We start from the raw sequence: 72,089 nt of genomic DNA on the forward strand, positions 1-72,089 counted from the left end.
TGAAAAATATGCAAAAAACTAACGATGATAACGAAGACATCAGTCAATAGTCTATTTTTTGTGATGGAGACTCTGAGATCAAGAAAGGGGAGGGAGGTGTCGGAGATGGTCCAAGTAAATTTGAGTGCAGGATGAAAATTGGTGGTGAAGTTGATGAAGTCCATGAGTTCTGCATGGGTGCAGGAGGTAGCACCGATGCGGGCTTCAATGTAACGGAGATAGAGTTCGGGGATAGGACCAGTGTACGCCTGGAACAGGAATTGTTCATTGTACCCTACAAAGAGGCAGGCATAGCTGGGGCCCATAGCTATGCCTTGGACGGAGGAAGTGGGAGGAGTTAAAGGAGAAGTTGTTGAAGGTGATGACCAGATTTGTTAGGCAGAGTAGAGTGTTAGTAGAGGGAAATTGGATGGTTCTGTGGTCGAGGAAGAAACGGAGCTTTAAGGCCTTCCTGGTGGGGGATGGAGGTGTAGAGTGACTGAACGTCCATAGTAAAGATGAGGGAGTGGGGGCTCAGAAAGCGGAAGCACCAGGCCTCCTGATTCACTGAGGGGCAATGTTGAAGTTAAGTTGATATATAAGCATTAATGAGATGTCCACTATTTGTAGTGACTGGGTGGAAAATTGAACAGCTTACACCACTGAATCACAAAAGTGGAGAAAATACAGCTGCCATGACTTACGCAGAACATCATTTTAAAGGGCTTGCATCTCACATTTAATGAAAAATCAAATGAAAAACAAGTTTAACTCTGTTGTATATAATAGTTATAGAACATTATTAAACTATCAACACTTTGACCTTATCAAAGATCAGTGGCTAAAATTCAGAGACTATATACAGTATATAGAAAGGCAAACTTCCCAGTGATGTGATCTATCACCGTCACACAACTTGTTGCTTGACATTCTAAAATACTGTACTCTACTCAACATCTGGAAAACAAAAACAAGAATTAATTGGTTGCAGATGGCATATAAAATGTTCAGAAGTTGCTTTTGCAGCGTAGTTTCTGGCATGTTGCATTAAGTACTCAAAAAGTATTTAAATTAAATTAGAGAAATTAAGAACCATTTTTGTTTGAACTACTGTGGGAGAACTACAGAGTTCGTTACAAACATCAATAAGTCTGAACTCTTCTGAGGCATACTGTGTTGCCTTAAGATCCTGTGATTTAAATTCTTTTAAAATCTTTTTAATGGGATTTTTGTCTTTTGATAATGTTACCGATGAATTATTTCTATCCATATGCACATCTGTGAACATTGCTAGATGACAATAATTATACCGGTTTAAACAATATATAATGATCACAACTGGTTATACATAACATGGAAAAGGATATAATTTCCTTATAACTAATCATTTAAATGTCTGTGATACTTTTTGCAGGCGAGGTGACAATGGAGACAATGTTTTTGTTTCCTTTTCTTGTGGACTACAGTATAATTTTTTATTCAAAATGTATTACTTTTTATAGTAAACGTTTGAATGGAATCAAATGAATTGCAAAACCTGCCGCCCTGCTGTCCCTGTTATATGCAGGATAAAATATTAGGATCCCAGATGTTAAAATGCAAGTGCCTAGAAATTGGATTTATTCCTTTTTTTGGTGTGACAAATGTGCTATGTAGTGCATCTAATGCCCAAGTAGGTCCCCTATAGAAATTTGTGAAAAATAACATTAAAAAGGTGTTAAAGCAGCTTACGCATATCTACTGAACCTGCTGCATTTTTAAATCATCAGACCTTAAAGGAATTCTCTCTGTGACAGCTGATGTTTGGCAGCATAAAAGGTGGTATGGACACGAGTGAAAATATAAGAGTCAGATAGAGATCTCCTGTATGGAGATCCTGTACGACAAGCCCCAGGTCATAGTCAGGTCACCGAATGAGAACGGTGCCACTAATGGTTCCACTGCAAGTGCAGAATAATCAGAGATCGTAATAGGCAGCTCAGATGTGTTTAATCGTGGTCTTGCTAGTGATGGAGCAATTAGTCTTGTACCTTGATCATGAATAATGAGGTTGGTAGATACTGTGTGTAAGGCATCAATGTAAAAATACAGACCCTGTAATTGGCATCTCCCTGTGCAATGTGCAATGCTCCTAATCTCCTTGTGACCGCTCCCCAAGAGCTCGGTTTATGTCGGCACAGGAGGACATGTGCCACGTGGAACTTCCGATGCCACTAGATGTGCAATTGATGCCAGGAAAATGCCAGCCCGGCCTCAGTGAATTTTGCAAGGTAGCAGCAGTAACATTTCCTTATGGACACAATTTGACTTGGAAATAGTTGCTGACAAGATTTAACCTGGCTAAAATGGCTTTCATATGGGTTTTACCACTTGTTATTGGATCCAACTTCTATGATAGGAGTTTTTTTAATGTAAAGAACATGTATGTGAAGACATCTTAAATGTGAGCATGAAACAGCCAAGTGACAAAAACTGTGAAACGTCAGTTTCAGTTTAAATAAGTGTTCCATTGGTGGATGTAAACCTATTGTGGTCCCCAAAGACACTTCTAGAACATAATATTCCACCTGTATACTTGGCCTAATGATTGGCACTTGATTTTGAATATTTTCTGATAATATTCACAACAGAAATAATTCAATAGTGATGCATAAACAAACTGTTTGAAACAGACAATCGGAGTTCTTTAGGAGCCCAAAATTAGTCTGAGATGATGGGTCCAAGTCATTTTCCTTTCTGCCTTCTGTTCCACCGCAGAGGATGTTATAAAGTCCGAGACATGGAGGAAGGTGCGAGCTCTGCTCATTTCTCGATGTCGACAAGAACTACCACCTTTCAGTTCATGCTGTTCTTTTGGCTGCTACGATCGGCTGGGTTATTGTGCTCCTGGTTTTTCCAATGTAAGCTTGCATGTTTGGAGGTGTCATTCATGGGCATCACATTCTTCAGAGCCTGACTCTGGTAACAGCAGCACAGACAGGACTGAAAAATACACAGGTAACATCGGAACACATTAGCTTTCTGCTTAGAAACTACAGCAGAAACTGTAGCTTTCTACTTAGAAACTACAGCAGAAACTGCAGTGAGAGAAGGACTACCTAGAAAAGACATGCAGTGATTTAAATATTATTTTGTGACTTTCTATAACTCATGGTCATAGGCAGACAATCGCGTGGCTCGCAGAGCTCCTGACCTCAAGTGGTGTCTGTGTGGAGACTACATGTTCTCCCTGTGACTGCATAAGTTTCCTCCGGATACTCCAGTCTCCTCCCACATCCAAAAAAACGTGCAGATTGCTGGGTAATTGGCTATTTTAAGTTGCCACCTGCAAAAGTTAGAGGTAGGGAATGTGGGCGGAATAGTTTTGAGGGAAAATTAGTGGGGGAAATAGATTGGTCTTTGAGCCAGCATGGACTCGATTAACTGATTTTCATACAAATACGGAATATAACTATGAAGGGTCAGTGCCTCGGTGACCTAAACTGGTTAGTTCACTGGAGGTCCGTGCAGTTTCAACTATAACATTACACTGCACATCTGTCTCCTGCCCGATGCCGGTGGGAATGATGTTTATGCCTCAGGAAGAAATAAGAACTGACCCAGGAGATATGAACAATGCTGGTTGATGGGAGGGAGAGGGTGGACTGCAGCAGTGAATGTCCACAGTTTTGAGATAGGACCCGGAAGAAGGAGCTCCATCTGTACCACTAGGCCCCCAAACCCATTCCAATATTTCGTCCATTGAGCAGGCGATCAGTGGACCAACCCCTTGTTAGTAGATCTACCCAAAATGTCACAGATGTTTACCATGGTGCTTTTGGAGAATGCAAATTTATACAGTTTCGAGTAAATGTTATAGTTAACCACTAAGTGTAGCCAGTTAGCTCCTTCCAAGAAGCAAATGCCATCTCTGGGGATTGCAAGGAAAGATTACAGCTCCTCTGTCCTAAACACCCACACCCCCTTTCCAAACAGTTCCTTAAGTTCAATTGGTGAGCACCTCCTGCGCTTTCCAAGATTTCTGCTGACTTCACCACCTATTCCAGGTAGGGAATTAAAACAATGCAAATCTAAACGAGGCTCTGGAATTAAAATAACTCTAGCTTCATTTCTGGAGCAATGGGTGAGCCATTCCAAACCCACAAAGAGTTAACGCCAAGGCTTGGGTGTTCAGTTATCATTTAGTTAAATAAAAGGCCATACCAAGGGCTTCTGGATCCTGTTAAACCAGCTTTAGAATCAAATCTCTGCACACTTCATGAAACTAAATGTAAAGGCACTTTCCTGACGTCCTGGTGCAGAAAATCTGCTCAATGCTGTTCTTATTTTTGCTCTTCACAAATAGGGAAACTGGTATAATATATTCCATTAAAACAGTTGTGATTATACCACGTGTGAGTATAATTGTCATTTAGATTATATGTTGGTCAGAAATAGGGCCAAAATATATATATATTTCAATAATACATCTCAAGGTACACGAGTTATTGGCAGAGGTGGGACATTGCCAATGTCTGATAACCATATGATAGTATTAGTGAGATCTTCTCGAAGAATGAGGGGGGACCTCATTGAAACATACAGAATATTGAAAGGCTTGGATAGAGTGAATGTGGAGAGAATGATTCCACTAGTGGGAGAGTCTAGGAGCAGAGGTCATAGCCTCAGAATTAAAGGACATTCTTTTAGAAAGGAGATGAGGAGAAATGTCTTTAGTCAGAGAGTGGTGAATCTATGGAATCCTTGGCTGTAGAGGCCAAGTCAGTGGATATTTTGAAGGCAGAGATAGATAGATTCTTGATTAGTACAGGTATCAGAGGTTATGGGGAGAAGGCAGGTGAATGGGGTTAGGTGGGAGAGATAGATCAGCCATGATTGAATGACAGAGTAGATATGATGGGCAAAATGGCCTAATTCTATTCCTATCCCTTATGACCTTATGACCTTGAACTAATTAATGTTTTCTATCGCAGGCAAACAAATTAATCCTGATTAGTATGTCAGTTTAATGTGTATGAACACACCCATTTTCACTGGGACTTGGGAGGGCTCCATATTCAAATAACACATCCTTTAAAATGAGGTTCCTACCTGGAAGCAATTCTTAAATTTCTTGCTCACGAAGTAGAGAGCGATGGGGTTTATACATGAATTCAGAGTTGCCAGATTGATGCCAATGAAATTCAATACTAGCAGAAAGCTGTTGAAAGGAACAATCTACTGTTAGTGCATTACAGGTATGAACAATCTATTTTGAAGAAAACAAATAAAAATAAAATTCATCAAATGATCAACTTGTTGCTGCTGCTGCCACTGAATAATTTGCTAACTTGCCTCTCCATTCTGAAACAGACATACCCTGAAATGTGGGCTTGAAGGAATAAGCTCACCACATAATATTATCTGCCAAGCACCTTTCAGGAAAAGCAGCCTTAAATAACTGCTGAGATTAGAATGAGAATCATCGTCATGATGCATATTCATTTTTATAAAAATAAGGTGAGGGTTTTAAAGCAATTCGTCACTAAATCAATATGTATTGTATTATATGAGCGTTGGTAAGGAACATTCATACATTTTGGGCTCCCCAAATTCAACATGTTAGCTGTGATTCATTAGACTACTTTCTGGTTCTCTCTTTAATATGAAGCAAATATTTGGCAAATTTTCACAGGCATGGTTTGGAAGGAAGTTGAGTTAGGCCTAGAGTAACAGCTGAGGCAAATAGATCATCTTCATCCCTCTGGAATATAAAGTGTTTTTTGTTCTTAAATATCTATATGAATATTAAAAGGTGGACTCAGAAGGGTGTATTTAATATGAAGTAGGCATTGTCACTTGCTGGACCTTATATGAAGCCAAAGGTTTGCCTGGAACGGAAAAGATTATGCATGGATCTGATAGAGGCAGTTTGAATTATAAGTAACACAGACAGAGTAAATAGAGGGAAACTTCCCATTGCCAGAAGAATCAATAGCAAGTGAACTTAAACTGGGGTGCTTTGGGGAAACATGTATTATAAAATCATCTATTATGTACCCAAAAGTGGATGTGTTTAGCGATCCTGAGTCCTAAAGTATTTTACAAAATAAATACACATGAAACAAAAAAGAATTGGCCTTAATTACTTAAAGAAAGAAAGGGGACGTTTTCCTCTGAGAATGGGTCTGAGATTATGGACTGAAATTACATTCCTTAACAAATGAGCGGTGTAAGAATTCCCTTTTTGAAAATGTTCCCATGAACTTCCATTCCCCGCAACAGCATGGTCCTATTCTGGCCATGGTCCTATTTGACAGCTTTGATAGCCAGCAAGCCAGAGCATGTGGCTTCATTAACTGTCACTGTCATCAGTGGCTGGAAACGTAGGGGGAAGGTCACCTCTCAAGAGACGGAAACGATGAGCAGGCTGGAACAAATAATGTCGGACTAGTGAGCTCAGCCCACTTGTCACCAGACGATCTGTCGCTGTGCCCTCGTGTCTCAGCAATGGTCTTGCATTCATAACCTTCTGAGGGCATATTTATAGGATACTTTAGTGGTGAGTGTGCTTCAAAGTTAAAATGCTCTGAGTAGATTCTGAAGGAATAAAAGGTGCTATGCAACTGTAGGCTCCTTTCTGTATATTAACACAATGCAAATTTATGATGTGCCTTTCTGTTCTCTGATGGTAAGCATGTAATTTTAAACAGACAGCCTTAAACAGGTTGATAATTTTGATATTTCAGTGGAAAAAAAATTTCAACAAACTCATTACCAATTCACGTCAGTATCCCTGAAAGGGAATTCAAGATTCATGTAAAGAAAATGTAGCTTGTTAGTCTAACTTACTTAAGGAATTCACATCTGTTTGGGTCATCTTCATGGTAAATAGTCATCTTTAAAATTCTGCCAAGATGGAGAGGGAACCAGCACAGAGCAAAAATCACAACTAAAAATAAAACTGTTTTGGCCACCTCTCGGCGCTGAAAAATAAACACACAAGGATGCTTCAGTTCAATGAGTATTAACCAATTATACATAGCCACAAGCCAAAGAAACATTTCTCAACCCAAATATCTGTAAACTGAGGGTCTTGTATTTACCAAACAGTTGGACCTAACCACATGCTACTTATTCTGGTATAAAGTCACAGAAAGGTTATTCCAGCTCTGTGTAACATTGCAAATTGTCCCATTACTTGTAAAATGGGTGAGATATATCCCATGAAGTCATATGGCACAGAAATGGACTTTAGCTCATCGTATCTGTGCCACATTCTATACCTAGGAAGTTTTGATATACTCATCCAAATACTGCTTAAATGTTATGTGAGGACCTGTCTCCAAATTTCAACCACTCTCTGGATGAAAAGGTCCTCCATCTAATCCCCTCTAAATATCCTTAACTGAAACTATGTCCTCTGGTTATACGTATCTCTGCTAAAAAAATTTTTTTCTCACTTTCTACTCAATTTACACCACTCATTTTGCATCAACCATGATCATGTTAAATGGCAGGGCAGGGTTGAAAAACCGGTTGGCCTCCTCTGCTTTTACTTCCTTGTGGTTTTGTCTTCACTCAGCAACACAGTTACTACCCTGAAAAATTCAATTAAATTACTTAGCTGGATCTCCCCTTAAAAAAGGTCATGCTGACGATCGCTGGTCGGTCCCTATCTCTTCGTGCAGTCTCATCCTGTTACTTAGAATCTTTTCCAATAACTTACCTGTCACGTGTTGGACTCACCCCATTGTACTTATCCCTACTGCCAATCTGGGATGAATGTACCGCATTTCCTGTCCTCTAGTCATCTGGCACCTCTTGGGGAGATTTCAAAGGCTCTGCCAAAGCCCTAACAATCTCTTCACTTACATCTCAACAGATCTTGAGGAGTTATGCACTTTTAAGCTGCTAGGACATTAAATACTCCTATTCAATGATTATTTGGTTGGGAATTCCACGTTCCCCACCCTGAATTCTCCAACTACAATGTCTTTGTCCATAATGAATACAGAAAAGAAGTATTAAGACTTCACCTGCATCCTCTGGCTCCATACATAGATTGTCATGTTGGTCCCTAATAGGCTTCCTCTTTCCCTGGTTACTCTCATGCTCTTAATTTACTTACAAACTGATTTGGGATTTTTTTTTGTCCACTAAAGCTATTGTGTGCATTCTCTTTGATTTTAGAGATAGCACTTCTCTTAATAAGAACTTGATAAGCAAATACTTTTTTAGTATTTCTCTCTGATTTGCTGACATATTTACTCCTCTATCTTCCACTAACTGTTTGGAGACTTATAGTACAAATCCAGAAATATAATTGCCCCATTTTGTTTCTACATTTCGACCACATGTCCTCATTTGCTGAACCTTCCACGATTTCCACCCTTCGTGATGGACACTGGACACCTTGATTAATATTTGCAATGTGCCCTTCTCATTCATACCAACCTCCTACCCACGTTGCACCTGAAGACTATGTACATTGGAATTTTGAACTGCCACTCTTACTCATCTATTAGCTCAGTTTAGAGATACAGCGCGGAAACACGCCCTTCGGCCCACCGGGTCCGCGCCGACCAGCGATCCCCGCACATTAACACTATCCTACACCCACTAGGGACAATTTTTACATTTACCAAGCCAATTAACCTAAAACCTGTGCGTCTTTGGAGTGTGGGAGAAACCGAAGATCTCGGAGAAAACCCACGTAGGTCATGGGGAGAACATACAAACTCCGTACAGACGGCACCAGCAGTCGGGATCGAACCTGGGTCTGCGGCGCTGCATTCGCTGTAAGGCAGCAATTCTACCGCTGTGCCACTGTGACCGTGATCTGTCAATAACTTCTCTGGGACAACAATAATATCATAATCCCATATGTTAATCAAAGCCCTCAGTTCATCTGCTTCCCAGACTCCTTATGTTACAATGGATGTAATCCAGCCCTGCATTCGTGCCCTGTGCCTTAACGGTACATTGTCAAATCCATTTATGCTTCGTGGTCTGGACTATCACAATTTTCCATCTATATTTTGCTGGTCATTACCATCTACTGTACTACTGCACTAAATCTCATTCCTGTGCCTACTGGGATGTCTTAGATTACCTTCTGTATTTGTCTGTTGCTCACCTTTGCTATACTCTTGAGTCCCAGTTGTAGTACTAAAACAAAGACATCCAAAGTACATAGAAATTCGGATGAATAGTGTCTGATCTGAAATATTGCCCCCTGAGTGTTTCTACCATTTCTGTTTTTATTTCTATTATCTGTAGTTTTGTGATTTTCAACGGATAAAAGTGCATTATTGTACAGCCAAATTTGGAATAGTTTGAAATGCAACTTTCATCCCTTGGAAGAGTTTGCCACTTTTTCATCAACCCCAATATTGGTTGTGTTAGATCTTTCTGACTAACAAAAATACGTGAAAGAAATTATGTACGAATAGTGGACAAACGGGATCCACAGTTTAGCGGAGAATTGCTAATACATTGAGGACAACTTCAAATAGTTACACGTCTGGCTCACTCACTTTTAGTCTGGCTCTCCACTGAAAGAACAGGATTGGAAAACTGACCTTGTGATTTTATTTTTGGAATTATTAACAATGTAATTGAAATTTTTGGAAGCTTTGATTATACATTGATTTACAATAGCTGTATATAACTGGAAGGGGGTTGAAAACAGAGTAAATTATGAATGAAATTTACGAGGGATAGTCTAGGAGATTGAAACACGTTGAAACTGAGAAGCTGGGTCAGTTTAAATGGTACAATTCTTTTATGATACCAATGGGTAGTTGAAAGATTTTACCCGTTTCAAGTGCTCGCTCAGAGCGATCCGCAAACTCTTGTTCCTCTTATTGAGCATCTCACAGGTCATTAGAGTGTAGAAGAAAGCAGTGCAGGCCAGAGGCATGCAGAAATAAAACACAAACATCCACCAATCCTTCACACTGATGTAGAACTGCAAGAAAACACATCATATTCTGTTAGATGCAAGCAGCAGACACGGCCAACAAAATACACTCTTCTTTTTACTTATTCACATAAACAGCATTTTCAGATGTACAAATTTGTTTTAATATTGAAAATCTCAGTTGGAAAAACTGAAATACAGTCCAGGGCACATCAAAGGTTGGAATTAGTAATGAGCCAACTTTCCAGTTGATCGCAATGGCAGTATACCTCTGGCAAGGCAGAATCTGCCTCCCTGTGTTTTCTGTCTTAATACCAGTCAAATTCTTTAGATGAGGAACGTTTGAATAAATTTGTTTGTCTGGATCCTCCTTTGATTTTTAATTCCCACTGCAGAAATTCCTTCCTGGGGTGGTGAACAAAAACAATGCCATGAGGCCTCTTTGCCTGGTCACCAATTCCATCCCTGCCCTTGCACTATCTGGGACTGAATCAGAATATTCACAACCTTCGGACAATCAGAGCCCCATATGATCTCCCGACCTCATACCTGAGCCATCAATAATACCGACCTGCCTCTCCCACATTGCTTGATTTACCCTGCCTGAGCTCACTGGCTATTGACACTCACATCCATGTCTCTGGAAACTCCATTTCCAATGCTCCCTTCATTAGTGTCTCATCTTACAAACCCACCTCCCAAAACTCATCCCAAACTGCAGCCCTTATGCTATTTGTGCTTTTAGATGTACTTGGTCTGTGCACATTCACCTCCTATGGTCCTTACTCCTGACTACTTTCTGATGTTTAAATCTCTCCATGGTCTGTCCCCTTCATCTCCTTTGCTCACTGCCCCACCATTGGTACTCATGTCACCTTCTGCCCTGGCATTAACCACTGACATTCCCTTCCAAAACAACTCCACTTGTCCTTTTCTCTTCCTAGATGATACTGAAGATCAAGTTTTTGCGAAGCTATAGTAATATGGATGATCGTAAATAGACTGCAAATTTAATCGCCATGTTCAGTACCATAGCAGTTATGTGAAAAGTGTGCAGGTAGCTGTTCTTTGTGTGTCAGATACTGCTAATGATGATTTGTGTACACTTCAGGTGGCCTGAATGATTTAGTCTAATATAGATTATTGTGATGTTTAAAACAAAATACATTCATCAGACTGAAAAGTAGGAATGTGATATAAACAAACCTTTCCTGAAAACAACTAAATATAAAGTGAATAGGACGTTCAACTGTTTTGAATTAGACTGATGAATGGACATATGGCAGGGCAGCCACAGCTTTGTTGGATGCATGTCCACACTCTATGGGAAGCCTAACAAGAGTAGCCACCTGGAGTAGAACAGGCTGTGGTTAATAGAGGCTGAGCAGCAGCTGGTGTTGCTGAGGGCCACGCTGAAAGCACATTTCAGGAGGTAAATACCTTGTGGCTTGTGTCTGCAGACAGAGATCAGGTGGCAGGGGACACGGAGTGGATCTCACTCTTGAATTTATATTCAGCTCAGAGTAGTGGAGAGGTAGGGTGGTGGAGGGTGGAGTGGTGGAGTGGTGGACAGGTGGAGAGGTGGAGTGGTGGACAGGTGGAGTGGTGGACAGGTGGAGTGGTGGAGTGGTGGACAGGTGGAGTGGTGGACAGGTGGAGTGGTGGAGTGGTGGACAGGTGGAGTGGTGGACAGGTGGAGTGGTGGACAGGTGGACAGGTGGAGTGGTGGAGAGGTGAAGGTTGCTCTGATGGGTCAGCCAGAGCCAGAGCCATTGCACCTCAGCTGTTGAGGACGGAGGAAGAGAGGGAATGCAATAACTGTAGGAGATCTGATAGGTATTTCTTTGGCAGCAGATATGACCCATTGTGGCATGTTAACCTTCTTCATACTGGAACAAAAGATGGCATGAAGCAATTATGCAGCTTTCTGGGTGGGATAGGAGGAATCAAAGAAGTCAAATAGTCAATGAATTAGGTAATTTCTGTGGGTAGCATCTTAGTTTTAGTGCAGTTTAGAGATACAGCGTGGAAGCATGCCCTTTGGCCTTCTGAGTCCATGCCAACCAGTTTCCACATCAGGGATTATTTACAGAAACCAATTAATGAAGAAACCTGCATGTCTTTGGAATGTGGGAGGAAACTGGAACACCCAGAGGAAACCCACGCAGTCATAGGGGGGACTTGCAAACTCCATGCTGACAGCACCCATAGTCAGGATCAAACTCTGGGCCCAGGTGCTGTAAGGCGACAACTCTACCGCTGTACTACTGTGCTGCCCCACTTAAAGGGCTAAAGAGGTTATTTAAAAGGCAATAACTGGTGCATGCCACTAGGGATGCAGGAAGAGATGCATTGATGCAATGATGAAGGAATTTTGTGTGCGTGGCCCTGGAACCTGTTCAGGTGAGGAGGTGCTTGTACAAATCACACAGCTTGCATCTCATCAGGGCTGGTGTCAAACTCATTCTGGGGAGAGATGCTAGTGTTGTAGGGGGTGGGGGTCAACGTTACCCAAAGAACTTGCTAAGTAAACTGTGGAATAAAAAACAATGCGCACAGAGGATTTGGAGACAGACAATCCAAACACAAGGAATAATATAGTATTACATGGGAAGATTAAGCATGAGTAAAAGAGAATCTTGGGAGGATACAGAGCTTTCACAAGACCACATGTGGAATACCATCTGCAGGTCTGATCTCCCAACATCAGGAAGTACAGTATATACTTGTGTTAGATGGAGAGCAACAAAGTTCACTACGTTATGTGTCCAGTAAGTTTTTGGATGTTAATGGAATCGAGTGCTACGCAGTTATTGCAGAAAAGTAACACTGAGCTCAAAGAGCAACCATGAACATATTGAATGGTAGAGCAGGCAAAATATATCAAATGGCCTAAACCTGTTTCTATTTTTGGTTTTCTATGAGAGGTTCATAGTTTAGGTGTGTAAGCGTACCAAGTATAATAAATAAGACTAGTGAGCTGCAAAAGTAAATAGACAGTTAGGATTCTGATGCTACGCTGATTGAACAAAACATGACAGCGTCGACAACAAAGCTTTGAAGAAAGACTTGGAGATCGAAAATAGATGGAATGTGACTGGCAGAATTGGTTAGGGAGAACATTGCAGTGCTGGTAAAGGAGGAATGTCTGGAAAGTTTCATAAACAAAATAGATCTGGTTAGAGTTACAAACAAAAAGCTGCAATTGTATAACTTGGAGTATACTACAGGGCACAGACTAATGGGAAGGATATAGTGGAACACATTTTCAGGTACATGATAGAGAGATATTAAACATTAGATGGATTTGAGGACTCGGACAGCAACATACAGAGAAGAGAAGGAAGAGGAAGAAATTCTTAAGTAAGTTCTGAATTTCTTTGATTAGTGGGCTGATGAACCACAGTGTGGAAGTGAAGCAAATGTCAATGTGTGAATGTTTACCAATCATTGATTAATTATGGAAAAGGACAAGGAGTAATCCAAAGTTTAAATATTTAAATGAAAGACAGACAATTTTGTATAGGAAGGAACTGCAATTGTTGGTTTATAACGAAGATGGACACAAAAAGCTGGAGTAACACAAAAAGGGGCAGCATCTCTGGAGAAATGGTATAGGTGACTTTTTGGCTCGAAACCCTTCTTCAGACTGAAAGTAGAGGTGGAGTGGGGATGGGGGGAGAATCTTTGTTTTGGACTATTCCGACAATTTTAGTGTGTTGAGAAAGGATCTGGACCTGATAAGACGGCAGATGATAACAGAAATAGGAGCAAGACCACAAAGGCGCTTAATTTACCTGCTCTCGTTGATGGTTTTAAAATTCACCGTTTACATGTTTTAAACTCTAGGTTAAATGCTTTACCTTTTACTGTTTGCATGCTTTAATCCCCTGTCTATATGTATTGTACTGTATTGCACTGTCTAATTGTATTGTACTGTATCATATTGTACTGCACTGTCATCCCCTGTCTATATGTTTTGCATTTGTGTTGCACTATGGCCCCCGGAGGCACCCTGTTTCGTCTAATTCGTTGCATGATCTGTAAGGAGTGGAATGACAAATAAACTAAATAAGAATAAGAATAAGAATAGGAGAATTTTACATTTTAGCAGTTTAGACTACGGAGGCAAACCATTTTGCTTTGGATCAATAAAAATAGCACTATTTTATTATTGTTTAAAAGTGCAGGTTGGAACCACGATTAAAAATGATTAGTTGCAAACTTTTCCAAAATAATGTGTGATGAAAATTCTGTTTCTGCACAATATTTCTCATGTAACCAATTTAATACTTGCTGATAGATCCCTATCAAAAACACAGAGGACAAACTAATATTCCCAACAAGCACAATTTTGTTTTGTGCTTATATCAAAGAAATTAGATTTTTATGACATATGCCTTCTGGACTCAATACATGAGTAATTATTTATTTGTGAGGTAAAAGCATATTTTAATTATTAAAATCAGAAGAAGCCAACCAAAATGATGTAGAACAGAAAGAAGATATTTTAATGCCTAACAGACCCATGAAATACTCCAGTCTTTTAAATAACAATTAGTATCTGGGAAGAGACAGTAAGTGTAACAATCATAAACACATGTGTACTGCTGCATAAATCAGAAAGTTATGCATCATTCATATGTTCATAGAATCATCAAACATTTGGATACAAAGGAAAATAGTTTAGTATTATTTCCAGATTGCACCAGGCCAATCTATATCAATTCCATACCCTGTTTCACTCTGGTTTCCCAAATATTCATCTGATTCCCTCTCGGCTTTGTGATACACTTGCCTTCATTACAGCCATTGTGGCTATTTATTTATGTGGGAAGGCATAGATGGGATGAGTCAATGACTGTTTTAGTCAATGCCTCACTGCATCAAAATGCAAACTGGCTGGGAATTGTACATTTGCATATCAGTCTGAAGAAGGTCCCCACCCAAAATGTCTCCACAATTTCCTCCACAGATGTTGCCTGGCCCGCTGAGTTTCTCCAGCAATTTCTGTTTTGCAGTGATTTTACTTCCCTGAGGCTAGAAGGGAGGAAGACACACACGGGTTGGGGTGCTCAGGGGGGGGGGGGGGGTAGGGATTGGGGATTTGAAGTGGGAGAAGCTCGGAATTGGGAATTTGCTGGCATTGACTGCAGTGATCAGTCACAAAGGCTCTCTTTTTGGATGTGAGATTATGAACATGGACACTTTTTCTGGAAGAGACTGAAACAATAGCACCCTTTCTGGAAGGAAGTTTAGAATATCAGCCATTTCTGGAAGGTAACTCAAATTTCGCTGTACCTTAACTGGTACATACAACACTAAACTGACCTTGAAACCTTGAAGTTCGAAGACAATAGCACTCTTTCTGAAAGAGAAATTAGTAATACTGCCAATCTTTCATGGGGGGGGGGGGAGGGGGGGGGGGTGTGGGCAGGGTCATGGATTGGAACAACGTGTTTAGGTCGAGTGTGAGGGCTGCACAGATGTTTGGAGGTGTGTGTTCTCCTGGGCCGTTGCTGCTGGAGTGAGGCCAGTTTATTCAGGGTACCCATCAACAGAGACTCCAAGACAATATGATCCAAGTTCACCTGCAATGCTCGGAAGGTACAGCTGGTTTGTGAAATGCATGTTAGGGCACAAGATTGACTTACGGGAAATGCCAGTTGAATTTTTCACTATTACATGGAAATTTTCATTTTTTGCAGGTTGGTAATGTGAAAATTGACTCTCAATTATGTAAAGCTGAAAATCAAACAAATCTATGCAATTGAAGCCATGGTTATATATTTTTATCGACTTTTATGTGGAAAATGGTCTAATATCTCCCTTTTTGCTTAAACTAATTGTACATTCTATTTCCTTGATACCAATTATTCAAACAATGAAAATTTATCATTATTTACTTCAATGAATGAACAAGTTTTAAAAATGACTTTTAGCTTTCTCCAATAGTTTGTGTATCCAGAATGAAATGTCTTTTTTCAATTTCTTCATTCTAATCTGTTATTTGGTCATTGCACATTAGCAGAACATTCTTTACATATTTATCTTTTAAAAAAATATATCATTTTTGTTTTTTATTCTCTGCCAAGTGCATAACATTTGTCAAGTCCTACATGAATTAAACTTAAGCATGATAAAACCTATTAGGACATGATTTTTATAAGTGACAACTATACTGAAACAAATAGAAGAAAGGATTTAAAAAAATTGAGGAGAAGCCCCAATTTAATCATTTTAATTTATGTCTTAATTTTGAAACTTAATGCTCTTTCTCGAATCTCTCTGCACCGGATGAAAGCTCTTGAGATCTGGGTCAATGGAGGTCTGAAACTGAACCCAACAAGGAGCACAAAGGAGTTTAAAATCTCTCAAAATCAGGGAGGGAAAGGTGAGAGGGAAAAGATTTAATGGAAACCTGAGGGACAACTTTTTTTAACACAGAGGGTGGTGGGTATATTGAATGAGCTGCCAGAGGAAGTAGTTGAGGGAGGCACTATAACAACATTTAAAAGACATTTGGGCAGGTACATGGATAGAAAAGGTTTAGAGGGATGTGATCCAAACACAAGCAGGTGGGACTTGTGTAAGTGGGGCATCTTGGTCAGCCAGGGCAAGTTGGGCGGAGGGTCCTATTTCCATACTGTATGACTCTATGACACCTTAACGTGATAAACATCAAAGGAAACCAATTCCAGTTTTATTTATCAGTCCCGAAATACAATGCTTACACTAAGCATTTCAACTGGTTGTTGAAAGATTCTATAGGAATAACTGACATTCCCAAGAAGAACACCAAGTTGACTTTTTTTTAATGTTGCAGCAAACAGCAGTATTATCTAACCAAATTTGATAACAAGCCACCCATGGATAAAAAAGCAATTAAAGGTTTGATCAGAAAGGTAGGTTTTAAAGGATACCCTAAAGAAGGTAGGAGAGGTGCAATGTCAAGATAAAATTGAAGGACTGAATTCCGCAGAATTTAAGGCCGTGACACCTGGAGGTAAAGACATTAGAGGTGAGAAATTGATATTGGTGGTGTGTGATTGTCAGGGATGACAGAAATCTCAGAGGGCAGAGGAGCTTAGGCGGTTACAGTGACAAGGTCCAAGTCATTAACAGGTTTGGGAAGCAAAGGTAAAAACAGCAAAGGTAAAAGCAAAGTATTGCTAAACCAGGAGCCAAAGTAGATCAATGAAAATACAGACAATGAGCAAATGGGATTTGGTGCAAGTCGAAACTGCAGGACTTATGAGCATGAAGGACGGAAAACGAGACGGTGTATGCTGGAGCCGTCAAATCTAGATGCAAAATAAATGGAAGACCGAGGTACACCTTAAGGAAGACAACTCAGATATATTACAAGAGAGGACAATGCAGAAATGCACACTGCAAATCTTTCCAGATCACGTTATTTTGTTGTGAGTGCATGCTCTAACGCTGACCGCAGCTCATAAAATCAATGGTTTTCATGGCTTCAGAAAGCTTCATGCACACTTTTTTTCTGCTTGAAGAATTGTGACACACTGCAGGGATATATTTTTGATAGACTAAAAATACTCCTTCACATTAGAACATGACCCGGGCACTTTTCTACCTGAACCCAATGATGCATGAGCACCAGAAACTGTGAGCCTTTGACTGCATGAGGGGAAATCCCTTCAAATAATAGAGGAAAATATAGATCAACACCTTCTCCATGATGAGTACCAGTTTGCTGACCCTCTCACTCACTGATGGTCATTTTAAAAGCTATAGTATGATCGATGAATAATGGTTCATCACAGTCACAAGAATATTAAGAAAAGAGGGAGGTTATTCTGAAAAAGATTGATTACAGACATGTATCAGGAGAGAGGTGTGGTGATGTTCTACTTCAAAAGGACGAGGAACCATTTATAGGGTCTGCTTGCAGAAAGCCAAATTGGAAATTGATGGTTGGTTGTTTATCTGGAACGGAACCAACAGAATACACGGGAGTCTCAGGTGGAAAATGAATTCAGAGAGGGCAGGAGGACAGATGAGTAGGAACTAGGGAGAGAGCTAATGATTTAAACTTGGGCATTGCTTGGAGGTCGGACTGCAGCAGGCTGCAGTCATAGTGTCATAGAGTATGGAAACAGGGCCTTCGGCCCAACTTGTCCACACCAACCAAGGTGCCCCATCCACGCTAGTTTCTTTAGCCCATGTTTGCCCCATATCCCTCTAAAACTTTCCTTTCCATGTACCTGTCCAAGTCTTTTAAATGTTGTTATGGTACTTCCCTCAACTACCTCCTCTAGCAGCTTGTTCCACATATCTACTACCCTCTAAGTGAAAAAAGTTGCCCCTCAGATTCACATTAAATCTTGCCCCTCTCATCTTAAACCTAGGTCTTCTGTTTTTTGATTCCGCTACCCTAGGTCAAAGACGATGCATTTATCATATCTATTTCCCTCATGATTTTATATATCTCTATAAGGTCACCCCTAGCCTTCTGCACTCCAAGGAATAAAGTCCTATTCTGCCCAACCTCTCCTTATTTTTCAGCTCCTCAAGTCCTGGCAACATTCCTTGTAAATCTCTGCACTCTTTCCAGCTTAATGAAATCCTTGCTACAGCAGGGTGTCTAAAACTGAACACTGTACTCCAAATGTGGCCTCACCAAGGTATATGGATAGGAAAAACTTGGAGGGATATGGGCCAACGGCAGGCACGTTGGACTATCTTGGATTTGTATGGGTGAATTGGGCTAAAAAATCTGTTTCAATGCTGTATAGCTGCATGACTCTACGATGGGCGTATGTGATCCCATCTTTCATGATTTTACAGACATTTGAGCATCATTGTTTCAAGATGAATATTTCCATGCTGATGTGTTGCTAGTTTAGACTTTGTGGAGGGTAAAAGTCCAAGGAGTGGGTATGGGGTATTGGGGCGGCACAACGGCAAGAGACAAGGAGGAAAGAGACCTGAACAGACGTTCTCAAGTTGAGTGACACCAAAGTCCAGGAGCATGCCACAGAAGTTGGAAGAAGAGTTAGGAGGAGGAGGTTGGCTGTGCAAGAAAAAAAAATGGAATTATTTCTGTTCTGCAGGATGATCCTGAAGCACCGGAAAGCTTAAACTGAGGAGACTGAGGCTCAATAGCATTTGATATGATCCCATCGAATATGCCAAGGGGTTGTTAGGACAGACGTCACTGGAAAAGCACATTTATTTCACATACGAGTTCAAATTTAAGAAACTAGAAAAATCTACATTTCGTACAGGGACAGAACTAATCATTATGTTAAAAGTCTTAGGTTATGCAGCTGAAATCTAAAAGACTGCAGAGATCCTTGTCATTTGAGAGATAACATTCTGGGAAATAGTTTAGCTATTTTAAGAAAAGATTACTTTATAAGGAAGTAAAACTCTCAAGCAGTTTGGTATTCATGCTGATCCTTTTAGAAGTCGAGACTGAAGGCGACCTATTGCCCAGGTAAAGGTCACATGTAACTACACCCCATGGATGAAATACTGCACGGAGGGGTTCATGGCTTGAGCAGCCAAACATAGAACATAGAACAGTACAGCACAGGAACAGGCCCTTCGGCCCACTATGTTTGTGCAGAACATGATGCCACAACCAACTCATCGGCCTAAGGATAGTCCACTTCCCTCTGTTCCCTGCCTTTTCAAAAGTCTCTTAAATGCCAATCTCATATATGCCTCCACCAGGCACTCATCACTCATTGTGTAATAAAACCTACCCAGCATTTCTCCTTTGAACTTTGCCCCTCTCATCTTAAATCTGTATACTCTAGTACTTGTTATTTTCATCCATGGAAAGAGGTTCTGACTGTCTGCCCTATCTCTGCCTCTCATAATTTAACATACTTCAATCAGGTCTCCCCTCAAACTTTGGTGCGCCAGAGAAAATGATCTCAGTCTTTCCATCCTCTCCTTGCAGCTAATACCCCTAATCCAGTTATCATTCTGGCAAATTTTACTGATTGTATGTCTCGTTGTCATCCTCCCCTCAGCTAACAATGATCCATTCTACATTTTCCTTGAGCTTTGTCCCTTTTGGTCTCTCATTTTCACACCTTACCCATTCATATCTCTAGATTCCCACTCCCCTTACTCTCAGTCTGAATAAGGGCCTCGACCCGAAGCATCACCCATTCCTTCTCTCCAGAGGTGCTGCCTGTCCTGCTGAGCTATTCCAGCATTTTGTGTCTTCAGTGTAAACTAGCATCTGCAGTTTCTTCCTACATTCTGGCAAACCTCCTCTACACCATTTCCAAAAAGTCCACATTCTTCCTGTATTAGGGTAACAGGAACTACATGCAATACTCTACATGTGGACTGACCCAAGTCCTATAAAGCTGTAAGTTTTTATTCAACAGCTTGGTTGAGTTATAAGAATGAAATGGAGTTACAGCAAGTAGGTGGTCTCATACTACAGTTAGAGTTCTCCAATAGACAGATTTTCAATAATAACGCTACTTTCCTAGATTACACTTGACCTTGTTTTACAGAAATATTTATCAGCCCATCAGTTCGATAAAACTGTGGTCAGCAATGAACAAGTGGCAATAGCCTGTCATTACACTTCCAATTACTGACAGAATTTCCGCGGGATTTTGCTGAAACTTGCTCTGATTAGAAATTTAGTGCAAATTCTTCTAAATGGCATCTCGGCCAATGTGAATTCTAACTCCTTAATCAGTGAAGAAATTCAATTGAATCTTGAAGACTTTACTGATTTGTGGAGGTTAACGTAAAACATAGAACACAGAACAAGCCCTTTGGCCCATGATATCTGTGCCAAACATGATGCCAAATTAATCTACCCCCTTCTGCCTGCATGTGATTCATATTCCATCCCCTGAATATTCATGTACCTATCTAAAATCTTTTAAAAATGCCACTATTGTATCTGCTTCCACTACCATGCTTGACAGCGCTTACTGTATAAAAAATCCTTGCCTGCACATCTAGTTTAAACTTCCCCCCTTTGAACTTAAAGCCATGCCCTCCTGTTTTATAACATCTCCACCCTAGGTTAAAAGTTCATCAACCTCTGACACTCCAGAGAAAACAAAACAAGTTTGTCCAATTTCTCCTTGTCCCTAATACCCTCTAATTCAGGTAGCATCCTGGCAAACCTTTTCTGCACTCTCTCCAAAGCCTTTGCAGGTTTGAGGTTTCATTCTTCATCCTTTTCCTCGATTAGTCAAAGGCTGTGACACTGTCTGAGGGCAATGGTAAATTTCACCATCAACATCCGCCTTTGCTAAGCAATGGCTATGAGCAGTGTTTCATATTTCTCGTGGTTTTGGCATCAATTATTATTGCCAGAGGACAGTGTGATCCATTTGCAGTAGGTTAGTCGAGAATCTTGAGAGTGTTGAGTGTAGTGAGGCTGTTCTTTGCAGATGGTTCCAGTGAATGAGTGGAGAATGTCATTGAGCTTGGGTTCTCAGCATGTACGTATCATGAGCATTGTTAACCTGCAATGGGCCATGGTTAAGCACTGTCTCAATTTAGAAACTAACATGCACGTTTTTGTAAATAACTTCATGCGTTCTCCATCCTCATCTCTCTAAACTCCTTCCATCCTCAGATACCTGTGGTCCTCTGATTCGAAATGTTGTACTTTGGTGACTGTGCTTCAGGCTCTAGGCTCTAGAATTACCAACCTAAACCTTTCCATTTCCACTGCTCTCTCCCCATTGAACACCCTTCCTGAACCCACCTTTTGATCCCCAATGTTTCTCTTATATGGCTTAGTGTCCAATATGGTTTGACAATGCTCATGTCAATATCCTGAGGGCACTTTCCTATGTTGCACGAGCATTAGAAGTGCGTATTATAGTAATTACCTTGACCTAAGTATAGCAGCTTCACACTGGCGCATGTGAAACGTTTCAGATCTGCTCCTATACATCCACCCTATACTGATGTACTATTCTGGCCTTCCACCACAGTGAGGAGGTGACTGGAGGAGACTCACTGTGATGGATGTTTCTTTTTTTTTCTTTTTTCGTGTTTTGTGTTGGTTGGGGTTGTGTAATTTGCTTATTTTATTGCTCTTATTGTTGGACTGTGGGTGACGAAATCTCGTCCAAAAGACTTGTTTTTTGGATGACAAATAAAGGTAATTCTGATTCTGATTCTGATTCTGAATTCCGATTCTGAATTCTGAATTCTGATTCTGAACTTCTGGGACCTTTTTTATTCCATTGGGGTTTGCTGTTCGTCGCCTTTATTTTTTTCCAAATGAATACTTTCCAACATGTCTTTATACAAAAGAAAAGTCAAGCAAAACTGAATGAAACCTCGGTAAAAAATTATCTTTGTCCCATCTATTGTTCAGGGTTGTCATGTTTCACTATCACACCCACTGCAAAATAATAAGCACTCAAATGTGCTGGTGCTTATATAAATAAAAAGCAAATTTAAATATTGACCTTAAACCTTCATATTAATAAGGCTAATTTCAATGTCAATCACCTGTTGAGAAACCTAGGATTTACCTGCAAAATTGGTTTTGCCTCCAGACCATTTTACTATGTGCTGAAGGCAGTAAGAATCCATGGTTTTCCAAGCAAGAAGTGAAACCAAAACTACCCCACTAAGTATGCAAGGGTAATTAATAAGAATACAAAACGTCTCAGAGCCTGAATTTTATTTACAGAAATATTTCCTCTTCAAACCACCTGTGCATTTCAATTCAGCCTTTTTCCATTCTATAATTGTGTAAAATAAAATACTGTTCAGAATGTTAGTGACAGTTCATAACAGATAAGAATCAGAATTTTGACATTTTTCTTATTTTCATCATCTATATTTGTTGCTCTTCCTTACCTTCTTTAAGTATGTTGTTGGAAGAACTAGACAAACATTCATCGTCACATCTCTATACGTCAGCGGGTGTAAGTCAAAGGCTATGGCCTCAGGAATAGCCAAAAATATGGAGAGAACCCAAATACCGATGATCTCTAATGCAGTCAACAGAGGTACTCCGATCCCCTGAACACGGCTCCAGGAGACAACAGCTCGGTATCTGTTTCATAAGCACAGAAATCTCTGTTAAATTTACTTATGCATTATTTAAAACTGTATCCTCTCTAAATGTGTATGCAGAGAATGAGGCCATAGATGAGATATGTATAAAATTGATTTATTAAGCATAAATTGCATTGATAGGTTCCAAATAGGAACAAAGATCTTTGATCAGTTCATCAACACTGCCCAAAATTAAACACTGTTATAGAGTCATGGATACACAAAAACAGGCTCTTTGCCCCATGCTGACCAGGTTTTAAAACTGCGCTTGGTCCATTTGCCTGCGTTTGGACCTTATCCATCTACTTGTCAAAATGTATTTTTACTGTTACTACTGTAACTCTGGAAGCTCGTTCTAATAATGCACCCTCCTCCATGTGAAGAATAGCTCCTCAGCTCTCTTGTAAATCTTTCCCCTCTCAACTTAAACCTGTTCTGGACTCAATGCTGAGAAAAACAGTGACCATTGCTCTTAATCTTTGCGTCTAATGAGTTTGTACACCTCAGAGTCAGAGATAGAAAGATAGACAGAGAGGGGTAGAACACCTGTTTGAGTGGTGCAACAAAAACAACCTCTTGCTCAGTGTCAACAAGACAAAATAACTAATCGTTTATTCAGAAAGGGATAGTCGAGAGACCACATGCCAGTTTTCTTTGGCGGATCAATGGTGGAGAGAGTTAGAAGCTTCAAATTCCTGGGCATTAACATCTCCAATGACCTATGCTAGGCCCGGCACCTAGATATAATCATGCAGAAGGCATGACTTCTCTACTTCCTTAGAAGTTTAAAGAGATTTAGTATGTCTCCAAATACTTTAACAAACTTTTCACAGATGTAGTGTAGAAAGTATATTGACTGGTTACACTGGGAGCTGGTATACCAATTAGAACACACAGGAACATAAGAGGTTGCAGAGAGTGGTGGACTCAGCCCAGTCTTTCGCAAACACAGACCTCCCCTCCTTCACAAGTATTTACATGAGATGGTGCCTCAAGAAGATGGCATCTACAATCAAGCATGCCCACCGTCCAGGTGATGCCCTCTTCTCACTCCTACCATCGGACAGGAGGTACACAAGCCTGAAGTCCTATACCACCAGGTTCAGGAGCAGCAACTGTCCGACAACTATAACATTCTTGAAACAACCTGCACAATCCAAATCCTATCTTGATAACAAAAGACTATGGTCCACATCTTGCAGTATCATGAACTTGTTTTTATTTTAATTTATGTTTTGCACTAATGTCTTGTTTTTTTTGCATTAATTTTCCTTTTAGAAACTTTATGTGCAATTTATATGTGTATATACACCGATCAGCCAAAACGTTATGACATGATGAGCCAAAACATTATGACCACCTGCCTAATATGTTGTTGGTCCTCCATATGCAGCCCCATACGCAGCAGGGTGCGATGCACTGTGTATTGTGACACATTCCTCCTGTGACCACCATTAAAATTTTCTGTGACTTGTGCCACAGTCGACATTCAGTTGGTTCGCACAAGACGGGATAGCCTTCGTTGCCCTCGCGCATCGATTAGCCTTGGGCGCCCAACACCCTGTCGCCAGTTTGTGATTTGTCCCTCCTCGGACCACTGCCGGTAGGTACTCACCACTGCTGACTGGGAGCACCCCACAAGCCTTGCTGTTTCAGAGATGCTCTGACCCAGTTGTCTGGCCATAACAATTTGGCCCTTGTCAAAGTCGCTCAGGTCTTTACTCCATTTATGCCCATATGCCCATTTCTCCTGCATCCAACACATCAACTTCAAGAACTGACTGTTCACTTGCTGCCCAATATATCCCACCCCTTGACAGGTGCCATTGTAACAAGATGATCAATGTTATTCACTTTACCTGTCAGTGGTCATAATGTTTTGGCTGATCGGTGTATATATATATATATATTTGATCGGTTTGAAGAAGGGTCCCGATCCGAAACATCACCCATTCTTTCTCTCAGAGATGCTGCCTGTCTCGCTGAGTTACTCCAGCTTTTTGTGTCTACTATATATATATATATGGCACCAACAATCACGCATGCCCACCATCCAGGTATATATATATATGTATATATATAGATATATATAAAGTATTTGTATGCATTTGGCCGAGTCTATGGCCTGTGATGCGACGCTGCTGTAGCCATACCTCATCGCACTTGTGCATATGACAATAAGCTCAACTTGATTGACTAAACTGAGAGCACTGCAAGTGGGATTGATAAAATCATTCTGAAAACTGATGGGGTTTGACCAATCTGGCAATGGTAAATGCCAGTCCTGCTAAGACGGGCAGGGTTGGAGTCTGATGTCCCAGGCAGTGTGCACATTTTGTAACAGGATGAGAATGGAATCCACCAACTGCCTCTCAACCTCCACTGTTGTCTGCCTTGGGTATTTGCTTGTAATTGAAGCAGGCCAGATTGGACAACAGATTACCCAGAATGTGAAGCACAGGATCATCAGACTGCACAGCCTGACTGCTCTGTGCTGCGTTTATCCTCCACCCACACTATTTACTTAACTTTGTGCTAACAACATTTTCTCCAACCTCATTCACTTTGATGTCTTACTTCCTCTTGCGCAAACCATTGCTTTTCACTTTAACTCCATGAACTCTGTTCTCAGCCCTTTCTTGTGCCAAGGTTTCTCAGCAAATCTTTTTAGTGTTAATCAGTGGAGAATGGAGTCTAAGAATAGTATGGCATTGGGGACTATCTCACTGAGAACATGGGAACATGTAAATTAATCCATTGTATCAATCTCCGACGTGCCTACTTTCCACAATCAAATGTCGAGAGCAGGCACAATTAAGGTCAGAGCAGAGGTGAATAACACATTGGCATGGAGGGTAAAGTTGGGGTGAATGAAAGGCAATGAAGGGTTGGTATGTGGACTTGCAGAAGTAGGTTTTGAACATGGCAGGGTGAGAGTACTTGATGCAAAACATTTATTAAATACACGCAATCATACTTCCTAAAATGTATACACCCATTACCCCCCTGTATTTTATACATGAATTATAATCGAAAGACATAAGGAACTGCAGATGCTGGAATCTTGTGTAGAACACAAAGCACTGGAGTCTGAAGAAGGAGAGAGTTTGAAGAAGGATCCCGACCCAAAACATTGTTTATTCATGTCCTCCAGAGATGCTGCCTGAACGCTGAGTTACTCCAGCACTTTGCGCTCTACACTGATCAGCCAAAACATTATGACCACTGACAGGTAAAGTGAATAACATTGATTATCTTGTTACAATGGCACCTGTCAAGGGACGGGATATATTCGGCAGCAAGTGAACAGTCAGTTCTTGAAGTTGATGTGTTGGATGCAGGAGAAATGGGCAGGAGTAAAGACCTGAGCGACTTTGACAAGGGCCAAATTGTTATGGCCAGACGACTGGGTCAGAGCACCTCTGAAATGGCAAGGCTTGTGGGGTGCTCCCGGTCAGCAGTGGTGAGTACCAATACAACAGTGATCCGAGGAGGGACAAACCACAAACCAGCGACAGGGTGTTGGGCGCCCAAGGCTCATCGATGCACAAGAGCAACGAAGGTTATCCCGTCTGGTCCAAACCGACAGAAGGTCCACTGTGCATGCATTTGCAGCAACAGAATACTGAATATGCTGCAGCTACTTTGCAACACCAGGACCATCCTGGTAAACTCAGGAGCGTTGTGATAAAGAAAGAGGGCTCAGAAATATCAGGCACTGAAGGTGTTACAGTGGCATAGCGGGAGCGCTACTGCCTTACAAGGCCAGAGAATAATTGTGTATGCTTCATTGATTTCATCTCTCATTCTTCTAAACATTAGAGAGAAGAGGACTAGCATACCCAATCTATACTTTTATGACAGCCCATTCTCCCATGAACAAGTCTAGTGAATCTTCACTTCATTTCCATTATATTAATTATATTTTTTTCACCCTATCTATCATGTTGTAATCTAGTCACTCAACACATCTATATCCCTTTGAAGCCTCTTTGCCATCCTCACTGTTATATATTTTCACTTATTTTCTTATCATGAGCAAGCTTGGAAATGTTACACTTTGTCCTCCCAGTCAAACTATTGATTTAGATGGAGACAAAATGAACTGCAGATATTGGAATCTTGAGCAAAACACAAAGTGCTGGAAGAACTCAGTGGGTCAGACAGCATCTGTGGAGTGAATGGCTATGTGATTTTTCAATCTGAAATGGGGACTGACCCGAAACCTGCCTGACCCGTTGAGTTACTCCAGCACTTTGTGTTTTGCTATTGATATAGCTTGTGAATATTTGGTGCCCCATGCGTCGAGGTGTGTCACTTCATGAACCCCCCTCTATTTTCGATCTGTAAACCAACTCTCAATCTACACTGCTATATCATCCAATTCAATGAGCTTTAACTTTGTTCACCAAAAGTCTTCAGAAAATCCAAATTCACTTGGATCCCCTTATCTACACCACTAGATACATCTTCAAAGATTGGTGACACTTTTTAAAATTCTATTCACTGTTATTTTCCAAGTGTCTTACTTAAATTGCAGCAATTTAAATAATTATCATATCATATCATATCATATCATATATATACAGCCGGAAACAGGCCTTTTCGGCCCTCCAAGTCCGTGCCGCCCAGCGATCCCCGCACATTAACACTATCCTACAAATTGTCGCAATCATGGCAAGCTTTCACCAAAACATTATTTATTTGCTTGAACATATGCTCAATATGTTTGTATCAAACATTTGCTCTGCTTATTAGGAAGTGTTAACGCATTAAAGTAAATCGTTGCAATATGTGCCATCATGTTACATGCGTGAGATACCATCATGAGGAAATTATCCATACTTTTCTGGTTCAATTCATTCTTGGGCTAAAAAATATTTGCCAACGTATCTTTCCATCATGACAATACCACCTTAAAGTTATTTTTCTCTCAGTTCAACTGAACATAATTCCTCAGCCATCTGTTTGTTTCAACAGATGCTTGCAGAACATTTTCCCAGTGGTGCCTTTAGCAGAACAGCCTGGAAATTCAATGAAAATTCTTCAGATCCCACACTATAAATTCAGTAGCAAATTGGCTGTCTACTTTAAAAAAAGAGTAGGTTTTTCCAAATTATTTTTAGGAAAATTACATGGATCTCCTGTTGAACTTAGCCAAGACCTTTGGAAACCATCATGGAACTTCAAGACCTGTCATCCACAATTCCAGCTGGACAAAGAGCACTCACCCATGCTTACTGAATTGCCCAACAACTGAGACCATTCATTCCTGTCCCAATATGTTGTCTGTTCATTTCCCTCCACAGATGCTGACTGACCCACTTGAGTTCCTCCAGCATTTTGCTTTTGTGTTCAGGATTCCAGCATCTGCAGTCTCTGGAATCAATCTGCCACACAGAGTCATAGAGCATGGAAACAGGCCCTTGATCCCACTCTGTCCGTATTTACCATCAGTTACCTGTCTGCACCAATCACGTTTTCCAACACTTGGCCCTTGTCTACAATGCCATGTCATCTAAGGTGGCCAGGTAAATGATCCTTAAATATTGGGAGAAAATCTGCCATCACAATCCTCTTAATTTGTGTGTACACTCTGGGTGAAAAAGTTCTTCCTCATGTTCCCACTAAACCTCCTGCCCCGTGACCAAAAGCCTTTGCCCCCCCAGTTTTAGATATCTGTATCATGGGGAGAAGTTTCTTACCACCTAATATTCCCCATATAATTTTGTAAATTTAATAACATCTACCTCAAGCAAGACTAATCCAGCTGGTCCTGTCTCCCCTCATAGCTGAGATACAAAGGCAACGTTCTGGTAATTCTCCTCTGCAACTTCAATGCAATCACATCCTTCCCATAATGTGAACAGCACTGCAAACAGTTTTCCAGCTATTTTATATAGTTATACTATAACCTATTTCCGCTTATATTATATGCCCAGGCTAATGAAGACTGGTATTTCATTTCATCCAAACTATCCCATCTGCTTGTGCTACTGCCTTCAGAGATCTCTGGGCATATACAGCACTTCCCAAGATCCTATCATTAATTGTATAACTTCATTAGTTCTTTCAAAATGCATCATATATTTCCATATTTCCATTTGATGTAGAAAAATCCATCTCTGCCCATTGAGTTAGGAGTGTGATGGAATACTTCAATTGTCTGGATGAATGCGGAGGCAACAGCACTCAAGAAACTTGACATCGTGCAGGACAGAGCAGCCCACTTGACAGGCACCCATCCATAACCATTCACTCACTCCACCATCAGCAGTGGCAGCAGATGTGCCAACTACAAGATGCACTGCAACAACTCACAACAATTCAGACAGCACCATAAATACCCATGACCTCCATCACCAAGGACAAGGGCAGCAAAACCACCTTCAATCCACACACCATCCCGACTTAGAAATATATTGTCATTCCTTCACTGCAACTGAGTCAAAGTCCTGCAACTCTCTTTCTTACAGCCTTGGGGGTATAGCTGCATTTCAAGGACTGCAGTGGTTCAGGAAGGCAGTTCACTTCCACCTTCTCAAGGACAATTAGAGGTGAGTAGTTAAATATAGGCGAGAGGTGCAGAGCCTAATTCCCTTGAATGAATAAAAAGTATTTGCTGGACCTCAGACTAATCATATTCTCCATTAGTTTTCTCCCCACATTCCCATCAACTCCCCCAGATGATACTCGGATCAATTTACAGTCTCCAATTAACCCTACCAACCAACATGATTGTATAATATTGGAGGAAATTGGAGCACTTGGATAGCCAGGGAGAACGAGCAAACTCTGTGCAGACAGCACCAGAGGTCATGATTGAACTTCAGTCCTTGGAGCTGTGAGGCAATAGCTCTTCTAGCCTTTTCATATGGATCTGTACGGGTGTCAATAGTAGTGAACCGATATCAACGGGTGTCATGTCATCAGATCTATTCACCTACATCTTTGAAAATAAGTTCTCTTTCTTTTGAAATGCTACACTGACTGAAGGTTTACATATTCCTTCTTGGATCTCAAAGTAATTATATTCTCCATTAATTTTCTCCCCATATTCCGATGATCTCTACATAGACGCTATTCGGATCAATTTACAGTGTCCATTTAACCTACCAACCAACCAACATGATTTTATGATAAGGGAGTAAATCAGAGCATTTGGAGGAAATACATGTAGAGCCAGGAAAAACGAGCAAACTCGTGAAAGGTTATCCATTGGAATCTATTTTTAATCTGCTAATAAATGAAATAATTAAGGTGGTAGACACAGAATCCTTCACTGAGTCATTACTAACACAGGGTACAGAGGTTCACAATTACCTCAGCATGTGCTGTTAAGCAATAAAAAACTCTATTGCTGTGAGAACAAACTTCGCAGAGGTTGAAGAGCACACACTCTGGTGTCCCATCACAATTTGTTTTGCTTAAATCTAAGGAAAGAGGTCAGAATTGAAATTCCACAGCCCTGGAATGAATTTATGGAGCAGGCAGGTTACATGAACTACTGAGTGACAGAAACCAGATGTTTTTGCTTTCCACTGCATTGCTAATATCACCGAGCATTCCATAGAAGGAGGTCCCATTACTTCCTATGTCTATTTCCATTTACACAGCAGCAGCAGTGTGACCATATCCAGTGTATTGTGAATTAAAACTGGTCTGACAGACCAGGTGGCGGATGTATGTAAGATGAGCTTGCTTGGGGATGCTCCTACACCACTACTGTAACACTGTAACGTCACTGATGTATTGACAATAGGCTCTGGCTTGGACAGGATCTCCTTTGGGCTATGCAACTGAAGACAGGAATGGCAATTGACCTCTGCCTGTGTCTACTGTCCTGGGGATAACCAATAAAAACAACCCTATTTTTTATGTTCCAATCTCAGAGCTTAAAGATCATAAATTTCTTCAGGGCAGACAATTGCGTGGCGTCTGTACAGGGCTGGTTACCAGCCTCTGCAATTTATGAGACCTTCATTACAGGGTGAAGGGTGATCGGGTCAAAACAGCAGGGCTTATTTTACATCAGCCACTGATCAATTTTCTCCTTTTCTGAACCTGGAATTTCAAACAAATATTTCCAGCTAATTACAGATCATCTGATACTCCACAAGTGAATAACTTTCATCATTAGCCCCTTCCTTGGAAAAATGTAACGTTTAAAAAACTTATGACACCTTTTGAGGTATAAAGATTCATATTGCAACTTTATTCAGTGGAGGATTTTTCAGTAAAACTATGGCTTTGCCTCAGACAAATCATTGAAAAAATTAGGGAAATTATTATTATTTTTTGCAAAGTCATCCTCCTGAGGATTCTGAATTTTTTTGAAAAAGAAACTTGTGAGGTTTGAAACTTTCTCAAGATTCTGGCATTTTCGACAAAAGTCTAGGATTTCCTTTGAACCACTTCCTTTGATTTTCCTGAGGCTGCCTTCAGGTCTCTATTTTTTTTAAAACAAGCAGGAGTGACCTGCACTTTCAATAATGGAGGTTTCATTAGAAAACAGAAACACTATTACTGCCCATATAGACCCAGCGCCAGAGGTTAATAAGCAGACCCTGAATAAAACACTGCAGCTTTCTATTCTCTCTGACTTAATCTTATTATTATTGGCTACACAACATGTATTCAATAGACACCGATGGTTTACATCTCGAGTGAATCAGTGCCGGAAGGAACTGATAACATAACATGTAATTTAATTACATTTTTGTAAATCATAAATGTCTTGAGCCGAGTCCTTTCTTCCTTTTAAAATTCTTTAACTTTAAAACTATTATGAAAGGAAAGTGGTGCCATGAATGTACAATAAACTCCAGAGCCAGGAGCAGTCATTAATAATGATCATGCAAACTAGGCTGAGCTGAACTATGGAATCGAGCGTCAATTTAAAATGGTGAGAAAATCTAATTTAAAATAAAATCAAGCAAGAGAAAGTGGCATTCACTGCTTAAACTGCAGTGGTAAAGCTTAGAAATATTTGACTATGAAATGGGACTCAATAGATCTTGATTGCACACTGCACTTGCTAATTTGGCTGAAATTTTATACACAGCCCCTGCGTATACTTCCAAGCTTGACCTTTCTATTTTGAAGGGTGTGTATGGTGCTTGCACAAACCAGAAGCAAGCAGAGTTGCCACTTGGTCTCCCATGCCTCCATGAAGCTGAAATGATGCCACGCTGCCAAAATGCTGATTTACCATTTGATTTTTAGATGATGTTGGAGTTTAAGAAGTACTGATGGAGTACTGCAGCTGTAGTTTTCACAGACTAATCCTGTTGCTGACAGATTTGGGCATTTTGGTGACCAATGCTTTGGTATGTGGCAGGAAAGGGAGAATGAGGAGAGGAGAAGGGCTATGAGCAAGAATGCGAGCTGAGCCTCTGGGGTTAGAGATTCTCTCTCCACATCACCGTATCTACTAGAGCAGGGAAATTAGGATGGCAACTCTCATTGGTGCTCTGTTATTTCTTTTTACAAGCCTTCAAGGCCTCCAGAATGACTTCCATACTAGATGTAGTCCAAAGCATAAATTGTTTTAAACACCACTAGCTTGCTTGAACCAGTCCAAGCCACATGAAATTAGACTCAATGATTAAATGATTATGTACCATAGCAATAAACACTATTGGTACAGTTGGCAAATGCTCTCTTGCTCCAGTACCTTGTGAGTGGCTGCTCCCGCCTGACCCGCCAGACAATCTCACCATTTCAAATAACAACATTGGGAATGACCTTTGCCAATTATAGAGTTCTTCTGATCTCAGCTCTTCCTGTAGTACTGCAGGGTTATGGGCAACAGGTGTTGCTCCTACTGTGGAAGTGGAGGGCTAAGGATAGCTGGCACCACTGCTCCTGTCGAACTGCAGGGCTATAGATAGCCAGTACTACTGGTCCTGTTGAACTCCAGGCCTATGGGCAGCTGGTACTAGTGCTCCTATTATTGCAGGGCTATGGGCAGCTGGTACTAGTGCTCCTATTATTGCAGGGCTATGGCAGCTGGTACTAGTGGTATTATTGCAGGGCTATGGGCAGCTGGTACTAGTGCTCCTATTGCAGGCCTATGGGCAGCTGGTACTAGTGCTATTATTGCAGGGCTATGGGCAGCTGGTACAAGTGTTATTATTGCAGGGCTATGGGCAGCTGGTACTAGTGCTCCTATTATTGCAGGGCTATGGGCAACTGATACTAGTGCTCCTATTATTGCAGGGTTAAGGGCAGCTGGTACTAGTGCTCCTATTATTGCAGGGCTATGGGCAGTTGGTACAGCTGTTCCTGTTGGAACTCCAGGGCTATAGATATCTGGTACTGATGCTCCTATAATACTGCTGGGCTTTGGACAATAAAATGTTGCCCATACCATAAAGCTGTAGGAGTATGGGCAACTGTGTTACTTCCACAGTTGCTAAAACTGCTAGTAATCACCTTAGTCCAAATTTGAAGTCCAAGCAAAACACGAGCTGAAGTAACGATTAGATAATGTGTATATAACGACTGCAACGTTGTAAAATTAGCTTCAGAATTTCTATTGTTAACTTCCAAAGTCCGTATCATAATCACTTATCACACAAGTCACACAAGCAACCATGATATATATAAGTTGTTATGGGATCATTTCTATCATTTATTTATCCCTTCCTGTCCCTTTTGCCATCTGGACACTATTCAAGCATGAGCTGATAAGGTTGATAGGTAGCAAGTGACATTTGCAACACTTAAGTACCCAGACAATGGCTATCTTCAACAAGAGACAGTCTAATTACCTCCACTTGATATTCCAGGGAACCACCCTTTAAATTGTCCACATCAAAATCTAAAATATAAACTCCATAGCTGCCAGGTTTATAGTTACAAGAGCGGTTTGTAAGCTGGATATTCTGTGACAACTGCCTCAGTTTGTGATTCATGAAAACTTTCCACCTTCAAATAAACACAAATTGTCAGTGGGATGGAAGACCTGACACTTTCCTGGATGACCACAACTCTCATAACAATTTTAAAAACTCAGCACCATTCTGGATAAAATAGTCTTCATGATCAGCACTCCATTCTCTATGCCAAACATCACAACCTGTCCACCATTGATGCATCTCAGTTGCAGTGTTCACATTTACAAAATGCACTGGCAATATTTCAAGAGTTATTCAAGGCATCAAAAAGGACAAGAGCTCAGACAAGAGCTCAGAACACACCATTAGCTCCAAGTTCTCTTCAGAGCTATCTGATGTAAATATGTACCAATATAATTTTATCTCTGCTTTGTTAAAATCATGGCACTTCTGTCCAACAGCATTGTGAGAGGACCTTCACCACACAGACTTCAGCAGTTCAAGAACACAGCTCATCAGTACCTTCTCAAGGATAATTAGGGATGAAAAATATTTGTTTGCAACAGTCCACCTCTAATGTGTGACCACAAATACTTCCAAAGTTGCGAAGAGATAGTGTGTATCTATCGCAAGTGGTAGACAAGCTTTGGTTTATAATCTGACCTCACTATTTTGTCAACTTGAAAATTTTAAGTGGAGCTTGGTAACAAAACTTTTGGATACAGAGCTGAAAATACAGCACCTGAGTTAATTGGCATAGTGAGTGTTGTACGGTATTCCACAGTATTTATGGCTGGGAAAGGGAAATAAATAGCTGTTTCTCCTCCTCCTGGATCTTTCAGAAAATATGTAGGTACCAGGAGAGCAGAGAAATAGTTTGAAGATGCTCAGCCCAGGATTCGAGTACAAAATGGAGAAATAAGGATCTGTAGATGCTGGTTTACAAAAAAAACACACAAAGTGCTGGAGTAACTCCGTATGTCAGGCAGCATGGACGACATGATCAGTCTGAAGAAGGGTTCCAACCTTAAACGTCATCTATCCAAGTTCTCCAGAGATGCTACCTGACCCGTGGAGCTCCACCAGCACTTGGGCCTTTTTACAGTAAATTGTTTTGAATTGATTGGGGGGCTTTTAATAACCAAAGGACTGTTTCAGGGAAGTGGAGAGTTTTGACATTTTGGGGGAAAGGTTCTGCCACAATGGGAGACGGTGGTGAACTGTACTTGAAGTTAGAGAAATCAATATTCATACCCCTGTAAGCTTGGGCAGCTTACAACCCATGGGTATGAATATTGATTTCTCTAACTTTAAGTAACCCATGCATTCCCTCTCTCTCTCCATTCTCCCTCACCCAAGTCACACATGCTTTCATTCTCACCGAACGACAGCTAACAATGGCCTGTTTCCTTTATCATTGTTACTTTTTTGCACATCTTTCATTCATTTGTTCTATATCTCCCTACATCATCGTCTGTATCTCTCGTTTCCCTTTCTTGTGACTTCCAATCTAAAGAAGAATCTCGATCCGAAACGTCACCCCACCCATTCCTCTCTCCAGAGATGCTGCCTGTCTCACTGTTACTCTAGCATTTTGTGTCTATCTTTGGTTTAAACCGGCATCTTCAGTTACTTCCTACACAATACAATACAATACAATATATCTTTATTGTCATTGTACAGGGGTACAACGAGATTGGGAATGCGCTTTCCATACGATGCAATAAATTAATTAGCTAATCAGTATACATTTATACAACCCAGTGAAACAAAATTAGAAACAGATTTAAAACAGTATAAGTTCAAGTAGGTCTGTGCCGGTTCAATGTGCGATGGGACCATCTGGCTCAGCAGGACCGGTTCATAGCAGCTATGGCCCTGGGGATGAAGCTGTTCCTGAGTCTGGAGGTGTGGGCGTAGAAGGCCTTGTAGCGTCTGCCCGATGGTAGAATTTCGAACAGACTATTGCAGGAGTGTGAGGAGTCTTTGTGGATGCTGGTGGCTTTTCTGAGGCATCGTGTGTTGTAGATGTCCTCCAAGGCTGGTAGCTGTGTTCCGATAGTCTTTTGAGCTCTATGGACTACCCGCTGAAGAGCTCTCCTCTCTGCCTCCGTGCAGCTGAGGTACCACACAGGGATGCCATGCGTTCAGATGCTCTCTATGGTGCAGCGGTAGAAGGTTGTCAGCAGCTGTTGGGGCAGACCAGACTTTTTCAGTGTTCTTAGGTAGAACAGTCGTTGCTGTGCCTTCTTGACCAGCGCAGCAGTGTTAGTGGACCATGTGAGATCCTCCGAAATGTGAGTGCCCAGAAACTTGAAGCTGGACACTCTCTCCACACTGTCCCCATTGATAAAGATCGGAGCTTATTCCCCGTTGTGTGATTCCCACATGGAGCAACTAATTATGATAAATGTATAATAAATAATTTTCTCAACTTTAATGACTAATTTTAAAGGTAAACGAATGGTATCTATGGTTCAGTTCATATCAGAGGTTTGTTTAACACCTTTTGGTGACCATTTGAGTGGTTGGCATCTTTTGAGTAAAAAGAGAGAGTAAAAAAACAATCAGAGAAGATTCCACAGCTGAAGTTGCTTCTTGAACTTGAAAATAAAGAATCATGGTCCTAACACTGGCACATGGGATTAGAGTAGATGAGCAAAAAGGTCAGCATGGTTGTAGTGGGCCAAAGGCCCTAATTTCTATGTAGTATGTCTCCATGATTATAACTATTTTCTTGTCATCCTTATTTTACATTCTATGTTTCTCCCGAGCTCTCCTTTATGTCCACACAATAAAATCGATATACTTATAATAAATACAGAATGATTCATGGAAACTGTAAAGACCCAAAAGTGGTATTCTTTTCTCCGTTTTTTAAATAACTAACATAAATTTTGAGTCTTTGGGGTTCATTTATCAGACAGATTAAAGCAATTAATATCTATAAAACCATAGACATATGTCTGGGAACACGGGATTGTATTTTTATAAAAATGTTTACAAGAAAAATATTCCTGCAACACTATGCATCGCTGAACTTTGATGATGAAAATGACATGGCAAACTCAATAAACAATCTGTTACAATTTACTTCTGAGTGGTAGGATGTTTGCAAATTCAGACTTTGGGACCGAATTTTTGAAGTCAATTTTTGCCCCAAAGTGGGTACCCTGCTTAGATATGAGGGAGTCAGATATAGAGTGAAATGATGGCCCTCCCTATATCTCAACATCAAAAACCAATGCTGAAATTGTCCGTTTTATGCAATAATATCAACTTTAGTTGAATTCTATGATTTGAAACTATTCAAAGTGGCTTCATTTAGGAGATAGCAAACGAACAAATTCCCAGGCTAGATTCAAATCAATTTGTCAGGTATCAAACAATGTGGTTATATAGATAATGATGAACGTCATTAAAAAATGATTCAGAATGACATAATTATAATTTTAGCGAGAGAATTATAATATATTGTCAATTAGTTTACCAGCGATGTGCTATGCTTTAGTAACCCCATTATGATTCAATGTTGTAAAAGATTGGTGAATATTATTTATGGAAATGTTAAGAAATGATCAAAAATCCCAGAGAATAGTTTGCTGAACTACCTCCATACCTTGACAGCACTGTGAAGCCCTGGAATAATATTGAAACCATAAACATATTGATACTTAACCTTGCTCTGTAACATAAACTAGTATGCATAAACATTTAAACAAATTTAACAATTGATTTTATTAAAGAAATATAAATAACTTATATTTTTCTTAATTACCACAGAACTGAAAAACCACCATAGCCTTGACCTTCAAGTTCCCGAATTTCAAATCCCACATAACCTGATTGTTTCTTTCTAGGATTTCTTGTTTCTGTGTTTAGAATTTCAAAAGACTATATCTCTCATCACAAGGTTGCCTAACATGCTGGGCTACCATAGTCAGGTCTCGCAGAACTGGAAAGGACACAAAGTGCTGGAATAATTCAGTGGATCAGGCAGTATCTCTGGAGAACATGGGTGGGTGACATTTTGGGTTGGGACTCTTCTTCAGTGATAAAAACATCAGTCCAAAGAAGGGTCGCAATCCAAAATGTCACCCATCCATGTTCTTTGGGAATGCTGTCTGACCCGACAAGATACTCCAGCATTTTGTGTCTTTCCTTGGTAAACCAGCATCTGTTCCTTATTTCTACAGTCAGAACTGGGGATCATTATCAAAAATGCTATAACAACAAGTTGGTAAATTCTACATAGAAACAAGAATAAGGCACACCTGTCCACACTCAGAGCACAGAGGTTCAGCACTGTGATCCCCACTGATGCTTTCTGCAAGAAAGGCACGAGCTTGCAAACAACAATCCCAAAAGACCACTTTGGTGCCAGAAGCTGTAAAAGATGATTAGAAAATGGCACAAATGTCAGTTAACGTGGCTAAGCAGAGAGATCAAAAAACCACAAATGAGATGAAATAAATAAATTATGAAACAATTATCCTGTTTTCCCCGCAAAGGAAGAATAGAATAATGACACATGTTAACAGCCAATGAAAAGTGTGTAGAAGCTACAAGGGAGTAAGCTAAGAGGTGTGAAAACTATTGAAGACAACAAGAAGGCAAAGGATATCTCAATGAGGAATGGGAAGCACCAAGTTAAATGTAGAAAAAGAGTGAAAGAGCAATTGCCCTTGAAAAAGAAAGTGTGGTGAAGGTCAGAAAGTGATGTGACTGCAGACGTATTGAACGTTTACGGGAACCCGAGACTTAAAAAATATATATTTCAATTCGACGAAGTAAAGTGCAATGCATAAAAACACACCCTAGAAGCTGTGAAAAATGCTCTAAGGGTGAATCAGATAGAATCGCTCAGGTTAGTGAATCGAAATATATAAATCGAAAAACTGTGGGGCAGATACTAAGAAAGATGGGAAGAAACAGGTTATTAAAGGAGAGAAGGGAAGTAGTGGAGGAGAGGAGAAAACGGTGAGACTGACGGGAAGGTGAAGGGAGCCAAGATCAGTGATGAAAGGGTAAGAAAGATTTATGATTCTCCGAAACGTTAGGGGGGGAGAGTGCACGTTTACACAGTGAAGCACATGGACCTTGTAGATGTGGATGGGGATGTCGATCGTGATGTAGAGCAAGTCTCCCAGGGCCAGGCTCCCGATCAACAAATTCGGTCCATTCCTCATGCACTTGTTCTTGTAAATGATCCTTAACAAAGTGGCGTTCCCGATCACCCCGACCACGAGGATGACACAGGAGATGGCCGCGTTGATGTACTTGAAGGTGCGGCCGCTGCCGATCGCCTTGTGACAGGAGGGGAAGTCGCTGTCGTTGGCAGCCGACGTGTTGTTGATGTCCCGCTGGCCGCCCGGGCTCTCGGTGGTCGAGCTGTCCCAGTGAGGGAGCCCGCCCTGCTGGGACCAGGCTGCGGTCGGGAGAACCAGCTCCATGTGCCAGGGGTGAGAAGGGAGTCTCGCCGTCGTCTCATTCGCCGACCTGGAGAAAACCAAGGGCGACAGCGCGAACACAGCGAGGAGAGAAACCCAACACAAAGTCGTCGCCTCCATTCCCGGGCAAATCCGAGGCAAAACTCGCGGGGAGAAGTGGAGTGGAGAGAGAGAGAGTGAGAGAGAGAGAGCACCAATTACACTCGTCAATATCGTCCCCAAGCTCAATGCTGCGTCAAAGAGCGGTGCAGGAAGAGCTGGTGATAGATAGATAGATAGATAGTAGATCTCCCCGCCTTCACCCCTTGTCCTGGGCTATCCCGGAGAGACAGAGACAGAGACAGAGAGAGAGAGAGATCCAGTCCGTCTCTCGGCTCCTTATGCGGACAGACAGGGCGACCTCGGTGCTCAAGCCGGCGTCTGGTCCAAGTCTGGTCTCAGCTTCCCTAAACGGAGCGATGAGAGTGAAAGAAAGAGAGAGTGAGAGAGCGAGGGGGACTAAAGTGGCCCCAGTCTCTCCCTCCCTCCCTCCCTCCCTCCCCCAGGCTGAGCAAGGACACACCCGTTATTCTGGGAGGCGAGTGAAGGAATGAGCAGAAAGCAGAGCGCAGTGACCAGCAAACAGCAGCAGCAGCAGCCAGTCTTCACTCACTCCACTCGCCTGTGTTGCACCGGGCGGGACTCGGCGAGCCTCATACAGATACAGATTTATAAGACATGATATAGATACAAAGCGCTTCATTTTCCTTCTCAGCGGGGCTTTGATCACCGGCAATAAAATTCCACTGGAACATTATATCCCCTCCCATCCAATTTGTCCAATTTCTCCTCTCTCCCCCCACCCCTCGATAAATTGATCTGGATGAAAGGTGGCTTTATTATTTTTTTAAATCAAATGTCAACATTAGTGGTGGCCGACACGGATGTACAATCGTACAAATCGCGGGGTTGCCTTAAAAGTGGCTGGAGAAGAAACCGTGAGTTTAAAAAAAGGGGACTTTCACTTAGAAAGACTTTCCCCGTGAACATCTGTGAAATCTCATCATCCCCGCTATTTTATAGACGTCGAGCAAAGCTAATATCCGCTCAAATGTTTTGAGTTCTTCGATTTGCTTTTGTGCAACTTTTAATGAATTGGAGTGAACTTTTCCCATCGTTTGCGGAACTGCGGCCAAGGTCTGGAATAGAGGATTGGGAAAGTGGGCTGTATGACGGCGGGCGGGCGTGGGTGGGACTGGCACTGGCTGAGTGAGGATGGGGCAGGATAGTAACCACACAGAGTGCTGGAGGAACCCAGCGGGTCAGGCAGCACTTGGGGAGGGTATTTATTCACAAAATGCTGGAGTAACTCAGCAGGTCAGGCAGCATCTCGGGAGAGAAGGAATGGGTGCCGTTTGTGGTCGAGACGTCACCCATTCCTTCTCTCCTGAGATGCTGCCTGACCTGCTGAGTTACTCCAGCATTTTGTGAATAAACACCTTCGATTTGTACCAGCATCTGCAGTTATCTTCTTATAGCACATGGGGAGGGTTCTGGACCGGCGACATTCCGGGATGGGATCCTTCAGAGATTCAGACAGGGAGTGTGAAGAGAGAGGTCAAAAGATTATTAAGATTTTCAAAGACAAGAGCATGAAGGTGGAAATGGGAAGGCAAAAGGGAGAGGTCAGAAGACCCCACCCAGGCCCATTTCTCTAGTGGTTTGGTGAAACTGCCCGGGATGAGAGGACTAATTGGATGTCAGGGGATATATGTTGGAGGGAATTTTAGAGTTGTACCTATTTCAAGGCGACGGCAAAGGTTTTAAACACCGCGTGTCAGTGGCATATGGAGAAAGTGAAGATGAGGACTTTCGTTGCGCATTACCTGACATGAGGAAGAACTGGACAAGGTCAAAGGTCATAAGTGATAGGAGCAGAATTAGGCCATTCGGCCCATCAAGTCTGCTCCGCCATTCAATCATGCCTGATCTATCTCTCCCTTCAAACCCCATTCTCCTGCCTTCTCCCCTTAATCCCTGACACCCGTACTAATCAAGAATCCATCTATCTCTGCTTTAACTGGGGAAAATGAGTTTTGGAGAAGCAGGATGTTAGGCCAAGAATGAAGATGTTAGCGATAAGTGAATGTGGAAAAGCATGGAGTGGCTATGTAGGTGGAAAAGATCCAGAGATGGATTGGGAACAATGGACATTGGAGGAGATTCCAGAGGAAAAACTGTTGGAGTCATTGTAACGGTGAAGGGAAACACAAACAGGAAAGTCTAAAAATGTCTGACACAAAAGATTTAATCTGTGATTTTGGCCAGGACTGTCTCATTCTGAGAGTAGAGTAGAGAAAAAAATAATTTGATCAGTAAGTACTGAAATTAATGGCACAGGTTCAAAGACTAGAGATGAAAGGAAAGTTAGAGATGGCGTTGCATCTGTAATGGATAAATAAGTTGAGGAGGAGTTTAAGGATAACAATGATGAGGACAGTATTGAAAGGCCAAGGATGGTATCTGAAGAAAGGTAGGTGTTAACAACATCAGTGAGAATGTCCCCCAACAGCAGGATTAATTTATCAGGAATGGGTAGGTACGAGAATTTGAAGAGGCAACATTTTGGTGCCATTACGTTGAGTTTGAAGATGATGTTGGGGACAATGGGATGAAAAATTGAAAAACGATGGAAGAATGCAAGTATATTTAAGAGAACCAGCTATGGTGAGGAGCAAGGGTAGGGTTGAGGAAGCTGTGCCAGAGGCAATTACACAAGTTAAAACAATCCATAAGGTCTTCATGACTGGTGATGAAGTTTATCTACAATGAAGTCTGAAAAGCTGGGAGGTGCAAAATTAAGTTGCACCAATGTAATATGGAAATCACAAGGACAAAAAGAGGACATAAGATAGCTTTGGTAAGTAAGCTAAAGGGAAATCCTGAGAAATTCTCCAGGTATATGAAGAGCAAAAGGGTAACCAAGGAGAGAAAAGATCGCCTTAAGGGTTAATGTGGTAAGCCACGGGAAAAGGGCATGGAGTTATTTAATTATTTCTTATCTGTATTTATCATGGAGAAGGCCATGGAACCTAATGAGTTAGTGGAAATGAATACTAATTGTATTGGAACATATACACAATACAAAAGAGAAGGTGCTGGCAGTCTTAAAGCATATTAAGTTGGATAAATGCCTGGGCCTGATCAAGTGCATCCTAGGATATTGAAGGTATCACAAAATGCTGGAGTAACTCAGCAGGTCAGGCAGCATGTAGGAGAGAGGGAATGGATGACGTTTTGGGTCGAGACCCTTCTTCAGACTGATATCCTATAATATCCTAGGATATTGTTGCAAACCAGGACAAAATATTCCAGAGGCTCTGGCAGGGCTTTTTGCACCATCTATAACTATTGGTAAGTTACTAGAAGACTGGAGGGTGGCTAATGTTGTGCCTTTATTTATGAAAAGCTGCAAGGGCAAGCCAGAGAACTACAGGCGTGGGAAAGATACTAGAGGGGATTTTGAGGGACTGGACCCACCATTTTTTTGAAAGTCAAGGACTGATTAGAGATAGTCAGCATGACTTTGTTCATGGGAGATCATGTCTTATAAATTGGATTGAGTGTTTTAAAGAAGCATTGGAGAGGATAGATGAGGGCAAGGCAGTAGGTGCAGTCTATGTGGACTTTAGGAAGGTCTTTGACAAGGTCAACTATGCAGGCTAGGTTGTAAGGTTAGATCACATGGAATCCATGATGGGTTAACCAAGTGGACAGAGTCTGAAAGTGGTAGTGGAGGGCGTTTAGACAAATTGAGAGCTTGCCAGGCAACCTTTTCACAAAAAGGGTGGTGGGCATTTGGAATGAGGAGCCAGAGGAAGCTGCAGGTGCAATTAAAATAGTTGAAAGACAGGACAGATACTTGGATGGAAAAGGGATATGGGCCAAATGCAGGCAAATAGGATTAATTGGATATCTGACTAACTCAGATAGATACGTAGGTCAGTATGGATGAATTGGGCTGAAGGCCCTGTTTCAATGCTGTATAACCCGCTGACTTTAATATCACTCACAAACGTGTAATGGTCTAAACAAAGTTTAGAAGGGCAATTTCCATTCAAAATGTTCAATTAGGAACTTAAGAATCAAAATTGGAGAAAAAATTGAGTCTTGATATTAATACTGCTCTCCCCCACAACTCCATCAATTATGATGACCTACAAACTTCATCCATTGATTTCAATGGCATGAACATCAGGAAGTTGGGTGATAAAAAAATACTCCTTAGGCTACAAAGAAGAAAGCTATTCCTGTGGCTCCATGATTCAAAAGGAAGCATTGATCACAAGGAAACCATGAAACCTGCATTCATGAAAAAAAAAGAGCTGGTAAACTGCATTTCCAACCTATTGCTTGGGAAACTATGAAGAGAAACCTTGAAATATTATGTTGTGATAACCTGGCATAAGATTCTGTTCGAGTTAGTTATTGAGTCTTCAGAACACAAAGACTGAATATGAGAAGGTAACCACTAAATCACAACTGAAACAAAAATAAGTACTTTGCATCACAGAGAATCCATTGGATTAGTTTAAGTAACACTGCAGAAATAACTAGCAGTCTCTTAGATTTTGGGTAAGCTAACAGAAACTGTAACATAAACCATGGCAATGCATGTGTTTTTGAAATTATAAACAGTTTGGACTTCTTGTCAGTTAACCAAGAGAATATATCACACTACACAGTTCTGGATGCTGGGACCTGCATTGAATTTTTGAATGATTTCACTAGATTAAGTATTGACTTAAAATCATTGCGCAGCATTGCCAGAAACAAGGACCTCTTGACAGTAAAAGTCGAACTGCTCCCTCCCTCGAGCAAATGAAGAGAACACGATTAAAACTACAAAATAGTCCTATGTCCACATTTCCAGTTAGCTGTCTTACAGCAGAAAAGAAATACGTTGAAATTAGATTGCTGCCAATATAAAGATATTAACCGGATTTTAAATAGATGCTTAATAAGTTTAATAGCGCTTAAAGCTTAAAGTGTTCAACAACTTGGGGGCAAAATCATAATCATTCCAACACTATGATCCCTAAATCCAAGAGTAGCGTTCTGAGATGTAAATGACTCCATATGAGTGGTTTCTCTTTTTCAGAATGTTATCTCTACCAGAGTTTGGACAGAGCTGATTTGACCTCATCTCTTGCATTGAAAACATGTTTCAGTTATTGCTGGCATTTATCACCCACCAAGGATAAGTTCTTTACACTTTACAATCTCAATGTACACATTTTGCTTCCTCATGTGGAATTGATTTTATTTTTATTTGGTAGTAGAAATATAGCCGGTTAATTCCCAGCATATCGTGGGGCTGAATAAACTATTCCAACATGTTGGGCATATTTCTTTTCCAAAATGTATTGTTTATTTAAGGATAAACATTATCACCATTGAGTATCAGAAGCGACACAATGAAAATCTGTTTACAAGCTAATTTACAGCGTACGTATATTTTATATCTGGCCTGAAATGTTAGGTCCTGATGGATAAATTACGCTGAATGCATATTTGGGGGTAAAATTAAATGTTCTTGCTGGACAGAAAATGAAGGACAGCACATTGGAGCTTGTTTACTTCCTGTCTCAGTTTCGGTTCTAGCATTTATAATATAAATCTTAATATCCATCTGACGCAAGGCAAAATTATAATAAATCACAATGAAAGCTGCTTCTTGTTTCCTCTCGTGTAAAGCCCTTGAATTGTAGCACTTCAGTAGAAATTAAGAAATTAGGAATTTGTAGTTTTTATTCTGTGCAGCATAAATAAACTGTGTGTTACGCAGAAGCCATTAAACATTTTTTAATTTTGTGTGGTTGCGCAAGAGTGCAGACAAGCATACACGTGTTTGTGTGCATATAAAAGTTAAGTAAAACTTGATGCATTGTTTCATATCCAAACAAAGAATAACTGTAGGACCATACAAGATGGGGCTGCTTCATGGTTGTGGGTAGAATTGTTGTCAGTGACACAGGTTTGATTCATGGCTCCCCATCCCCCAGAGAATCCAGTACAAAATCCTCCTCATGACCTACAAAGCCCTCCATAACCTGGCCCCATCCTACCTGACTGACCTCCTCCACAGACACACTCCCACCCGTACCCTCCGCTCTGCTGCTGCTAACCTCCTGTCCCCCCCCATCCGGACCAAACTCAGATCCTGGGGGGACAGGGCTTTCTCCATCGCTGCTCCCACACTCTGGAACTCACTACCTCAGACCATCAGAGACTCCTCCTCACTCACCACATTCAAAACATCACTGAAGTCTCACCTGCTCAGCACTGCCTTCAACCACTGACCGTCACCTCACCTTATTTTTCCTTTTCTGTTCGTTTACTTATTTTTTTTTCTATGTTTTAGTAAACCCTGTAAAGCGTCTTTGAGTTTTTAGAAAAGCGCTATACAAATGTAATGCATTATTATTATTATTATTAATAAAGTTCAATAAGGATAGTTACATTTTTCATTCATGGCTTCCTGTGATTTGACTCGGTTACATTTTGCTCTGAAGATGCGGCATTCACGCAAAGTGATAAGACCCCTTGGAAAATGTTTCCACACACTTTTACACAGATAGCACTATCAGGCAATTAAACCAATGTTGCATAGCTTACATACTCAGTGAAATTCTTATAACACATTGAACATAACCATATCTAACAGCTGACCTACATTTAATGATAAGACACACAAAGTTAAACTGCAAGTGTCACTTATCAGTAGCTGCTACAGTAACTGGTCAGAAACTATTTTGCACAGAGCAGTGAGAGTCAGAATAATCTGTGTCTGCAAATCCTTGCTCATGTCTTTAGAAGGAAGAAAGTATTAATACAAGAAGCATCTTGTACACTAAAAATAAATGTCATATTTTCTTAACTGTAGTTTTATAAAGGCCTGGAAATGTAACACACAGCATGAATGTAGAAAACTGGCACGTTGTCTCATAAGATTATATGCCATTCAACTCCTTAAATTCCTGCTCATCCTATAACATGAGATGATATTTTTTATGCCTCACATGATTTTCTGCAGATGATCAAACTGAAGGTTTGTCGACAATGGGAGAACCCATAGCTGCAATCCTTACAATCCATGCAGTGAAGAGAAACAATGGCCTGACTGTCTTACACATTATCTGGATTAAATAAGTGATTAATACTAATTTCTAAAGTTAAAGAAACAAAATGGTGTAGATTGCAACCCTTCTCTGCAAATCGTACAGTTCACAAATTTCAAGCCACACTTCAGACAGACGACACACATATGTTGACATGTAGGATGTGCACGGAACAATGTCATCCATTATGCAATGCTCCTTTCTAGTCGTCATTAGCCACAAAGTGAGAACCTTTGCTTTTACAGCCACCTTCTTTGTTGCAGCTATCCTTGTCAAGGAGTACTCAATTGATGCCTGGAGCTTGCTGCACTGCACTAAGGGCAACATAAGGCAAAAAAAATCATCTTTGCAACTTCAAATAAAATGTTACTTCTTGAGATGTGACCACTTTACCATTAAACTTTCTGAGGTGTTCCCATTGGTTGTGCAGCATGACTTAGAACTACAAGGCAGGCACTGGTTGCAGAACAGACCTGTCCAAAGATACTAGAGGAGCAAGATGGACCACTCCGTCAAAATCACGTATACTGAAGTATAGTACGCAAAGGAGCGGAATGTCCGCCATTTTAGTAGGCAAAACCAGCCGTTCATTATGCCTCTTGCAGTGTAAACAGTGTAAACAGTGTTGTGGGGGAACAGTAGGTGTGATGATACCATTCAATTGCAGAAATCTCATCTATCAACTCACTTTTTGTTATTTTTATTTTTAAATGTTTTCCCCCTGCTTAATTTCTCTGATTTTTTTTATTATTTCTTACTGTTTCTGCCCATTCCTCTCCCATCCTTCCTCCCCAGCCCCCTCTATTATGTAGTTTCCCTTGTATTGCTCAAACACACATTGTGCACAAATTTAACATTATATATATCTCTAGTTTCTTGTGATTTCCTCTAATTATTTGTTTAGCAACCTTTTTCTTTCAATCTCTCTCTATATATATATATATATAGAGAGAGAGACAGTGATCATGACAGGGAGAACCATGTTATGAGAAATGTGTGTATGACTGATTATATATATATATATATATATAATCAGTCATGCACAAATTTCTCATAACATGGTTCTCCCTATCATGGTCACTGTTCTCTCACACACATTTCATTAGATCCTACCCATACACATTCGCAATCAGTGACATCAAACTTATTTCCAGAAATCCTAATATTGCGAATTAAATAACTATGAACACAAGTCAAGATATTTTTTCATTCTTTTCAATCTCAATTAGTGTACTGAAATGTATTGCACTGATACAGAAGTGCTAGCTTTAGACATGAATAGTGTACATTGCTACCATAGTTTAATTGTTTAATTTTGAATTTAACATATAATTGAGGGGATCGGTGCAATATAGTGCTAGCCCTCACTTTTGTGAAAAATGAGTTAATAATAATAATAATAATTCATTTATTTTATATAGCGCCTTATCACATGCTCAAAGCGCTTTACAAAAACAATTAACATAGAAACAAACAGACAAACTATCCTGACGGAAAAGCGGCGAATACACAACGCCAGCGTCCTCTCACGTCAGGGTCCGGCAGTAGACATTAAAAAGCACAAGACACACAGATATAATTTTTTACACAAATAGCCATCACAGTGATTGCTCTAGGCATACCCTCACTGTGATGGAAGGCAAAGTCTTATCTCCTCCTCATTTTTCTCCCGTGGTGCCACGAGGTGATCGAGGCTCCCAACTTTTTGAAGCCCCCACCGGGCGATGGAAAGTCCCAGGGCCGAGCTGAGCAGGCCGATGAAAGTCCTGAGCCCCCACCGGGCGGTGGAAAGTCCCAGGGCCGAGCCGAGCAGGCCGATGAAAGTCCTGAGCCCCCACCGGGCGATGGAAAGTGCTGCGGCCGAGCCACGCAGGGCGATGAAGGGCCTGCGGGCGGGTCGATCGTACCTCGCGCTTCGGGGCGGTCGAAGCTGCTGCGGCTGGAGCTCCCGAAAGCCGGTCGCCAGCCAGGGACCTGCGAGCTCCCGATGTTGCGGTCTGCAGGGCCCACGGCCAAAGCCTCCGAGATGGTAAGTCCAGGCCCTGCGACCGGAGTCTTTGAGGTCGATCCCAGCTGGAGGCCGCCGACTCCACGATGTTAGGCCGTAGCGCGAACGGAGATACGACACGGTAAAGGTCGCATCTCCGTTGAGGAGGAGATTTGAAAAATGAGTTACATGCATTAACACGATCCTTACCCACTACCCTACAACCTGTAAACATTTCATATTTAAATTCAACCGATAAGTTGGTCAAATAACATAGGCACCTTCTTGTTTTTTTTTTGTGATTTATGGATTTATCAAATGTGAATATCTCATAATGACACATTTGTGGATTAGCACTATATTGCACCAACCCCCTTCAATTTTAAATCATTCAAAAATGAACTTCGTAAACAAGGATAACACTTTTTATTTTCCACTCATGGTAAGATTTACATCATTTTGCGTGCAAGATATACAGGGTTGCACTGTTTCGCATATCAGCTAACCAATGAAAAGATCAGGTCCTGATTTATACCAGCTCTTCACCTTCCCCCCCTTGTCTGAAGAAGGGTCCCAACCTGAAACATCACCCATCCTTTTTCTCCAGAGATGCTGCCTGACCCAATGATTTACTCCACCACTGTGTCTATTTGAATTGGATTCATGCTTCTGTACCACGTCAGGCATTTTAGTGGCTGTCAAGGGTTTTTAACTAATCAATTCACCATTTCAAATTTTCTTGGCTCTAAGTATAAAGTTAAATGTCTTTTCAATTATATTGTGGATACAGTAGAGTTCTATTGTTTACAAATGCCTAATCTCTGCTTCCATGATTTAAACAAATAAAACAAAGAGATACAGCTCATGGAGGTGAAATTAAAATTAACAGAGAAAGCAGAGAAGAACAATTCATTAAATATGATCAATTGGCCTGATACAGACAGAGTGGATCTCCAGTGCAAATATTCAATCAGTAACCTGGTAAGACCACATCTGTGTACAGTTTTGGTCTCTAATTTGAGGAAGGACATCCTTGTAATTGAGGCAATGCAGCGTAGGTTCACGAGATTGATCCCTGAGATGGAGGGACTGTCATATGAGGAGAGATTGAAAAGACTGGGCTTGGATTCACTGGAGTTTAGAAGGATGAGAGGGGATCATAGAAACATATAAAATTATAAAAGGACTGGACAAGCTAGTTGCAGGAAAAATGTTCCCAATATTGGGCGAGTCCAGAAACAGGGACCACAGTCTTAGAATAAAGGGGAGGCCATTTAAAACTGAGGTGAGAAGGAACTTTTTCACCCAGAGAGTTGTGAATTTGTGGAATTCCCTGCCACAGAGGGCAGTGGAGGCCAAATCACTGGATGAATTTAAGAGAGAGTTAGATAGAGCTCTAGGGGCTAGTGGACTCAAGGGATACGGGGACAATGCAGGCATGGGTTATTGATTATGGACGATCAGCCATGATCACAATGAATGACGGTGCTGGATCGAAGGGCCGAATGGCCTCCTCCTGCACCTATTTTCTATGTTTCTATAACATCCAAAGTTTAAAGATCACGAAGCAGCAACTCTTCAAGAAATAGTTATAAATGTCAACTATCAACTTATCCCAGAAGTCGAACAAAAATAATTGTTTGCAAACATTTTATATACGAAGAAATCGCAGAGAGTCGTGAACACTTCCCAGTCTAGCACACAGAATCTGCTTACTAAAATGGCGCTGAAATTTACCCATGACCTACTAAGGTTTTTAGAGTCGAGTGGTCTATCTTGCTCATTTAATATCTTTGGACCTGTCTGGGGGTCCCAAGATGGAGGAGACAACAACAGCTCGGGTTAAACTCCATTTCCAAGGCACTTCAATGAGACCCACTCCCACCTTCTGCTCTGTGGGGAGCAACCTGAGGAACATCCACAGCCCCAAGCTCTGAAGGGCAGCAGTATCAGTGATTTGTGACCTACTGCAGATAGAGCTATAGACACTCACCCACACTCAGCTCTCACAGCAAAGGTCAGGTTCACCTTGAATCTCTCCAGTTTATCAGACGACGTTTAATCTATGCTACATATCCCAATTTGGTGGAGTACATGGCCCAAACAGCATCAATGGTGCTGAAGTGCATATGGTTGCGTGCTTCAAGTTCTTTTGCGTTAATGCTACCAACAATGTGTTATTGTTCAACTACTTTGAAGCGACAGCCAAGAAGGCAATTCCTTCCCCAGAAGATTGAGTAGATTTGGCATGTTTCCAATGCCACTTACAAACTTCCTCAGATGCATGATAGAAAGCATACTGTCAGGATGTGCAGTATCATATCTTGCTTTCGGAACACTGTGCCCAAGACCACAAGAAATTGTCGAGAGTTGTGGGTGTTACCCAGTCTATCACACAAACCAGACTCCCCACCATTGACTCCATTTACACTTTCTGTGGCTTCGGAAAAGCAGCCAACATAATCAAACACTTGTCCCATCCTGGTCATCGCTTCTTCTTCCCACTCCAGTTGGGCAGAAGATACAGACGTTTGAAAGTGCACACCACCAGACTCAGGAACAGCTTCTTCCTCTTTGTTATCAGGCTTCTTAACAGTCTTTCCATAACCTAGGGTACTGTTCAATTCACCTCTACCCCATTGTGGACATTGGACTTTGTCTCTGGAACTGGTGGACTACAATGAGGAGAACTATATTTCTCACTCTGTGTCTTCCCCTTTGCTCTACCTATTGTAGTTGAGTTTTGATTGATTGTACTTATGTATAGTATTATCTGATCTGATTCGATAGCATGTAAAACAAAGCTTTTCACTGTACCTCAGTGCATGTGACAATAATAACATAAAGCCTAAACCTAATTTGCTGGATTCAGGACTTTTGGGACTATCAGAGTATGTAGTGTGAAGACATAAGGAACTGCAGATCCCTTGAGGAGGTGAGGGAGGAGGTGCAAGGACAAGTGTTACATCACTTGTGGTTGCAGGGTAAAGTACCTGGGGAGGGGATGAGTGAACCAAGGAGTTGCAAAGGGAGTGGTCTCGATGGAAAGCGGAGCGGTCTGGGGACCGGATGATGTGATTAGCGGTGGAATCTCATTGCCGGTTGTGGAATTGTCGGAGAAGGACTTATTTCAGTAAGGAAGCGCATAAAAAATACAGTTCCAGTGGTGTTGTGGCTTAGTGGAGATGTGTGTGAGATATTGAGCCACGGATCGTTATGATGCAAATGAATGCATTGGGATGTTTTCACAACAATTATAATCTAATATGGGTTGAATCTGCACTGAGACGTAGAAGGGAGACACTAGAGACTGCAAATGCTGAAACCTTGAGCTTAAGACAATCTGCTGGAGAAACTCAAGCGGGTCAGGAGCATCTCTGGAGGCAAACAGTTAATCGACATTTCAGATGGAGACTCTTCCTCTAGAAAAAGTGGAGGGACAAATATAATAATAATAATAATGCATTACAATTATATAGCGCTTTTCAAACACTCAAAGACGCTTTACAGGGATTACTAGAACATAGAGAAGAAAATAAATAGATAAATAAGTAAACGAACAGAAAAAGGAGACAGAAGGTGAGGTGACGGTCAGTGGTTGAAGGCAGTGCTGAACAGGTGAGACTTCAGTGTTGTTTTGAATGTGGTGAGTGAGGAGGAGTCTCTGACGGTTTGGGGTAGTGAGTTCCAGAGGGTGGGAGCAGCGATGGAGAAAGCCTTGTCCCCCCAGGATCTGAGTTTGGTCCGGATGGGGGGGGGGGGGGGGGGGGGGGGGACAGGAGGTTGGCAGCAGCAGAGCGGAGGGTGGAGGTGGGAGTGTATCTGTGGAGGAGGTCAGTCAGGTAGGATGGGGCCAGGTTATGGAGGGCTTTGTAGGTCATGAGGAGGATTTTGTACTGGATTCTCTGGGGGATGGGGAGCCAATGGAGTTTGTAAAGGACAGGGGTGATATGGTCACGGATTGGGGAGTGGGTAAGTAGACGGGCAGCGGAGTTTTGAATGTATTGAAGTTTACTGATGATTTTTGAGGGTGAGCCATAGAGGAGGCTGTTGCAGTAGTCCAGACGGGAGGTGATGAAGGCGTGGATGAGGGTTTCTGCAGCTGTGGAGGAGAGGGAAGGGGTGGGGTGGGATAAGAGCTGGCATATCACGTGGATCCCTGTGAGAAGGGGTGGGTTGGTGGATGGAGCCAGCTGGGAGAGGGGGGTGGAGATAGAGGTGCATGGGTTAAAAGCACAATGTAGGGTCAAGCTTCTATTTTGGAGTCATCCAATTTCTCAGTAACTGAGATTGACTTTCCCATTTAAGCTTGCAAAACACTCTGTACAACTGATAGTCTTCACATTAGATCCTGTTCTGTCTAAAGTAATTAAGCAACTAATTTCACTGGTTAACTAATTTACTTTAATTCTTTGGTTCAGTTTAGTAACTATATCATTACAGTTCAGCAACAAATTTCAATGTCATTTGTCATTTGCTATCCGTGTAGGAAGGAACTGCAGATGCTGGTTTAAGATAGACACATAAAGCTGGAATAACTCAGTCTGAAAAAGGGTCTCAACCCGAAACGTCACCCATTCCTTCTCTCCAGAGATGCTGCCTGTCCTGCTGAGTTATTCCAGCATTTTGTATCTATCTTCATCATTTACTATCTCACCACTTTGGCATTGGAATAAAACCACCAATATAAAGGTTTTTGGATTAATTTTTTCCAATTTAAACAAAAAAACTTATGAACATTTTATGTGAAGCAAAGAAGAAAAGAGATATCATGACTTGACTTTATACATTGAACTTGACTACCAGGGAGTGCCGCACAATGGCTGCCTCGCCTACAGTCTGTCTGTCCTTTTCGATCTTTTTTTGTTATTTTTGGTAAGTTTAAAAAGTTTGTGTAAATGTTCTCTGGTTTGTTTTATGTGGGGATGGGGGAGGGGGACGGGGGAAACTTTTCTTCAATCTCTTACCTTGCCGAAGATGCGATTGTTTTCCTGATCTTATCTCCGGTCACTCTGCGGCCTAACATCGTGGAGCTGGAGGCCTTGCCTGGGACTGACATTGAGCCCCACCGCAGGGCCGTGGACTTAACATCTGAGCATGCGATACCTTGCCTGGATCGACGCTCCAACGTGGCCTGCGGATTTTAAAATCAAGGAGCTCGCAGTTTCGGGTTGAGACCGGTCGGGAGCTCCAAGCCGCACGATGTTCAACAAGCCCCGACCCGGGGTAGATCGCCCAGCGCGAGGAAGCTGAAACCCCCTCCCTCCCCGAGCTTGATCGCCCCGACGAGGAAGGCAAGCCCTGGCTACGGGAGTCAAGATCGTCCCGTCAACGGAAGGTTAGAGGCCCCCGACCACTGGAGGACAAAGAAGGGAGAGATTGAACTATTTTTAGACTTCCATCTCAGTGAGGAATGTGGAGGAGTCACTGTGGTGGATTTTCATGTTAAAATGCATTTTGCGTGTCCTGTTGCTTTTTATTGTTATGACTTTATGGCAAATGCCATTCTTCGTATGTTGCAAAACATACTTGGCTAATAAAATATGATTGTGATTGTGATTACATTATGTTTGAACCAATTTAAGAATTAAAATACCTTTCCCAGAATATTTACAGAAACTCCAGTGGCAGCATAAGTTCAAAGGTCTCAAGAACAGTGATATTTATAGCTTAGCGAGTCATTGTTTCAATTTAAATTTAATAGTGGTTATTTAAACAATCCTGAGGATTCTCAACAAAGATAAAATCATATCAAAAATCATGGTTTCATGGTTCATTTAATTAATATTCTGATGAACAATATCTCATTTAGCACATTTATATAAACATTGACCGTTACAGAATAAGGAGTTGATCAGGCCTGTCACGTTGAAGGGCTGAAGATGGAGACCATGGTGCTGCACCTTCCCCTGGCAGCAGGCCTGGCCTACCATGATGGAGCCGGGAAACCCGTCGTCAAGAGACAAGCCACTGAACCCTGCTCGTACCCGAGGGCAGAAGAGGAGAGTGGAGAGAGAGAGGCAGGTCACAGGAGCTGGTCAACCATATAGAAACATAGAAACAGAAAATAGGTGTAGGAGTAGGCCATTCGGCCCTTCGATCCAGCACTGCCATTCAATTTCATCATGGCTGATCATCCAAAATCAGTTCCCTGTCCCTGCTTTCTCCGCATATCCCTTGATTCCGTTAGCCCTAAGAGCTCTATCTAACTCATAAATGTGATGATTCAAGGTGGTGCTGGCAGTGGTGGATGCAGGGAAACAAAGATGCTGGTAAATGATTGTGGTCTTATCTAGGAGGTCGGCTGTGAGAGGCGCCCCCGGGACACCAAGACGGAAAGGTGGCCGGGTGCGGTGTGGGATGACGGTTCACGGGTCGATGCGCCCAGATTGAGGATTCGGTGGAGGTCCGGCAGCAGCCTGAGGCTCAACTGGATCAGGTGCCGCTCCACAAGGCTGAGTGTGTGGATCGGACGTTACCTGCAGTGGCATGGAGCAGTGGAGCAGCAGTGGAGGACACCAACAACTTTGCTTGGCCAGGCCGACTAACGCTGCCAGGATAACTGAACTCGACATTTATAGCAACTTTCAGACTTGAAACTTGATAAATGGTGCCTAAACATGGTGATTCTTGTATACTGCCTTAGTGTAATGTTCCTATGCACTTACTTCACTGTACTTCCTACCTTGCTACTTGTACATGTGACATTAAAGAGCCATTGAACCACCCATTGATTGTCAATTTTGATGCAAAGACTCTCTCTCTCTCTCTCTCTCTCTCTCTCTCTCTCTCTCTCTCTCTCTCTCTCTCTCTCTCTCTCTCTCTCTCTCTCTCTCTCTCTCTCTCTCTCTCTCTCTCTCTCTCTCTCTCTCTCTCTCTCTCTCTCTCTCTCTCTCTCTCTCTCTCTCTCTTTCTCTCTCTCTCTCTTTCTCTGTCTTTCTCCCCTTTATAATTTTACCATCTCTTTCTCCAACTGTCCCAGAGATAGAATAATAGGGATAGATTTGAAGATTATGATGATCTTAGACTGAGGGGACGAAGATTGATTGCCTGCAGGAAAAGGTAAATTAGAAAGCTGAAGATTTATACTTAGAATAAATACTAACTTTAAAAGATTCATGAGGTGTTGAAAGGATTAGAATTGCATATTATTATTAGTCGTGAACTCCAGCTGGGCCTCGTACCTCAGTAATTCAGTGACGTCTGAATGAACTGAATTTATTTTTCCTACTGACTGATTATTCAGTTAGCACTACGCCTGCTTCGTATCTGATCAATTGCAAGACCTTCTCCCAGTACTTGTTGTCAGTGTTCTTCTCTAGTATGGTTGGTGGTGTAGAGAGGGTCAAACAGAGCAACTCTAACCGCAGTACTGATTGACAATGCAATTAACACCTATTGAACTGGATGAGTTCCAGGCGCCAGTACAACACTATGTTCCAACAAATTGACCCGTTTCAATCACATTTATAGCCAAGGCCAAGAAAGCATACCAGCACCATTACTTCCTCAGATGGTGAAGGAAATTTGGCATGTTTCTGATTTCTTCATTTGCAGCGTAGACAGCATCCTATTTGGATACCTTATTGCTTGGTATGGCAACTGCTCTTCTCAAGACCGCAAGAAATTGCAGAGTTATGGATGCAGCCCATTCCACTTTGCAAGCCAGCATTTCATTGACTTCCTCTACACGTCACATTGCCTCAGAAAATCAGCTAACATGATCCAGGATCACTCACTCCCCAGTCATTCTCTCTTCTCCCCTCTCCTGTGACGTAGAAGATACAAAACCTTGAAAGCGTGTGACATTGGATTAAAAACAGCTCCTTCCCCACTGTTATCAGACTCTTGAATGGCTCTTCCATAAGTTAAGGATGTATTCCCTATCTCCCAATCGACCTTGTCTCCACAGATGGTGCCTATCCCGCTGAGTTATTCCAGCATTTTGTGTCTATTTCTGGTACTGATGAAGGCTGGTGAGGATGGATATAGAGCTGGGTATACAGCAGGGTCATCAAAGATGTCATGGAGTGGCTGGGGATCCATCTGGACCTCCCTGGTCCAGCAGTAGTGTGATTATGTTCCCTTCAGCGGTGGAGTTTACCATCTCTGGGAAAGTTATCCAGTAATTGAACTGTTAAATCTCCAGTTTTTGCTGATGCAAAGACATCATGAAATGTGAGCTACTGACCTTATTGCAATGTCATTGAACATCTTGCTTCTATTGTGTACGTAGGAACTGCAGATGCTGGTTTAAACCGTCGACAGACCCAAAATGCTGGAGTAACTCAATGGGACAGGCACATCGCTGGAGAGAAGGAAAGGGAGACATTTTGGGTCGAGACCCTTCTTCAGACTCAAGACCATTCCCGCTGCATTACTCCATCATTTTGTGGAAGAAAGACTGGATAGACTCGGCTTGTACTCGCTGGAATTTAGAAGATTGAGGGGGGATCTTATAGAAACTTACAAAATTCTTAAGGGGTTGGACAGGCTAGATGCAGGAAGATTGTTCCCGATGTTGGGGAAGTTCAGAACAAGGGGTCACAGTTTAAGGATAAGGGGGAAGTCTTTTAGGACCGAGATGAGAAAGTTTTTTTTTCACACAGAGATTGGTGAATCTGTGGAATTCTCTGCCACAGAAGGTAGTTGAGGCCAGTTCATTGGCTATATTTAAGAGGGAGTTAGATGTGGCCTTTGTGGCTAAAGGGATCAGGGGGTATGGAGAGAAGGCAGGTACGGGATACTGAGTTGGATGATCAGCCATGATCATATTGAATGGCGGTGCAGGCTCGAAGGGCCAAATGGCCTACTCCTGCACCTATTTTCTATGTTTCTATGTTTCTATGTGTCTATCTTTTGCTTTCTTTGTTTTGCTTCTTCTTAATTTTCAATCATTATTTGATTGTTAAATTAACAGGCAGCATTTTCTGCATTGCGGTAACAATACAATTCTTGTATGTCCGTCTTATATTCTATCATCACCTTATACTGTAATTATATGGTGAAAGAGAAAAAGAGAACAGCAGCCATACAGTTCTTAGCTTGATTTTCAATTTGGCCATCCATTTTAGTTTAGTTTATTATTGTCACATGTAACAAGATATAGTGAAAGACTTTGTTTTGCATGCTATCCAAAGAAATCATTCCATGAGTATAATCATGCACAAGTGAAAGAGTGGAATGATTATAATGGATAATAGTAGATCCTCTTCTGGCACCATCATGCATCTATCAAATCTCCAGTCCCTGAAAAGATCGTCCAATTTTGTTCTGAGGAGATATGCAGTTTTTAACTTTCTCTTTAAAGCCCAGTGTTCTGCTGGCAACAATACAATTATTGGCCCATCTATTAGATATTCCTACTTTCAACATAATAAAGTAGAGCAATTCTGCTTCAGGGGAACAAGAGGTGTTCTGAGTTTAGCACAATTTTATAGCTGGAGGATTGAATTTGGGCCAATGTGACATGATGGAAGTCTGCTCTCTCACTATCTTGTAAAATTCATGAAATTCGTTTGTTTGGGCTTAGGTCCATGATCCAAATCCAACTACATTTCAATGAAAATTGGTAATCTATCTAAGTCTGTGCAGACTGCATCTGACTGAAGTGGAAAGTTCATTGTGATTTAGCAAAGAATTGGAGTAAAGTAGATTACTGGGACAAAATAGAAATAGCTGTACATTTGGATACGAGACACTGGGTCTGCAAGATTTTTAATGCTGACCCGAGGAAAGTCAAAACTTGATTGATTTCCCAGCATTAACACTCGTCAATGGTTGACACAACCACTAAGGAAGCACTGGAATAAACTTTTTAGTTCCTCACAAGTGTGCCGAAAAACGCTCATTTTCATGGCAAATATAAACAGTAAGTGCGAACTGTTGCCTGCATTTTCCAGTATGAAAACTTAGATTGGAAAATGTTTACTTGACGGCTGAAAGATCCTTTCTAACTCGATGAGAGGCAAGCTGGAACTGCCAAATTCTCTCTGCAATTAACTAATAAAAATGGATTTAAAATAACTCCAGCTGATGAGAAATGGATAATAAATCATTTAAACATATTTATTTAATTAACATATTTTACCAAGGTTTAGAACACAGCCATAATACACAGTTCAAGCATTATTACCTAAGGCGAGGCAACACATCTGGTTCATATTTCATTACCCTATGTTTATTCCTGTTTTCAGTCCATTTCATTGTGATGACACGAGGAGGATCTTTGTAGATGCATTGATCTGATGTGGAGTTAAAAAGACAAAGTGCACGAGAGACAAAGACTAGCAGTCTAAACTAAGAATAGTCAAGCACATTACAGTCATGAATTTATACTTATCAGGCAAATATACAGGCAAATAGAAATTATCTTTGTTGTCAACCATATTATCTGCAAAATTATTATGGAAAATGTGTTCATTCCAATTTAACTCCAATTTAATCCAATCTAATTTCCAATCTAGCCTGTTAATTTCTGAGTTCATGTTTCAGAAGAAAATTTCAAGGTTGTATTTTAAAAGAAATATAAGGCAGTGACTACATGATCATTTAAAAATAGTAGTTTATCTCAACTTAATCACAACTAATTAATGAAATCTCTGACACAATAGATTTCTTTAAATGAAAAATGAATTGAAAATGAAAAAATTAGTAAAACCTTTTAGTTCAATATAATCCATTCTCGTGTGATATTAGGCCATACACATTATTTGTGAAACATGTATTAAAACAATACCCAGCAAATGGTTACCAGGCTTGATAAACAAGTGAACTGTGAAACATAAAAAATTTTTAAAAGATAATCCTTCATTAGAACTAGGAAGGAGAGAAAATTAAGTTAATTTGAGGATTTACAGAGAGGGTAATTGATTGAAAGATACACCATAGAAACAGGCCCATCGGTCCACAGGGACTGACTGTTGACTGTTGATCACCTGTACAGATTAGCTCCATGTTATCCCACTTTCACATCCATTCCCTTTACACCAGAGGTAATTTATAGAGGCAATTTACAGGTGAGAGAGAGAGGAATAGGTTAAAAGAAAAATATCCAATGGACGGAGGCCAGAATTGCCATGGGAGATAGATTGCTGATGAACCCTTTGGTGAATAGGTTAATGAAGGAACTGAGAGAGAGAAAGCACAATATAATAGCAAAATAGCTGTGAAATCTAGGTTGGAGCTCTGGAAAAAGCCTTGCAGGACAGGCAGCGAAAATTGAGAGAGAAAATTACAGTCAAAATTATGATGGATAACCTAGAACCATGCCATTCTTTTTTGGGAAAAGCTGGCACAGTATCTGTTTGCCCTGCAATCTATTTTCTGAGTAAATTGTTTATGTTTGTTTTATGAAAGGCTGCTGTGCCATATTGCCATCATTGTTTGAGGCAGTTGTCAATAAACAACAAACCAATTGTCTTACTGCCAGGAGAAACATTAAACCACAACTTCCTGTAGAATGGAGTAGCATTATAATATAGCAGGGAGCATGCACAGTTGCCTTTAGAGCAACTTAAGGATCTCGTGAAGTCTAAGATCAACCTGAATAACTCTTCAGCTTCATGGAGTCTCCAAAACCATGCTCAAAATTGTGTTTTCTTTCCTTGAGCTAGCACAGTAGCTTCTCACAGATCAAGGATCAATCAGTCAAATGTAAAGCTGTTTCTACTTTGTCTCGATAACCTACTTAATTCCTACTTCATAAATAATTTGCTACCCTGAATTTTCCACCTCAAACAGAAATGATCTGTACAGTCTGAGTGATTGCCAATTTGCCCTGACGAAAGTTGCATTTGTGTTATGGACTCATGCCTAAATAAACTAATTTCACTATTTTACAGTCAACAATATGAGTGCACTGATTTTCCAGCCTGTAGTCGGGTTTCATAAGGTTTTGTGGACCACAAGTGGCTATTAGACTGGTCTGCAGACACAGAACCATAGTTTCCTGTGGAACCACTCCAAGATGTGTTACAAAGTTCAGTCAAGTTATTGGAGTTACTGTAATAGGAAAGAGACCTCAATTTTGCAAACATTCCTCCTCCCTCTCCAAACATAATTCAAATTAAACCAGAATTTTGACCTTACTGCGGAACAATTTGCCTTTGATCCAGCCTTTCTTCCAAACATGACATTTCCATGATCCCTGCAGCAAAAAACACCACGTAGAAAACCATTTATCTCCATCTGAATTTATCCTCATGATCCTCTCTCTATCTTCCTATCCATCCAGCTTTGAATCTGTTAAATAGTGCATTATTGATGGGTGGAAATGATGATGAGGCGACTTACATTTTTCAGACTAGCTCCCCCAAACCTGGTGATAAATCAAAATTTACCCAGCAAGTGTAAACACAATGCATTTTCATTTTTATTTCCTGAAGGCTTGAGGAAAACAGGTAGGAAGACAGTGAAGTAGCCGATGATACCAAGTCATTTCTACATCGTTGTTATTACTGATTCCTCAATGATTATACCGATGTAAAGGATTTATTTGTGTTTAGAAAAGAAAAAGCAAGTGTAGAGCAGGGAAGATCCCTGTTCGACCCAATGTTTTTTTTGGATAACCATTTTATAAGATAACAATGAATAAACAACTTTGCAAATGTTAGTGGGTGCAACAGGAAAAAGACTGTGGAATGTGCCAGTGAGTGGAATGTGATATAACACTAAAAGAGAAGCACTGGGTAGCAGGAATTTCCATGATGCTAATCTGAACATGCTCATGGAGAACATGGATCCCTCTGTAAATAAACATGGAACTTAAAAGTAGGTTAAATTTGCATAACTTAATACGTTAAATCGAGCAACATTTTACATGATTTGTGGTGAATTTCCAAATGATTTGTGGCTAAAAATCATTTTGTAATGTTATTCATTGAGATAATTTCGAACAACAGCTACAGATACTTAAATAGTTTAATTAAATTTATGCACTTACCATGCTGGAAGTAACAGTAAAAGTTATTAAAATCAACGTTAATTTACTGACTGGGCAATGAATCTTTTACCCCAATGTACTATAAGTATATTCTCAAAGTTTACTTTCATGATGTAGATGGCATCAAATTTACTTACTTGGCCTCCTGACATATAACCTGAGCTGTAACTGTGTACAGCATCTCATATTTCACTTGGGCAGCTTACAACCCAGTGGTATGAATATTGATTTCCTTCGTTACTTCATTACCCCTGCATTCCCTCTCTCTCCATCCCTCCCCCACCCAAGTAGCACCAGCTCTTTCTCACCAAACAACTAACAATGGCCTGTTTCCTTTATCAGTGTTGCTTTTTTGCATATCTTTCATTCATTGTTCTATATCCCTCATCATCGTCTATATCTCTCGTTTCCTTGTCCAGTGACCTTCAGTCTGAAGAAGGGTCTCGACCCGAAACGTCACCTATTCTTTTTCTGCAGAGATGTTGCCTGCCCTGCTGAGTTACTCCAGCTTTATGTGCCTATCTTCAGTTTAAACCAGCATCTGCAGTTCCTTCCTACATATTTATCATCTTATACTTATATAAATGCCTTTAGATGCCTATGATGTTAAATTCCCATAAATTGTGTGCTGGCGATATGGATATTCAGAAATCTGCAGTGCTGTCCGTGTCTTTGCTCTTCATCTCAGTTTTACAGATATCTCTGAAGGTTTTGGCCAGTCTCTTGAGTGCCTGCCAAAGCTCGTCTCTTGCTGACTGCTGTTTACATCACAGTAAATGTGAATGACCTTTCCCCGTGTTTCAGTGGTGCTGGAATCTGAGTTCCCAGTAAATCTGATATCTATACTTAGTTCTGGGAGGAATCTTACTTTGGACTATGTGCTTATGGAGAAGAGTGAAAAGATCAGCTGAAAAATTAAATACAAAAATGTTAAATACTCAACAAACAAAAAAAACAGGTGGTAAGGTGCAAAGTGACAACATGATAGGAAGAATGAACATGTTTTTATTTGGTCGTTTTCATCCCTATGTCCAAAAATCACTTAAATACATTATGAGGTATATTTCAAATGTCTAATGTAAGCAAAGAAACTACAAATAAATGATTATTGAGAAGTATTTATCTTGCAGTTCATTATTATTCAAGAGTGAGCTAGATAGAGCTCTTAAGAATAGCAGAGTCAGGGGGTATGGGGAGAAGGCAGGAACTGATTGAGAATGATCAGCCATGATCACATTGAATCGTGGTGCTGGCTCGAAGGGCCGAATGGCCTACTCCTGCACCTATTGTCTATTGTCTATTGTCTATTGAAGAACGGTCTCGACACAAAACATCACCCATCCTTTTTCTCCAGAGATGCTGCCTGAGCCACTGAGTTACTCCTGCATCTATTGTTTATTGTCTATTGTGATGTGTTTGTCCATCAGAAGTCATCAGAAAATCATAATTTTAAATATATTTAACATAGGACATACAATAGTACAGCATAGGAACAGTCTTTTTGGCTCGTACTGTGCCAAAGTATAATGACAAGACCAACTCTTACCTGGCTGCACATAATTCATATTCCTCCAGTCCCTGTGCATCCATGTGCCTATCCTAAAGCCTCTTAAATGCCACTATCATATTTGCCTCCACAGCCACTCCTGACAGTGTACTCTAGGCATCCACCTCCTATGTAAAAAACGTTCTCTGCACATCTTCTTTAAACTTTGCCACTCTCACCTTAGATTTTTTTTTTAGATTTAGATTTGGATTCTACAGCCCGGAAACAGGCCCTTTCGGCCCACCAAGTCCGCGCCGCCCAGTGATCCCCGCACATTAACACTATCCTACAACTATGCCCTCTAGTACTTGATATTTCCTTCCTGGAAAAAAAGTTGCTGACTGTCCTATCTATGCCATCTGCAACCTGAATAACAAGGAGAGCAAAGTGGCACTTGTGAATTTACTGTACTAGTCTTCTTTTCCCACTATCAGGAAAGCACCAGGGTGATTTTCAGCAGCTCAACAGCTGATCAATTTGTTTCACATCCATTTTTCACCCACTTGCTCCTGAGAAAATAGTTGTTAAACCTAAGCAATCAAGAACACATCTTCTAGCTCAGGAAGACACTTCCGCCTGTTGCCATTCTACATCCAACTCTCTCCATCTCTGGCCATGCTTACTAGCCGACAGTTTGGAAGTAGGCCAAAGTTCTTCCATCCCACATCTGATATAATGCAGTGAGTTGCATAAACAACTGTCCCTCAGTTTTATTGAGACATACAAGATTGGACACGCGAGAGGCAGGAAACATGTTCCCAATGTTGGGGGAAGTCCAGAACCAGGGGCCACAGTTTAAGAATAAGGGGTAGGCCATTTAGAACGGAGATGAGGAAAAACATTTTCACTCAGAGAGTTGTAAATCTGTGAAATTCTCAGCCTCAGAAGGCTGTGGAGGCCAATTCTCTGGATGCTTTCAAGAGAGAGTTAAATAGAGCTCTTAATGATAGCAGAGTCAGGGGGTATGGGGAGAGAACAGGAACGGGGTACTGATTGTGAATGATCAGCCATGATCACATTGAATGGCGGTGCTGGCTCTAAGGGACGAATGGCCTACTCCTGCACCTATTGTCTATTGTCTATTGTCTATTGAAGAACGGTCTCGACACAAAACATCACCCATCCTTTTTCTCCAGAGATGCTGCCTGAGCCGTTGAGTTACTCCTGCACGTTGTGTCTATCTAGAGCAGTGAGCTGTTCACTTGGTCCTTATAGCTCAAATGGGGCCCAAAATGAAAAATGCTTTGAGCCTTCTAGCCCCTGATTTAAATGAACAAAGTATTTATTCTATCATCTGGGTGCCTGTTTTACATTCTTTTGCACTCAATATACTGTTGGTGTCATGTCTACATGGTGGTATCATAACCATTTAAAAAATGATGTACGCAACACAAAATCAAGTAACGTTCACAAATTTCACTGATAAAACATGAAGAACTGATGGTAAGACTGTAAGACCGTGTTGGCACATTATCCGTGAGATTATTGACATGTTAAAAGGATTTGGTAGGGTACTTGGAAATAAACTATTTCATCCAGAGGCAGAATGAATAGTAAGGGAAAATAACCTTCAAATCAAAGCTAGATTGATCAGGAGCAAAGTGAAGAGGTACTTTTCCCATGGGCAAAAGTAGTTGGAATCTGGAAATCTGTCCACTAAAAGGCTATTGAGACTGAATCAATGGGTGATTTCAAGATAAGGATAGATTGTGTTGAGCATGGCACTACAGAGATATGGAGTGAAAACAGATTTGAAGTACTGATCATGGAGTCATAGAGTCATAGAGTGATACAGTGTGGAAACAGGCCCTTTGGCCCAATTTGCCCACACCAGCCAACATGTCCCAGCTACACTAGTCTCACATTAATCTACAGATCTGCCCTCAATAATCTAATTGAATGATAGGTTGAATGGTCTCCTACAATTTCTGTAGTCTTAAGAAATGCATTGATTTCTCTAACAATATGGAAAACACATAAATCAAAACCTATACGGTGGCAAATTATGGGTTCTGGATTTGTTTTGTATCACCACAGGTCAGGCAGTAATGTATCGCCTGTTCCATAAGTGTGATTGGTATGATTAAGTTTTGATGTAAGAATTGTACCCAAACTCAAAAGGGGTGATTCAGGGGTTACATTTAATAACGTTAAACAAAATCTGAAATTAATTTGGATTGCCATGAAAGAGACTATTCAGCTCTCTACATATCTGGAGTTTCAACGAAAACCTCATGCTTCATTATTTCCGAACAATTTCTTTGTCTGAGAAAACAGATCATTCCTGGAAATAAACATTTGTGTTTCATGTTCTCTTTGTCAGCGTATTATTCATTTTCTGGGCTCTCAGAATGTATATTACTGTGGAATGAGTAAAGACCACTTCACTTAAGAACCAATAAATCATTCCTTCATCAGAATGCAAAGAGGCAAACAGCTCAAGCTTAGTGGTTATTTGGTATGTCAAAGCATTTTGCATGACTGTGCAACTTACTCTACATTAAAGCAGTCGTCATTTGCCTTTGGCTGGTAGTGGGGATGAAAATGATTGGAAAAACATGCAACATAAGCCTCTGAGATCCAGCCTGCACTTTTAGTTATGAAGCTCCTCACCAGAAGGATGGGTTTGGAAAATCGGCCCTTTAATGTCTTAAGCAACATTTCTAAAGCATTCAGTAACAGATGGCATTTAAAATAAATAGGATGTTGTAAACACTGTACGAGCTCAATGTATTCTGATCTTCAACCAAAGGATAAATTGATATCTAACATCAGCAAGGGGGGAAAAAAAACTTTGGTGGGAAAAGTCCTTTTGCTAACTACAGAGCCAATGTAGCTGTAGGTCAAAGATACAGAAAGGTTCTTGAGCACTTAAGAAACTGCTCAGACATCATGTGCCAGACCCCCTAAGGGCCTTCCATGTTAGTAATGAAAATATCGTGCTGTCACATCAACATCACTATTGCAACACTGTACATGAGCACGTTTGGAAGCTATTCCTAAAAGTTCAAGTGGACAGAGATTTTCCCAGTAATGGTTAAAACCTACTAAATGGTAAATGGTGCTTTATTGTCACGTGTGCACTGCACAGTGAAATTCCTTTTGCACCTAGGCCACACATGCATGAGGTGTCATATTTTAGTGCCCTTTACAAAAAATCCAAAGTTTGGTCCACAAGCTCAATGTAGTGGAGATGCTCCCAATCTAGGTAAGTGCCAGGTTGCAGCAGGGCCAAGTGTTTAAGGGTCATTCGACAGTTCCTAGCAAGTTCCTTGATGTTTGCTGTTTCTGAGCACCACCCAAGCTGATTCTTATTTTAATTATCTGAGTTCAGATCCTTCACCACCCCCACCGCACTCCATTCTTTAATATCAGGGCTACCCCATCTTATTTTCCATTTTGCTATATAAAGTCCCTTAAACACTTGGAGTAAGCTAAGGCATAGTATAAATCACAATTAAAGGTAAATATAATAAGGATAGTACAATATTCATGGAGAAATTTAAATTGCATTTAGAAGATACTTCTCTTCTAAAAAGTTAAGTATCTTGGAATATTGAAATATTAATTTTGACCACTGTGCAATCCAATCTCTGCAAGGAGTTCCATATTCTACCTACTTGTTTATATTTATGCCATTAATTCACCCTACGTTATTTTGAATGCTGCATACATTCAGATCTCCAACCTTTTATTTTGTCTTTTTTTATCAATTTTCCCCATAATTCATAGAAACATAGAAACATAGAAAATAGGTGCAGGAGTAGGCCATTCGGCCCTTCGAGCCTGCACCGCCATTCAATATGATCATGGCTGATCATCCAACTCAGTATCCCGTACCTGCCTTCTCTCCATACCCCCTGATCCCTTTAGCCACAAGGGCCACATCTAACTCCCTCTTAAATATAGCCAATGAACTGGCCTCAACTACCTTCTGTGGCAGAGAATTCCACAGATTCACCACTCTCTGTGTGAAAAAAAAACGTTCTCATCTCATTCTAATGGTGCATACACATAATTTCCCCATAATTCTAATGGTTCTAAATAAGTGCGTATTATTTAAGTGCGTATACTGTACGCACTGTGTCTTCCTGGTGGTCTCTGGTTATCATCCTTTTCTTTATCCTACTCTATCACCAACCACCTTGTTCTTTCTCTATAACTAACAAAGTTATCCCCCACTGAAAATTTAGCCCACACTACTGTGCAATTTAAAGCCTCACCCAGTGATTCTCAAGTGAATCAAAGAGTGATTCTTTTAGTTAAGATACTGATCCCAGCCAAGTTCAAGTGCAGTTCATCCGAGCTGAACAATTCACTCTTTCCCTGATATTGGTGCCTGTGTCCCACAAGCTGAAACACATTTTGCCCACAAACGAGTCACATATTCAACTCTGATATTATTTACCTTATGCCAATTTGGACATGGCTCAGGTGATAATCCATCGTGGTTTTGCTTTATAATTTAGGGTGCTCACGTTCATTTGGAGAATCCTCCGTCCTTCCCTTTTCTGGGCATTACCACACCAGGATAAAAAGCAATTGGAAGAATTAGTGGAAGGCACAGTGGCACAGCTGTAGAGCTGCTGACTCACAGAGCCTGACACCCTGATTCAATGCTGTCTGTGTGGCATCTGCACACTCTCCCTGTGACTGCGTGAGTTTCCTCTGGGTGCTCCGGTTTCCTCCTGCATCCCAAAGATGTGCGGGTTTGTAGGTTAATTGGCCTCTGTAAAATTGCCCCTAATGTGTAGGGGCTGGATGTGAAAGTGGGATAATATAGAACTAATATAAACTAATATAAACATGTGGTTGATGGTTGGCGTGGACTTGGTGGGACAAAGGGGTTGTTTCCATGCTGTATCTATAAAAAAAACTAATGGGGATGCATGCTGAGCTACTCTGCTGTATTAATACCAAATATGAAGCAGCTGGGCAGATTTTCTCTGTAATCAAAGGAATTCTATGTAAGGAAGTAAAGAGGAAATTGATTGAACTGATATTAGTAACAATATATGTTAATAGCGAAAGGCCTGGAGAGAGTGGATGCGGAGAGGGTGTTTCCACTCGTGGAAGAGTCTAGGACCAGAGGTCATAGTCTCAGAATTAAAGAACGTTCCTTTAGGAAGGAGATGAGGAGGAATTTCTTTAGTCAAAGGGTGGTGAATCTGTGGAATTCATTGGCATCGAAGGCTGTGGGGGCCGTCAAAGGATATTTTTAAGGCAGAGATAGATAGATTCTTGATTAGACGGGTGTCAGGGGTTATGGGGAGAAGGCAGGAGAATGAGGTTCTACTCCAGGAGGGAGAGATAGATCAGCCACGATTGAATGGTGGAGTAGACGATGGGCCAAATGGCCTAATTCTGCTCCTATCATTTATGAATTATGAACTTAATCTGCTTGCATTTATTCCACGTTAATTTAACCAAGTATTTAATTCAATTGTTGATTTTGTATTGGTATAGGTAATGATCAGGTATTGTCTAGAAAATTGATTTAGGTAAACCTGTTTTTATGTGCTATTCAAGTATACGAGGCAATATTTGCTCATTTTAAAATATTCGCACCTACTTTTTGGTGGAAGTCTTATTGACTGGGAAATTCCTATTCAAATTGATCCCAGTATTCACTTGCCTGTCAAATAACATCAACATGTACAACTAGTTTTAATTATCTAACAGCAGAAACTGCCTCAAAAGGTTGTGATCGATAACCTTCATAGTTTGCTGATTATGAAACATCATGCTAAAAGTAGTGAATTCTGCATGATTTAATGGGACATTGGTGGGATATGATTGTTATGTAGTTAAGTACCTGCTGTTTCCTCTGTGGCGTTTATTGCATGAACTCAGTTAACTGCAATGATTGCAATTCCCTGGTTCAGCCATGATCTGCTCACAACACGCACATCCACCATACTCACGCTTGGGCCTCATCAAGCTGTTCCATTCTTAAAACTCCACCCAGCTGCTAACCCACTCCCCCAGATTACTTCCCTTGAATTCTCTCCGCACTCCCCACCAAAGTTCCGGTCCTCTTGCCCTGTTTCTCAACCTGTGTGACCTTCACTGTTGCTGCCTGAAGCAGTCCTGATGAGATCTCTTTATCAGTGCTGACCCATTTGACATGCTGCTGTGTGACCAGAAAGCAGCAGTGAATGCAAAGTGTGCCAATCAGGTTTTAATGTTTCATAAAAGGAGAAAAGTGCAACAACAATTGCTTTTGCAATTCTGATTTTATGTTAAGCGTGAAACGTAACACCTATTTATTGCATGAAAAGTGCCTCAAGGATGATTTCTGACGCATACACAAGTCAACATCCTTAAATCCTGCTCTTAAACATAGCGCTTGACAATGTGTGTGGTCTATTGCACAGTCCTCACCACCAGGGAACAGCTTGAGATGCCCTCATCTCCGTGGTCTCAGTGAGGTGAGCCATGCACTCATCTGTGCCTCGATATTACAGAAATGTTTTTAGAAAAATACCACCAACAATGTATAATTTCAACTTCCTCTGTACAATGTTGGCAACAGTCATGGGAAAATCATAGCTTCAGAACAGCTCCCACCCAACTGGAGGAGGACACATCATGTCCAGTCCTTACAAAGGCAATTGAACAGAGAGCGAATGGGAAGACTGACGCAACTTATAAAGGCACATTCATGTGCTGAGATGAAGGATTTTCCACATTACCAGACATTTTCTGCAATGTACTAAACAGTAAGTTATAACATTTGTTGTAGGTGTGGGAACGCTAGCAGCAAACTTACCCTGGGTCAAGGGGAGATCTGTTATTAGTGTGACACATAGTCACACTTTCATTTGGGGGTCTCCAAACAAGGCTCTTTCTTGTAAGGTCTTGAGTTCTTTGATTCCCTGTCAACATGTTGATTACAATCAGTAGCCACTGAATGAACAAAGAACAGTTACTGATTGACACTAAGAATGTAAAGAGCTTTGCACTATGATTTTTCTTTTGTACACATGTTTTTATTATGAATAAAATTTCGTTTTGAACCAAAAAGAACCATGTACTGCAAAGGGGAATGCAGGTGTTCCCTGCCTTACGATGCTTCGACTTACGATATTTCGACTTTGCGATGGTGCAAACGGTAGCGACCAGCAGCGAGCCGCAGCGAGCCGCAGCTCACTTCCGGCCACATAATCACGTGTATTCAATGCATTTCGACTTACGATATTTTTGGTTTCCGATGGGTTTCTCGGAAAGCAACCCCATCGTAAGTTGAGGAGCACCTGTAGTTAAATGTCGGTTCAGAAGAAAAGGAAAGATGTGTGTTACAATAGACAATAGACAATAGATGCAGGAGTAGGCCATTCGGCCCTTTGAGCCAGCACCGCCATTCAATGTGATCATGGCTGATCACTCCCAATCAGTACCCCATTCCTGCCTTCTCCCCATACCTCCTGACTCCGCTATTCTTAAGAGCTCTATCTAGCTCTCTCTTGAATGCATTCAGAGAATTGGCCTCCACTGCCTTCTGAGGCAGAGAATTCTGCCTCAGAATTCCAACATGCTGTGCTAAATTCAGGTGTCTGCTAAAGTTCATCAGTTCATAAGCCATAGGAGCTGAATTAGGCTGTTCGGCCCATCGAGTCTACTCCACCATTCAATCATGGCTGATCTTTCTTTCCCTCTCAACCCAATTCTCCTGCCTTCTCCACATAACCCTTGACACCCTTACTAATCAAGAATCTGTCGATCTCCTCTCAAAAATACTCAATGACTTGGCCTCCACAGCCGCTTGTGACAATGAATTCACAGATTCACCACCCTCTGACTAAAGAAATTCCTCCTCCCCTCTTTCCTATAAGTAGGTCCTTTTATTCTAAGTATGGATTTGCGGCACAATTTTGACCAAATGTTGCTAAATTTGATCTTGAATTTTTGTTGCAAAAAAGGTGACACTGATTCAGCCACTAGGTGACATCGCAATCTGAAGGAGAGTCCTGGCCCGAAATGTCATTTGTCCATCACCCTTCACAGACGCTGCTTGATCTGCTAAGTTCCTCCAGCAGTTTATTTATTGCCGAGAAATCCAGCATCTGTAGTCTCTTGCATCACTGATTCGGTCGTGACACTGCACCAGTTCTGATACAGAAATTCTGATTCAGATTGAAGGATCCCGATCTGAAATGTTGAATATTTCCAGCTTTTTCCGTTCCTTTTTTAAAATTTGGTTGTATATAGTCAGGCCAATCTCTCCCAGGAAATAGAGGACTTGACTTGTACATAGTTTGAAAGCTCAGCCTTGGTAGATAAGTTAACACTTCTTGATATTTATTATCGAGTCCTTTGTTGGGATATCACAGACTGGCTGGAGGCGTGGAAGTATAACAGATTAAAATTTGTGCAGAGCCAGAATAATACCTCAAACTTTTTTATTGTGACAATAGACAATAGACAATAGGTGCAGGAGTAGGCCATTCGGCCCTTCGAGCCAGTACCGCCATTCAATGTGATCATAGCTGATCATTCACAATCAGTACCCCGTTCCTGCCCTCTCCCCATACCCCCTGACTCCGCTGTCATTAAGAGCTCTAGCTAACTCTCCCTTGAAAGCATCCAGAGAATTGGCCTCCACTGCCTTCTGAGGCAGAGAATTCCATAGATTTACAACTCTCTGAGTGAAAAAGTTTTTCCTCATCTCCGTTCTAAATGGCCTACCCTTTATTCTTAAACTGTGGCCCCTGGTCCTGGACACCCCCAACATTGGGAACATGTTTCCTGCCTTTAGCGTGTCCAATCCCTTAATAATCTCACATGTTTCAATAAAATCCCCTCTCATCCTTCTAAATTCCAGTGTATACAAGCCCAGTCACTCCAGTCTTTCAACATACGACAGTCCCGCCATTCCGGGAATTAACCTAATGAACCTACGCTGCACTCCATCAATAGCAAAAAAGTCCTTCCTTAAATTTGGAGACCAAAACTGCACACAGTACTCCAGGTGTGGCCGCACTAGGGCCGTGTACAACTGCAGAAGGACCTCTTTGCTTCTATACTCAACTCCTCTTGTCATGAAGGCCAACATGCCATTAGCTTTCTTCACTGCCTGCTGTACCTGCATGCTTACTTTCAATGACTGATGAACAAGGACACCCAAATCTCTTTGTACTTCCCCATTTTCTAACTTGACACCATTCAGATAATAATCTGCCTTCCTTTTCTTACCACCAAAGTGGATAACTTCACATTTATCTACATTAAACTGCAT

General features: G+C 41.1%; 1 protein-coding gene across 2 annotated transcripts; it reads right to left on the reverse strand.

The window, feature by feature from the left end:
* Nucleotides 1–700: 700 nt before the first annotated feature.
* Nucleotides 701–39,725, reverse strand: ednraa (endothelin receptor type Aa). Of its 2 annotated transcripts, none has more exons than XM_078406075.1 (7): nt 38,865–39,725; nt 38,040–38,152; nt 22,724–22,922; nt 9,779–9,931; nt 6,811–6,944; nt 5,071–5,179; nt 701–2,937 (listed from the first exon to the last, which is right to left on the reverse strand). In XM_078406075.1, exons 1-7 carry the CDS (start codon nt 39,333–39,335, stop codon nt 2,815–2,817), a joined length of 1,302 nt encoding a protein of 433 aa, XP_078262201.1. In that variant the 5' UTR covers nt 39,336–39,725; the 3' UTR covers nt 701–2,814. The 2 variants fall into 2 exon arrangements, with proteins under 2 accessions (XP_078262201.1, XP_078262191.1); XM_078406065.1 differs by having other exon boundaries at nt 701–2,961.
* Between the last annotated feature and the right edge of the window lie 32,364 nt (nt 39,726–72,089).

The sequence above is a fragment of the Rhinoraja longicauda genome, chromosome 1 (assembly GCF_053455715.1).
Source record: "Rhinoraja longicauda isolate Sanriku21f chromosome 1, sRhiLon1.1, whole genome shotgun sequence".
In the NCBI taxonomy this organism is placed as follows: Eukaryota; Metazoa; Chordata; class Chondrichthyes; order Rajiformes; family Arhynchobatidae; genus Rhinoraja; species Rhinoraja longicauda.

Excerpts from the sequence above, each read along its gene's own strand:
- ednraa (XM_078406065.1), bottom strand. The coding sequence starts at position 39,335 with ATGGAGGCGACGACTTTGTGTTGGGTTTCTCTCCTCGCTGTGTTCGCG. Across the intron at positions 22,923-38,039 it reads TGTGCTCTGAGTGTGGACAG|ATACCGAGCTGTTGTCTCCT; the intron begins GTGTGCCTTATT and ends CTTATGAAACAG. Across the intron at positions 5,180-6,810 it reads AACAGATGTGAATTCCTTAA|CTTTCTGCTAGTATTGAATT; the intron begins GTAAGTTAGACT and ends TCCTTTCAACAG.